The 70,667-nt window shown below is 31.5% G+C and overlaps 8 protein-coding genes across 14 annotated transcripts; 5 read left to right on the top strand and 3 right to left on the bottom strand.

The window, feature by feature from the left end:
• Nucleotides 1-12,576: 12,576 nt before the first annotated feature.
• LOC137820550 (Subtilase family protein) lies at nucleotides 12,577-15,397 on the top strand. The gene is made up of 2 exons (XM_068624692.2): nucleotides 12,577-14,359; nucleotides 14,443-15,397. The coding sequence occupies exons 1-2, from the start codon at nucleotides 12,739-12,741 to the stop codon at nucleotides 15,105-15,107; spliced, it is 2,286 nt and encodes a 761-aa protein (XP_068480793.2). The 5' UTR covers nucleotides 12,577-12,738; the 3' UTR covers nucleotides 15,108-15,397.
• A 3,939-nt stretch (nucleotides 15,398-19,336) lies between these two features.
• Nucleotides 19,337-20,629, top strand: LOC137821142 (protein LURP-one-related 6). Its single transcript, XM_068625598.1, has 3 exons — nucleotides 19,337-19,726; nucleotides 19,977-20,222; nucleotides 20,325-20,629. Exons 1-3 carry the CDS (start codon nucleotides 19,502-19,504, stop codon nucleotides 20,466-20,468), a joined length of 615 nt encoding a protein of 204 aa, XP_068481699.1. The 5' UTR covers nucleotides 19,337-19,501; the 3' UTR covers nucleotides 20,469-20,629.
• A 7,718-nt stretch (nucleotides 20,630-28,347) lies between these two features.
• LOC150025297 (uncharacterized) lies at nucleotides 28,348-31,297 on the bottom strand. Its single transcript, XM_090295713.1, has 6 exons — nucleotides 31,099-31,297; nucleotides 30,792-31,016; nucleotides 30,632-30,744; nucleotides 29,108-29,111; nucleotides 28,686-28,753; nucleotides 28,348-28,512 (listed from the first exon to the last, which is right to left on the bottom strand). Exons 1-6 carry the CDS (start codon nucleotides 31,295-31,297, stop codon nucleotides 28,348-28,350), a joined length of 774 nt encoding a protein of 257 aa, XP_090151839.1.
• A 4,962-nt stretch (nucleotides 31,298-36,259) lies between these two features.
• On the top strand, nucleotides 36,260-41,694 carry ALDH7B4 (aldehyde dehydrogenase 7B4). The gene is made up of 14 exons (XM_068625471.2): nucleotides 36,260-36,507; nucleotides 36,603-36,689; nucleotides 36,845-36,976; nucleotides 37,665-37,737; nucleotides 37,912-37,934; nucleotides 38,041-38,104; nucleotides 38,280-38,325; nucleotides 39,520-39,700; nucleotides 40,083-40,259; nucleotides 40,362-40,526; nucleotides 40,685-40,825; nucleotides 40,911-41,008; nucleotides 41,152-41,301; nucleotides 41,420-41,694. The coding sequence occupies exons 1-14, from the start codon at nucleotides 36,373-36,375 to the stop codon at nucleotides 41,472-41,474; spliced, it is 1,527 nt and encodes a 508-aa protein (XP_068481572.1). The 5' UTR covers nucleotides 36,260-36,372; the 3' UTR covers nucleotides 41,475-41,694.
• Nucleotides 41,695-43,919: 2,225 nt separating this feature from the next.
• Nucleotides 43,920-48,290, top strand: LOC137820599 (protein STRICTOSIDINE SYNTHASE-LIKE 4). Its single transcript, XM_068624760.2, has 6 exons — nucleotides 43,920-44,150; nucleotides 44,229-44,441; nucleotides 44,669-44,739; nucleotides 47,113-47,349; nucleotides 47,605-47,737; nucleotides 47,894-48,290. The coding sequence occupies exons 1-6, from the start codon at nucleotides 44,007-44,009 to the stop codon at nucleotides 48,164-48,166; spliced, it is 1,071 nt and encodes a 356-aa protein (XP_068480861.1). The 5' UTR covers nucleotides 43,920-44,006; the 3' UTR covers nucleotides 48,167-48,290.
• Nucleotides 48,291-48,962: 672 nt separating this feature from the next.
• Nucleotides 48,963-57,052, bottom strand: RECQL3 (DEAD/DEAH box RNA helicase family protein). 5 transcript variants are annotated; one of them, XM_068624761.2, is made up of 15 exons: nucleotides 56,069-56,152; nucleotides 55,212-55,352; nucleotides 55,091-55,125; nucleotides 54,571-54,654; nucleotides 53,220-53,308; nucleotides 52,718-52,870; nucleotides 52,528-52,628; nucleotides 51,668-51,817; nucleotides 51,501-51,593; nucleotides 51,339-51,404; nucleotides 51,139-51,272; nucleotides 50,543-50,637; nucleotides 50,322-50,449; nucleotides 49,987-50,093; nucleotides 48,963-49,655 (listed from the first exon to the last, which is right to left on the bottom strand). In XM_068624761.2, exons 1-15 carry the CDS (start codon nucleotides 56,138-56,140, stop codon nucleotides 49,193-49,195), a joined length of 1,911 nt encoding a protein of 636 aa, XP_068480862.2. In that variant the 5' UTR covers nucleotides 56,141-56,152; the 3' UTR covers nucleotides 48,963-49,192. The 5 variants fall into 5 exon arrangements, with proteins under 5 accessions (XP_068480862.2, XP_090151141.1, XP_090151142.1 ...); XM_090295017.1 differs by lacking the exons at nucleotides 48,963-49,655; nucleotides 49,987-50,093; nucleotides 50,322-50,449; ... (3 more) ...; nucleotides 51,501-51,593; nucleotides 51,668-51,817 and adding exons at nucleotides 56,248-56,255; nucleotides 56,376-56,483; nucleotides 56,690-56,861; nucleotides 56,946-57,052 and having other exon boundaries at nucleotides 52,352-52,628; XM_090295015.1 differs by lacking the exons at nucleotides 52,718-52,870; nucleotides 53,220-53,308; nucleotides 54,571-54,654; ... (1 more) ...; nucleotides 55,212-55,352; nucleotides 56,069-56,152 and adding an exon at nucleotides 51,930-51,977 and having other exon boundaries at nucleotides 52,532-52,622.
• Nucleotides 57,053-58,778: 1,726 nt separating this feature from the next.
• Nucleotides 58,779-62,003, bottom strand: LOC137820819 (NagB/RpiA/CoA transferase-like superfamily protein). Its single transcript, XM_068625083.2, has 9 exons — nucleotides 61,630-62,003; nucleotides 61,414-61,469; nucleotides 61,089-61,247; nucleotides 60,809-60,908; nucleotides 60,549-60,688; nucleotides 60,310-60,415; nucleotides 59,606-59,744; nucleotides 59,254-59,522; nucleotides 58,779-59,161 (listed from the first exon to the last, which is right to left on the bottom strand). Exons 1-9 carry the CDS (start codon nucleotides 61,711-61,713, stop codon nucleotides 59,093-59,095), a joined length of 1,122 nt encoding a protein of 373 aa, XP_068481184.2. The 5' UTR covers nucleotides 61,714-62,003; the 3' UTR covers nucleotides 58,779-59,092.
• Nucleotides 62,004-65,124: 3,121 nt separating this feature from the next.
• Nucleotides 65,125-69,150, top strand: LOC137821848 (protein trichome birefringence-like 16). Of its 3 annotated transcripts, none has more exons than XM_068626624.2 (5): nucleotides 65,125-65,284; nucleotides 65,770-65,921; nucleotides 66,450-66,530; nucleotides 67,174-67,369; nucleotides 67,728-69,150. In XM_068626624.2, the coding sequence occupies exons 2-5, from the start codon at nucleotides 65,771-65,773 to the stop codon at nucleotides 68,551-68,553; spliced, it is 1,254 nt and encodes a 417-aa protein (XP_068482725.2). In that variant the 5' UTR covers nucleotides 65,125-65,284; nucleotide 65,770; the 3' UTR covers nucleotides 68,554-69,150. The 3 variants fall into 3 exon arrangements, with proteins under 3 accessions (XP_068482725.2, XP_068482726.2, XP_090152020.1); XM_068626625.2 differs by having other exon boundaries at nucleotides 65,147-65,284; nucleotides 66,463-66,530; XM_090295894.1 differs by lacking the exon at nucleotides 65,125-65,284 and having other exon boundaries at nucleotides 65,726-65,921.
• The last annotated feature ends 1,517 nt before the right edge of the window (nucleotides 69,151-70,667 follow it).

The following is a 70,667-nucleotide window of genomic DNA, read 5'->3' as shown; positions in this document are numbered from 1 at the left end:
CTTTTTATCCGATCGAGTCAAGCACGTAAGGGTAGTGTGACCATACTTAAAACACAATTGACACTTAAAACACAATTGACATTGAACGCGGGTAAACAAAATAGAGGATACATTTATCTCTTTACAAAATTAGAGGATACATTTATTAATTTAAAATAATAGGGCCAAAATCAAATTCAATAAAAAATATAAAGACTAACATTTTGTTAAAAGTGAAAATCAGCAGCGAAATTCCTTTACAAAACAAAAATAATAATTGTTATATTTTTCCCCCACATAATAGTTAAAACAGGGATTTTTTTTTCCACATAATTCGTTATAACAGCATAAATACTCAGATTATATTAAATACATGGTGCCAATACAATTTATAGTTTTTTTTAATATTCTTTTTCTTCTATTTAGTTCAAATATGATAATATATGGTAAGGAAAGGAGACAAGGGGTAACTTAACATGCTATGGTGACTCTCAAAATTTTAATTTTTTTCTTTAAATTTTATATGTAAAAATATAGCTATACGAAATTACGAATGACAGTTTTTTGTCACAATTAAAATATAACATTTTTTTTTCACAAAATCATCGAAACGCAATTTAAGGAATCTAACGGATAGATTTTTGTTCCACAATCATTTGTAGCATATTTGACAATGATGTAAACTTGCATGCCATCAATCACTCTCAAGTTCAGTCAAAGTTCATCATGCATTTAAATCAACATTTTTTTAATTTTCTTTTCTTCTATCATTGTTTTTGTTTACGTACATCTCGGGTGTACTTTAAACATGACAATTAGACTTGTATTTAATAAATATTTGAAGATTTTTTTTTACCAAAAGGTAAAAAAATAAGTATGCAGTTTTTTTTTTTTAATTAAATATATTTTTTGTTTTTATGATTTTATGTTTGATTTTTGTTTTTAGTTTACATTTTAGATATTTTTTATTTTTTTAGTAAAAAAACTATTGTAATGAATTATTGTCAGTATTTTTATGTAGCTAAAGAAATTTTATTGTAAATTAAGATGCTAAAATATTTCATGTTAACTCGTCGCATACGTGAATGTTATAACATTATAATACATTTTACGCTGAAAATTCATTTGTTACATAAAAATTATTGTTAAAAACTTATACCAACAGTTTTCTTACTATAAGTACTCTAAAGTGTGGATTAGGAAAGAAATCAATTTTGGATTATATAAACATATTTAACCTTTTTTTTTATTAAGTTTGAATATCTTTAGTACTCTAAAAAAAATCTTAGAAAATAACTAAGTTTGAGTACAAACATGAAAATAAAAGACAACTAAAAATATAAAATAAATAAAAAATATAAATGAAGTGGAGGAATATTTTATAATATTTGTAAGTTTTTGGATAGTGTTTTTTACAACATTAATCTTGTGATAAACATGTTCGGAGAAATGTTGTGGGAAAGAGTATTGAAACTTAATTGGAGTCTCTGCATCTTTCGTTGTAATCCTTTAATATCTTTCTATATTTGGTTTAACATGTTACCATCTTGGGAAAGTTGATTATGATGTTTCTGGATTTTCTTCTTGTAGTTTTTGTTGTAGATCATGGTTATTAGAGTTATGCTGCCATACACCATTTATGTTGACCACATTTATTTATTTTCAAATATCTCTCATTCAAAAAATGTAACTAGAGTAATTTTGAGTTAGCCTCCACCCTCAAATTGAATCCTACATACAAGAGTATATGAGTTATAAGGTTGAGGTATGACAAATGTTATGGTATGATCAATTAATGGCAATGTTATGTTTTATGGCTCACATCATGAAGACATCATGTAGTAGATTTGCATACTTACTACTAGGGATGGAAAAACGACCTAACCCAACATGTTTTGTCCCGACTTGTTGTTGGTCTGCCAAAGTTATACGAATTAAAATTGATAGTTTGTCCTGTCATAAGACGAGCTAACTCGCCACTTTAAAAAATCACAACTTGTCAAAATGCCTTACTTATTCCATTTTCCAATTATAGTACAAAATTGATTAACATGATTTCACCAAAGAAGAACACCTACTACCATTTTTATCATATCTAGAAAGCTCTTCCTTTGGATGTCATTACTTGATGCACAACATCATGGAGATTATTCCTCCCGAGGGCATCCATTTACCAACAGTAAAGGCCTCCTTCCAACACATTAAACTTCATGCCATCAAAACACAAGAAAGATGTTCGAGATGGAAAGTCTCCAAAATACACAATATCTAAGTTTGACAAATTCAGCAAAAATAAGTGAAAGAACCAAAGAGTTTATGCAAGTTATTGGAGATAAACACCAAAATTTGAATATGAGAGTGTAGCTTTTATGTAGATATATGATTCAAGTCTAGTTTTAGATGCCTATATATGATTCAAGTCTAGATTTTATGTAGATCAAAACAAAAATTGGATATCTTCTAATAATCTTAAGATTGTGTACGATATGAGTAACATAATTTTAGATTGATGACTTATTTAAGAGCAATTAATTACTTAAATTTGCATTATACTAAAAACTTTAATTAAGAATTAAAGGATAGGAAAGTGATAAAAAATCTTCCATTAATAATATTTTAGATACAATAACTAACCTAACAGTATTATTTTAACAAACGTATATATATATATATATATATATATAATTAAAAAACTATGTTTGTCAAAATAATTTGTAGTTTTCCTTTTTTTCATGTTCATACTTACAATAATTAGCTATTTATTTATTTTTTAATATTTTTTTCCACCTATCAATGTGTTTTGTCAAATATTTTTAATTGAATGGGCTAGTTTACCATCTTTCAGCTTTTAAATAGCTTATTAATTTATCTACTAAACTTGTGAGCCACCTATATTAAGATATTGTTAAATATAGTTTTAGTAAAAAATATAATATTAACATTTGCACATTGAAAACATATTAAAAGGATGTGTTTTTAACACTCAACTAAAGCAAATTAATAGAAGAGAATTGTAAACATGTTCTAACAAGAGAACTTAATAAGGTTCACAAACTAACCTTTCAAACATAATTCATCCATTTCAACTCTCATACTCGTCTTAACAATTTAGATCCTATTTCATTTACAATAATAATAAAAATTATTTTTATTATTTTATAATTTAGTTGAGTAGTTTATAAGTTTATTTTATAAAAATAAAAAATATTTAATAAATGAACTTATTTATTTTTGACATTCCCAAACTTTAGTTGTTTGGAGCAATGCTTAACTCATAACTTGTCATATTATTTTTTAGTTATAGCCTAAATTCCCCCTTTACTGTATTCATTAATTTACATTACCTCTTTTTGGCTATACATAATTATTATTCCATTATTTATCTTATTTTAGTTCAATTATAATTGTATTATCTGTATTTTACACAATTTGCAATTTTGGTGCCTATTTTTTTCCTCCCCGATTTTAGTTTCATATTTTTTATTATATGTGATTTTATTAGATGAATATTTTTTTTACGCAATTTCATCCTTAATTTTTAATAGTGATTCCATTTATTTTTAAAACTAAAAATTAATCAAATTTTCCAATAATTAAAAATTAAAAAATCAAATTACGTAAAAAGAAATTCATCAACAATAATTAAAAATTAATATACTAATATTATGGAAAATAACCAGGATTGAAATTATAGATTTTTAAAAATATATAAATCAAAATTACAATTAAGTTTATTTTTAATCGGATATTTAATCTTTAAACAGAAAGGAAGAGTTGAAAATTTATTATTATAACTAGCGGGCACACATCCGCATTTTTTATTTTTATATAATTAACTACAAAATTTAATTTAATTAAATAATATATTATTATTTGTGTTAATTTTTTTATTACTTATATTTATATTTATTTTTAATTAAATATGTTTAAAATAATTATATTTTTTATCACAATAAATCAAATGTAATATTATTGAAGAACTTAATATTTTAACAATGTGATTCGTAAAGAGATTGAAGTTATTAATTTATAAAATAAACTAAACATCTCTATTGAAAAAAATAAAATAAAATGTATGCATTAGAGAAGAAGAAGAACAATACAGTTTCAAAATCTTAAAATTAAGATTTTGGAGATATTAAGATGTTTTTATATTATTGCTCTCTCACATTTCACATGGCATCAATCTCTTCACTTTCCTGTCAAAAATATGTTTATCTAATAAAGAAGAATATCAGTTTAAAACAGAAAAGTAACCAATCTCTTCACTCTCCTGCCAGGTGATAACAAAAAAAATTAACGTACCACAAAAAAAGTGGATCTTTAACTATAAAAGATTTTCATCTATGACATCAAAATATATTAATTTTTCAAAATGATATTAATTATTTATTTTAACACATTAATAATCAACACCCTTTTTAACACTACCTTGATAATCAACACCCTTTTTCTATAAAATCCCAAACTAACAGCAAATTAAAAAAATTAAAAAAAACAAATAATAAACTTGTATCTATTGATTTATTTATTTTTTTGTTAAATTCTTTTTGTTTTAAAAAAAATTAAAATCTACTAATCGTTTCTGTTATTATACAACAATTAAATATACACATTTTTATATTACAGAAATATTGAACAAAAAACAATTTAAAAAATGAATGATCCCATTAGAACTCAGATCAACTCAAAGATAATTGTATTTTAAAAAAAGGTTAGTATAGTTACTGGAGAGGAGAGAGACGTAAATAATAAATTATTATAAAAGAACGAAAAAAAAAGATAAAAAGGGAAGAGGAGAGAGACGTAAATAATAAATTATTATAGAAGAACCAATAGAAAGAAAACAAAAGATAGAAAGGGGGAAGAGAAGGGAGAGAGGTAAATAATAAATTATTATAGAAGAATGAACCGAAAAAAAAAGATAGAAAGGGAAGAGGAGACAAAGATGTAAATAATAAATTATTATAAAAAAAGAACAAAAACAACAAAAAATAGAAAAGGGAGTTGTTATGGCATTAGTAAGCGACAATAACGTGCACCGATTGGAGCGGAGTAACGTGCACTAATGATCGAGTCACAGAGTTGCGCCTGTCTCCCTTTCAATTAGGTGGCTGACTCAGTGATGGTACCTCTGAATTGCGTATGTTAAGCCTTCTTTCCAATAACTTCATCGGAACCATTCTTCGTCTTCGTCACTCTCCGTTAAGAGGAAACATACTAAGAAAAAGAAGAAACACGTAGAAGAACACTTCTCTTTCTTTCGCCTTCTTCTTATTCTCCAAAAAAATAAAAGTAATAATTATGAAAGAAGTTAAAAGAAGATGTTACATTTCAAAATTGTTGTCACTACTTTGGCCACGTTTTTCAATATTTGTTTCTCTCTCATAATTTTAACATACACTCCCTCATTTATGCAATTTCAAAATATATATAGGTATAGATTACCTATAATATATCTTGTCTATTAAAATGTATAAGTATACCCTTCTACATTTTACTAAATATTTTTAATTCAATAAGTTAAATTGAATTTTTATAAAAAATATTTATATTTAAAACCAACGAATGCTTAAAGTTGTAGTTATTTTTCACTAATTTCTTTTTAACTAGAGATCAAAGGCTGTCAAACAATGAATACAATTTTTTTTAGAGGGCCACCTATTAAACTTTCGGTAATTTATGAAAAGTAATAATAAATAGATTTTATTAATAAATCTAAAACTTAAATGTTTATTACTCTTAATATTTACCATATGTATATTAAAGAAAAAATATATATAAATGTATCCTTAACTTTTATATATATAATGGGCTAATATACACCCTTAGTCGGTCAGAATCTTAAACTGTTTGATCATTCACCCACGATAAGGAAGAACGCATGGTAACATGATGTTGGGCGACCCGTGGGCTGACCAAGTCAGCAGGGTTAATCCATAATTAAAGGTTACTTAGCACAATCCTAAACACGAGCTAATCCCCTAATCCGACCCACCAACGAAACCCCATTAAGGTAATATAAATAGCACATATTCCAAGAATCAGGTACATCATTATCTACAGTACTCTGACAACCGAGTGTCGACGCCTTTGCTGACTTGATCGTTGGAGTGCTTTCTGTAGGTACCATCCGAGTCTGTGCTACCGGACGATCGAGGGGAGGAGGAATGTTTGTATTTAGAAAGATACTCTTTACGCGGATTAAAAAGCGAAGATTCTTTGTATTTGATTTCATTGATTTGCAACGATTTGCAATGAAAGAAAAGTGAAATTTCCCTTCTACAATGCCAAGAAACAATAAGAAATACCGGTTGCTTTTTTTAATTACATTTTTGTCCTCCTCTACAACAATATAAAAAAACTGTCCAAATATATAATATAAATAAAATAGTATTAAATATTAAATAAATTTATATTATTAAAATATTTAATAATATTATTAATATAAATAAAATAATTATTTATAATAAAAAATAAAATTATATAATAAAATTATAATTTAATAAAATATAAATGTAAAATAATAGTATTTGTTATATCTAGATATATTATGGATTAATTTTGTTTTAATATATTAAAATTTATTGTGTTTCTATTTTGTATGATTTTTACAATTATAAATATTACAATTTTTTTTATTTAAAAAGAAAAATTAATTGAAATCTATACAAAATTATATTATATTATATTTTTTAATTAGTAAGATAAGGATAAATTTGTAAATATATATTTTTAACATTTTAAAAAAATTAAAAAATATTTTAAATTTATCATACCACTCACAAACTTCAATAAACTTTTTCTACAAATCCATCTTATATACCTTAATCCAAACAATCTCACTTTCTTCACATTTTCCTCTTAAATCAATTCAAATTCACTTTCTCAAATCCTCACTCTAATCCAAACAAAACCTTAAGGAATAGGAAGCTGAGTGTGAAAAAGACTGACGGAGAGGTGGAGCAAGCAATCGTTCTTAAACCTCAACATCCGTTCGAGAACATATACACTTTTATGTTATATTTTATGAGCAATGATATATGGACAACTACATTTTTTTATACAATCACATTACAATTCTCAATACTATTATTTTAATACTTTTTTATATCATTTAATTACAAATTTACCTTTTACTATATATATTTATTTCTAAACCTATTACATCAGAGTTGTGTACAACTCTTTGAGTTATCACACTATCATTTTCCATATTTTATTTCTAAAATTATTATTTTTATTTCATAATTTTAATTAGATGACTCAATTTTACAATAACACAAGAGATCATAAATCACTCATTATTTATATTATACAGATATTATTATTATTATTATTATCATTTACTTTAAAAAAATCTGGAATTTCTTGACAGTAGAATGGTGGGGTTGAGTAGGTGACCTAAGAAAAGCGCTTATATTGGCGTAATTTCAGCACCCTAATTAATCACTTTTTTTTTAAAAGATAACATTATTCTCCCGCGGGCCCCGCCACTCAACTTTATTACACTTTTATTTCTCTTTTTTTACGTTGGCCATGCATTATATTATGCATGCCACCTATTATCTACCTCACACACACATTCTTATTCTTTCCGTTTTCAATTTTTTTTTCTTCAAATTAAGATGATTTTTGTTAAAATAAACGTATTTAATTAGTGTTACCACAAATTTATTGCTCCAAACCTAACTTTTATATGATATAATACTTAGGGTAAACTACATATTTATCAATTTTTGTGGAAGAATGTGATATTGATTATTAAAGACTCTACATCCAAATTAAAGACTCTATTAAAAATACGATCCATTACCAACTTTGACTCTTCCACAGTGGAAAAAAAAAGTGGTACAGTTGTGTTACACTTCAAATTTAGTCCAAATATCGTATTAAATATAAATTTGTGATTTAAATGCTTCTCTATCATTTGAAGTATTACAAAATACTACATTGTATATACATGCATTTATGATCCTTCAAAATTTATCATATACTTATGGTTAAATCCTTCAAAATGCACTCAAATCTTATTTATTCGGGATGTAATAGGTAAACAAATTTAAACTTAAATCATATTAACCCACTACTAGATAATAAATAAATAAAATCTATTTTTAAAGACAAAAAATAATTAATTAATATATTTACTAAATTACATATTATATTTATAAAATAGTTTTTAAATTAGTATTTAATTAGTTATTAATTTTCATTAACTATAGAAAAACAAAAAATGCGTTAGAGGATCTCTTGTCTCAATCCCTTATATGTTTAAATTCATCCATTCAACTTCCTTTCATTAACATAGATAAAGAAAAAAATTCTAAACAAGCTCTCATTCATGTTATATATCTTGTGCAAAACCCTAACCTATCTAACATGTAGTATATGAATCTCATCTAAGTCTTTCTCATATTTCTCTTTAAATAACAAAACTTTTTTTTATTTTCTTTATTTCCTCTAAAATTTCGTTGGTTACAAAAACACTATCCATTAAATATACTCTCTAAAAAAAACTGATTATATAAGATCAATAACTTTATGATTTTTTTTTTAATTTCGATGATATAATCTTAGATACTATTTATATATAAAACCTTCCAACAAAACTTTATGGAAACAAAATTATACCCACTAAGTCCTGAAGTTTTTGAACCGTCACAAATTCCTGCTTCTTTTATCTGTGCCACTCCTCCCCACTAAATCTATTTTTGATTTTTTTTTTACATTTAATAATCAACAATGTTGTTATTTTAGTTCCCAAGTTAAAATAATTTCATAAAAAAAATGCTGTTATTTTAGTTCCCAAGTATTCAATTCGTTGGAAACTTATTTTCATAATTATAATTAATGTTTTTTAATTGACTTATTGTGTTTTTAAAATTGTTAATATCTAAAAATTGATTGAAAGAATTTAAAAATAAGCAAAATAACCCATTCCAAATATGAAGTAAACCACGTTCTTTATCGCAGTTGATGGTTTTCTAACTTCCTTCTACAAAATAAACTGTCTCTCCTATCTTTGAAAAACAAAATTAAATTAGTTTATATTTTTTTATCATTGTAACATTTAAAAACTGACAATTAACTATCATCTATAATATAAATTGATTAAAAATAATATATATAATTTATAGCAATGAGAATTCTCTCTTTAATATATACAAATTATTTTTCTATTTTACTCTTAACAATATTTTCAAGTTATAATAAAAAATTTACAAGAACAGAGAATAATTGAAATATTTTTTAAGGAAATTAAGAGATAATGAAATAAAGGATAAAAAATACAAAAATATATTTATATTACATCATAAATTTAATACAAAATATAATAAATAATATATTTAATTATCTTGTTTTCATTATATATATATATATATTTATTTATTTATTACATCATAAATTTAATACAAAATATAATAAATAATATATTTAATTATCTTGTTTTCATTATATATATATATATATTTATAAAATGTAACATCAACACTAGTTAAGTTAATGATAAATGGTTTCATAAAAAAAGGTTGATGATAAATACACTTATTTATTTTGAAAGAATCATGCACAATATATTCTTTTATTTTCTTTTAGAAAATGATTATGTATTAATAGTATAACAATTTTCTACTATCATTGTTTAAAAATATTGGTCTATAAATTTTTAACTCTCTTAATAATTATTTTTACAACGGTATTATCTGAAATTTCCAGTTAATTTAAAAATAATTGAAGTTAGTAACAGCACATAGTTATTAATTTTAAAATACTAAAATAAACAAAGGAGTTATCATCATGCATATGCGACTTTTGGTGTTGAGAATCTTCTATATATTCTCAACTAGACAACTTTTCCAACAATAATAAGTTTCTAAAAAATCTAAAAGATTATAAAACGTTTTCATATCCCTTACTATTTAATTTTTTAAGAACAATATACTCATTGGCAATTATTATACTAAAGTTTAATACCTTTATATTTAATTATTTCGAAAAGTTTATTCTTATCTGCCCAACACAAAAAAATTTATTCTTAAAAAACTATTTTTATGTTAATATTATTTTTTAAAATATATTATTAAAAAGTGTACTTTTAACTTTTTTCTATAAAACCAGTGTATATGATAAATATGATAAGGGATTGTATTATAAAATATTATTATTTTTAAAACTTTTTATATTTTTTTTTTTACATTAAAATTCAATCTTTTAATTATATGAGACTATATATTTATAAGTCATTTAATAACTAACGGGTGACTTAACAAATCCAACAAATTCTCAATAACATAAATTTTAAATAATTAAAAAACTTTAAAAATCAATTTATAAAATTAAATTACATAAATGAATAAATTTAAAAAGTCTTTCTATGAGAATATGTTATTCTTCTTGATCCAATCCAAGGAAGAAAAATTAAAACAGAAATAAACTTGCACATGAAACTTGAATACAACTTTAAAACTCCACTAAGTAGATGAAATCTTTTATGATTTAGCATTATTATTGAACCTTTGATGTAAAGAAGAAGAAACTAGAAAGAACACTTGCAAAAGAATGCACCCAACTTTGAACATCCACATATCTAATGATTTTGTCCATTCACCCCAACATAAAATAATTATTTTCATCCATTATGCTTTGTGTTCTGTGAACTATTTAATGTTTATATATATATATATAAAAAACTGTTTTTTCGTGGGTAGAAATTAAAATATTCATTTAGTACATGCACTCAAAATACTAGCAGTTTCTGCCACTGCATGCCCATGCTCATTTCTAGGAGAAGATTTGATTGGCTAGTTCAACATGATCACTATTTTTTATTGGGAAGGATACACATTAATTGTATATTTAATATCTTTATAAAATATAAGTTTGATTGAAAGTTCCTAAATAAATGTAATATATAACTTATATATATAAAGTTTTTTTTTTTAAATTTTAAACACAAAACCAATATAATATATATTATAATATTCAAAGGTGAGATAGTAAAAATATACATTTTACAAAAATATTATTTAAATGTATTATAATTAGAGGTGACAATGAATTGGAACATCTATTTAAATTTTTTTCTTAATAGTCATTGTTTGGATATTAGTAGTCATGATTGGTTTATAATGGCGTCATTTAATTTCTTTTAATATTTCAGTCAATAATTAGATAACTATTTTTTTAAAACACAAAAATCATACAAATAAAGTATAGTCTCTTTTAATATATGTAATATAAAAAGTAAATTTTATCAGACAAATAGTTAAAAAAAGTAAGTACTTACTACACATTTTATAATATTAAATCATATTTTTTTTAAAACTATGTTATCATAGAAAAGAAATGAATTATTGGCCCTCAAATGAAGCTATTCTACCTTATATTGGTATAATATAATATATTAATACACAGGAAACAAATTTATGAAGAGATTCCTCCATGATATCCCCTTTCATCCACACAAAAGCGTAGAGTTGTGGACCTTTACCATTTCGTGTAGCCAGCTATTTAGGGTTTGTCTTCACTTGTTTTTATCTTTTGTTAAAGCTGAATATCTCCACAAAATTGACCCATGATCTAAATTACTGGCACAGAAAATGTAAAAGTGAAGAACAATGAATGAAGATAGCAAAAACCAAACACTCATAACATAGCTCTGTAATTATGTATTTATAGTTCCACAGATAATACTTTTTCTAAAATATGTGTACAGTTTTTTTAAGAGTGAAGGATGGGCATGCTGCATAATTTCTTGGATGCTGTTCTGCTCAATATCTGTGCTTTGGAAAAAGACACATTTCATGTATTTTTATATTAACAAAAATAATATAATTAAATACTAGTTAGTGTTTTGCAGAAACAATGGGAAAGGATGATAGAATAAAAGAGAGAAGAACAACTAAATAATATAAACAATAATAATACAGTGGAAGAAGAATATAATAGTTTGGAAGGATAGTAATAAAAGTAAAATACATCATATTTTGTTCATATCAAAGCTTCACATCTCCCTAGATGAAAAATACGATTTCATTATCTAAACATATATTTTTTTATCAATTTGTATAAAAAGCATTTTTTTTAAAAATAATGCATGTATTGGAATTAAATTATGATTGAAGAAAATATTATCATTAATTGGAATACTTTGTCAATCTTTTATGTTTCTCATTTCATACAATAATAGAAGCCCATAAACCTTTTAATGATATACTTTTGATAATAGATAAAAAAAACACATATAAAAGAGACAGGACAAAAAGTATAAATATTTATTATTCTAAAAGTAAATTGCACTCACATTTATTAATTTTTACACTAACATCCTCTAATTGTTTAAAAAGCTCTCCACTAATATTTCTTATATAGTATACTAATCTCGCTTAATTATTTTTGAAAAAGAAAAGATCATGCTCTTGCAAAGAAGGTTAGCTATTTACAATCTCAAGAAATGTATTTGTTAATTTACTGTTGTTTTAATAAAGAATAAAAAATTGTGAGAAATTAAGAATTATAGAAATGAGAGATAAATTTATTAATATTATATGAATATATTTGAAGTAAAAAAGTGGAGAAAGGAGAGGTAACGGCACAGAAGACCAGGGAGAGAAGAGTGAATGGCAGAAAGGTAAATGAAGCGAAAAAGAGTGTCTTTTTAAGAAACACCCAACGTTATTATAAATCCAACATCACTCGCACATTTGGTCTGACAGTGCCTCTGCAGAATTCATTCAGTGGTAGTCTCTTGATGAAATGGGTTCCTTTTTCACCTTGTTCACATTCTCCGTCTTGCTTGTGGCACAATGCTGCTGGTGTCTAACATCACCCAAGAAGACATACATAGTTCACATGAAACACCGCAACAAGCCTGCAATCTATCCCACTCACACGGACTGGTACAGTGCAAATCTTCAATCTTTCACCACTGATTCCGATCCCTTGCTTTACACCTACACTGATGCCTACAACGGATTTGCGGCGTCGCTGGCCGAGGACCAGGCGCAGGAGCTTCTCAGATCCGAGGATGTTCTCGGAGTGTACGAGGAGACGGTCTACCAACTGCACACCACGCGTACGCCGCAGTTTTTGGGGCTCGATAGAGAGACGGGGCTGTGGGAGGGTCACACCACGCAGGACCTCAACCTAGCGTCGCACGACGTCATCGTGGGGGTTCTAGACACCGGAGTGTGGCCCGAATCTCCCAGCTTCGCCGACGCCGAGATGCCTGAGATTCCGGCACGGTGGCGCGGCGAGTGCGAGGCTGGTCCAGATTTCTCGCCGAGCGTGTGCAACAAGAAACTCATCGGCGCGAGGAGCTTCTCGCGAGGGTTCCACATGGCCTCTGGGAGTGGGGCCAGGGAGAAGGAGCCGGCATCGCCGCGCGACAAGGACGGGCACGGTACCCACACGGCGAGTACCGCTGCGGGGTCGCACGTGGGGAACGCGAGTCTCCTCGGATACGCTAGTGGGACCGCACGTGGGATGGCGCCGACCGCGCGTGTCGCGGTTTACAAAGTCTGCTGGACCGACGGCTGCTTCGCGTCGGACATTCTCGCGGGGATGGACAACGCGATTCAGGACGGCGTCGACGTGCTCTCGCTCTCACTCGGCGGCGGCTCCGCGCCGTACTTTCACGACACCATTGCTGTGGGCGCGTTCGCGGCGGTGGCAAGGGGGATCTTCGTTTCCTGCTCCGCCGGGAACAGCGGCCCCGAGAAAGCCACGCTTGCAAACGTTGCACCCTGGATAATGACCGTTGGTGCTGGAACATTAGACCGTGATTTCCCCGCCTTCGCCTTGCTCGGTAACAAAAAACGATACTCCGGGGTTTCGCTTTACAGCGGAACCGGAATGGGTAACAAGCCGGTGGGGTTGGTTTATAACAAAGGGTTGAACCAGTCCGGGAGCATATGCATGCCCGGTTCACTCGACCCGGGTTTGGTTCGTGGAAAGGTGGTGGTTTGCGATAGAGGTATTAATGCGCGCGTGGAGAAGGGTAAGGTGGTGCGTGACGCAGGTGGGGTGGGGATGATTCTGGCGAACACAGAAGCGAGTGGGGAGGAGTTAGTAGCGGACAGTCACCTTCTACCGGCTCTGGCGGTGGGGAGAATCGTGGGGGATGAGATCAGGAAATACGCTTCTTCAGATCCTAATCCAACGGCAGTTCTCGGTTTCCGCGGAACGGTTTTGAACGTTAGACCTTCACCAGTGGTGGCAGCGTTCAGTTCGAGAGGGCCCAACATGGTGACCAGACAGATTCTGAAACCGGATGTTATTGGGCCAGGCGTTAACATCTTAGCCGGGTGGTCCGAATCTATTGGGCCCTCCGGTTTACCTGATGACACGCGGAAGACACAGTTCAACATTGTGTCAGGTATGTTTTGTTTCTCTCTCAATGTTTGTTTGCCATATATTGGATTGGGTGCCATGGTTGTAAAATTGTTGTATTCATAACAGGTACGTCCATGTCTTGTCCACACATAAGTGGGTTGGCTGCGTTGTTGAAAGCGGCGCATCCAAAATGGAGTCCCAGCGCCATTAAATCTGCACTCATGACCACAGCCTACGTTCACGACAACACCAAGTCCCCACTTCGCGACGCCGCAGGTGGTGCCTTTTCCACGCCCTGGGCTCACGGTGCGGGCCACGTTAACCCACACCGGGCCCTTTCTCCTGGGCTTGTCTACGATGCCTCCATCACTGACTACATTAAGTTCCTCTGCTCCTTGGACTACACCCCTGAACACATTCAACTCATTGTGAAGCGCCACGCTGTTAATTGCACCAGAAAATTTTCTGACCCTGGCCAATTGAACTACCCCTCCTTCTCCATCCACTTCGGAGGCAAGAGGGTGGTGAGGTACACGCGCACCCTGACCAACGTGGGCGAGGCTGGCTCTGTTTACGATGTCACCGTTGATGCGCCTTCCACGGTGGAGGTGACGGTGAGGCCCGCCAGGCTTGTGTTTGGGAAATTGGGGGAAAGGAAGAGGTACACGGTGACCTTTGTGTCGAAGAAGAGTGGCGGTGATTCCGGCAGGTATGGGTTCGGAAGCATTATGTGGAGCAACGCGCAGCACCAAGTGAGAAGCCCAGTTGCTTTTTCTTGGACTCTGTTGTGAGTCTCTTCTGGTCTCGGTGGATTTGATTCTTACAGCACACAGCCATTGTTTGAACTCCAATAACAAACGTACATGCTGGTGATTAATTAAGGGTTTTGTTGTTTTCAGCCAACACTGTAACATTATTTAGTTTGGACCTTTGATTTAGAAGGTTGTGTATTTGTTTTACTTGTGGGACAAAAAAGAGAGTTGAGATTGTGTTACAAAGCTAGTGCGTTGATTGTGTGTATAAAGTAAACACTGGCTACGCCAATTATCCTTAAGAATCAGACTTCAGTTTACTCCCCAAATTTCAGTCTTCTGTATTTCACACAAAGTGCAAAAGCATGAGTCAACACATTCAATTTTTCTGAAGACAAATTAGTATTTTGAAAAATAAAAAACATATTTTCTGGTTCTTCATTTCCTAAATTGGAATAGGTTATTTCCTTTGTTGTCTTTCATCCATGGGTGGGTGCTTTAAGTAGACGAGTGAAGATGTTATCAAATTGTGTCCTTTATGAGTTATAACATGACCATAAATTAAAATGTGTTGTTATTTGAAAATGTGTGGTAACGATTTTGAGCCCTTGAGCAGATCTAGGGTGTGGAAGGAAAAGATAGTTCATGTGTTGTTGACAGTTGGAAAGAAAAGATAGGACATGACGATCACATTTCTTGAATCACCAGATGTTAAAGCGTGGAAAAAAGAGGGTAATATTCCTGAATTCAAAGGGGATTTTAATAACAATTCTTTAAGCAAATTCCAATCGATGAAGGAGGCAATGAGCACAAAAAGCTTTGGGCCGTTAATTCATTTTTAGTCATGCTCTGTTTTCCCAACTCCCCTTCATTATCCCTCTTCTTACTTTTCATTCCTCATACTTTATTTTTCAAACTATCAATATGCTTAATTTATTTCTTTACCAACTAGTAAATTAATTTTTTTAGACCTAAATATGTTTTTAATCTTCTAATTAAAAGATTTTTTATTCTCAAATTAAAACTATTATTTTATTCTTTAATAGTTCAAAATGTTTTTCTCCTTAGAATTAGACAACACTAGGGAGTGCTACATGGTGTTTGGTGTTAGAAATGGTGTTTTGAATTCAAGCATCTATAAAAATAAATTCTCAAATAGCACAAACCTTCCAAGACTTAACTCTCATATTGAATCATAATGTAAGTCGTCTTTTTCTCCAAATTTTTCTAGTTTTCTTCATTTTTAAAATCACATTCTTTCTCAATTGTTTCAAACGTGATCATATTTCCCTACAAATAATTCATCCATGCAAGTGCCATACTTGAATGAGTACCCATGCATTCACCATCATCATGAATGACTCTAATACACTATTTTGATCCATGTGATTTACTATTCACCGGATGGAAAAACAAATTATTTCTGTTTGGATCCCTTGATTATCACGGAATAGATGACAAGGAAAGGTAAAGAAACTTGTTTTTGACATCCCCAATTATGTAAGATAATTTGCAAAGACACATCGAACAAATGCCTTGCTTTTACTATGTTACCCTTTGTGTTATCAAAATTTTCATGCCATGCAAGAGTAAAGATTTTCATGCACAAAATTCTCCATGCAGCAGAGATTCCTGAGTGCATTGACTATGCATTGGTTGGTTTGACTATGGTGGTTGATGAGTTAATGGAGTGATAAATAATGGAGGGGAGTGAGGACAAGTGAATTCTGAATGCTGTGAGTTAAGGGAGAAGGTGAGTTGTCAATGTTGTGAGGAGTTTATTCTTGCTTAAGAAGTGCTTGATGGTGTGCGGTGGTCGTCAGTGTGGTGTTTGGTTGTTGGTGGTGGTCGACGTTGGGTTGTTTGCTTTTGCATGATGATTTCGTCATATCTCAAGTAAGAACTATGCATTCGGATAATCACATGATCAATGTTGAGCAGATGCAAATCGATTGTGAATTGTTTTTCACACACTATCGATGTTGCCTCATCCATAATCGATTTTGGCGCGTAGGGATAATCGATTATCCTACACAAAAAATTGATTATCCTACACAAAAAATCAATTATTTCTCTCTTTCTTTGGTGGGAATCGGTTTTCTGCTTTGTTTTTTTTACGTGTTAACGAATTTCAATTTAATTTATGTATACGTATTGGGTTTAGGGTTTCATATATATATATATATATATATATATATATATATATATATATATAAATTATTGAACCTATTTTGTATGCGAAAAATATGAATGATTTTTATATGTGCATCAATGTCAATCAAGATGAAATGTTATATGTTTAAAACTATAGACGAGTGGAAATGATTAACCCCATTTTCAATTTTCTTAATTAAAATCGTTTACTAATTTACTTTGTTTTTAATTCATATTCATGCAAATTCTTGACAATATCAAATGAAATTATTGTACATATATTTTTATACTTAGTGAATATTACTGTTAGAATTTTAAACAAAAATTTCTTGTGAGTTCAATATCTTTTTTTTAGGAAAACATTATTACTTCTAACTTGGGTAAAAGAAAATCATAAAAGAACTTAAAATTTATTTAAGCCAAGATCTTCTTATCACTAGAACTAAAAAAAATATTCCATGCCAAGAAAAATTAAAAGAACAAATGAATATTTATTCTTATATTACAGATTTAGACTCCACAACATCTTTTTCACTATTGTATCTTTCATTTCACGTGTAATAATATCTACAAGTTCAAAATAAAGTATCAAAATTCTGGCAACCCTAATTGCTTCTGGAAAATATACATTTACTTCTATTATCACATAAAATAACATTTTTTTGCAATTTCATAAAATTGACACTATGAATACATTTTTTTTATAATTTTATACTTTAATACGAAAAAAAAAATCATAATTTTAAAAAATAAAAACATATTAAATTTGAATTGCCTTTTAATTTAAATTATTGCATATTTTAATTATTAATTTTTTTTTATTTTGATAGAATATTTCAATTAGCACATAATACAAAATTTTACTTTAGTATTAAAACTTTTAATAATTCAAAAATATTAGTGTAATATTTTATCGTCAATGTTGATCGAGATTACCCATTATCACAATTAATTCAAGTGACATGTAATGTTATTTTTATTTTTAACTTTGTTGGCCAAACATTAGAAAAATAACAATATTGTATGAATAAATTGGTAAGATGAAAAATCTATAGCCACATACGTATTCTCTAAATTTATCCAAATGTTGGAGTATCTGAAAACAATTACTATTGGCCACGTCTCCACGCGTCGCATACTCTGTCCACCACGTGTCACCAGCACAAACAGACAACTATGTCCTAAGATGCTACATTTGTATGGGTCCTAAAGTCAACGAAATAGGATTATATAATTAAATTAAATTTTACTAAGCAACAGTTATATTTATCAACACGTTCCAAATTTGTATTAATATTTCATTACCTTATATCCAAATCCATTAAGTTATACATTCTTTAGTTTTACGATAATCCAAAATGTATTCTTGAGATACTTGTTGAAAATTTGATAGTTCTTTTATGTTACTTTTGCATATGAACACTCAAACCTAACTCAAAAAATATTATCTGATGATTATTTATCTGTTCAATAGTTTGTATTTAAATAATTTATTATTAAGAAATTGATAAATATTGGAAATTTAAGCTTTTTAGAGTTAACCAAAAGCAAATAAAATGCTTTGTCGGAGATGTTGTAAGATGTTTCAACAAGTATAACCATTTTTTTTATGAAGCATGGAATCATATATGTAGGTATCCAACGTGCTTTTGTCAATGTTTTCTCCATCAAAGCATAAGATTCGTACGTATATTTCAAAATTTCAAATATTCGTCCTTGAATTTCAGGTTTGATAATAGCTCTACCGAAATTCAAAACCTTGCGAACAGTCTTTTGAAAACCACTATCTACCTTAGGTTTTGTCAACATTCTGAAACTTCTCTGATTGAAATCTGAAGGTTTTGCATTGGAAGGTTGAAAACCCCATATGGAAATTCAATCAACCATAACTAAAAGAGCATTCTAACACGCCAACGCATGCTATCAATTGAGCTAATTGTCAGAGAAGAGAGAAAGAGAGAAAGAGAAAAGGGTTTTAAGCAATTATCCACATGTGAACATCCACAAGCAAGTAACGTGAACCAATAATATGCCTTGTAATATTCTTGTATTGTATCTCCTATACGTCAAAACTTGCCAAACCTATAAAGGGTAAGCCAAAGAAGTCTAGTTACACAAGTGAGGAAAACCTTGTTTTCATTTATTAATATACTATTTCTTGCAATGATAGGCCCCATGCTTTGTGTATATAAAAAAACTAAATGGGTTGCATTTGAGGAAAGCTAAGAAGAGTGTGAGGTGGTAGAATAATAGATATCAGAATTTTAAAAGGTTGGAAGATGAGCATGATGCCTGTGATTAGCAAACTCTACTGTTCATCTTCTCAGACGGTGCTAGGGGTCAGGAGGAGGCCACATGTGGTGAATGGAGGGGGTTTTGTAGTCACGGATTGCACTGGCCAAAGGGTTGTTTTCAGGGTTGATGGCTGTGGAATTCATGGCACAAAGGAACACTTGATTCTAAGAGATGGTGAAGGTGATGCTTTGCTTCTCGTGCGTCGAAAGGTATATACATAATCCATAATCTTTATCAAGTTTTTCATACAGTGTGCATGCAACGTGTTCTGTTTCTCTATAGATTTTGGTGGTCAGAAAATATTACTCTCTTACATGCATATATCTTTAGATATATCAAATATATCTATGCTAAACTAAATGTGTGTATGTTTGATGGTTTAACTTGCTATATCTTGGGAATGATTTGGTATGCAATGATAAAATTTGCAACATGAAGTTAACTCTGTGTGATGATCAGGGAGGAATGTTTGAGGCCCTTAGCATTTACAAGAAGTGGAAAGGATATAGCCTGAACTATGAAGGATCACAGACCCTGGTTTTCAGCTTGAAAGAGCCCAATTCTTGTTTTGTGAAGAACAATGGGATCAGAATCTCCATTGAACCCAGAGCTGCTAGCAATAAAGGCTGGGACTTTGAGATCAGGGGTTATTTCCCTGATAGGAACTGTAGCATTGTTGACATTAGGGGCAACGTAATTGCCCAGGTACAATTTTTCAAGTCTTTTAAAGTTTTTTCTGCAAACTATATATATATATATATAACATGACAGTAATAAATGTGTTTGGTTTGGTCCATTTAAACATAGGTTGGAGTGAATAAAGAAGTGGAGAAATTGATGGAAAGCAAGGATCTGTATAATGTGGTGGTGAAACCTGGGATGGATCAAACCTTTGTTTTTGGAGTCATCGCAGTTCTTGATTACATTTATGGAGAATCGACCAACTGCTAAGTCTGCATTTTGCTGAATTATTATTGTATGAAACCAAAAATGGTTTTATTTTCTTACCATAAATATGTATATATATGAAACCAGAAAACTCCTTGTGTATTAATTATGGAAAGGAGATTGGATTATTATTTTAAGGTAGTGCTTATAATTTGTTTCCTTAATTCGCGTACTTGTTTGACAATGATGGATGTGAAAGTTGATTGTTTAATTATTATTCTTTGAGCTTATCGTTTATAGGCTGGTTTGGAATCTGTGTGAAATTGGATATGTGATGGATGAATTTGAAAAGTTTGAAACTGAACTAATTGAATAAATTAGACACGGAATTGGGTAATTTGGCTAAAGAAGAATCTCAAGAAAAGAAGTCTGAATTAATGCGTATGTATTATATTCACGTAATGACTAGTTTTGCGTAATTGATTATGAGATTATACTTAAGCTGAAACCAATGATTTTACTTTTTCAAACAAAAGTATATGTTTGGTTGAATCAAAGCATTCTCTACACAATTATAAACAGAGTTTGTGTGATTCTCTTTAGCAAATAAAGATGATTCTAAACCTTGGATTCGTCGAATTTTCATCTAACTGGACAAGAGAAAGTCGAGAACTGTTGAATCTAAGGATGTGTTTTCGCCCAATCCATGCAGTATTCTGGATTCATTTGCTATTTTCAATATCACATACATAATTTGTGACTATAATCCTCATTTATGTATTTTATAGGATAAATCTTTTGATTAAAGTTTATAATATAGAAATATTTTCATAATTTATGGGAATCAACTCTCTTTGTTTATGGGAATAAACTTTGATTACTGGAAAAAAAATGTTAACATTCTTTGAATCTTGTCACATTTGTAATTACTTAAAAGGGATCCTTTGAAGTAAGAGAAACAAACTAGGTCTCTTTGACATGGCAATATAAGCTCTTTAATATGGAAAAGGATGAGATCATCCCAAGCATGTTGAATAAGTTCCAAACCATCTCTCTTATTCTTTGGAAAGCAACTTTAACAACTATGACCAATTTGGCATGATTCTCAAAAGCTTGCCATGGGAATGGAAACCTCAAATGACAAATCCTCATGCCTAAAAAAACCTAGACAATGTTACTCTGGAAGTGTTAATATGTATCTTCAAAATTCATGAGATAAAACTTCAACAAGATCTCCTGCAAAAGAAAATTGTTTGCTTTAAATCCTATACACCCTAAATTTCTAGAATAATTTTAAAGTGTCTTTGAATGAGAGATATTATCTTCTTTTTTGGTCTTATATTGGATCATTGTATCAACTGGCAACTCAATTTAACACTTATCTTGAAACATCTTCAAGTGGCTTGACTTTCTCGATCCTAAGTTTTTCCACTTCATATTTTCTCTTTTCTTCCTTTCAATTTTTGGATTGAATTATTTTTTCCTTGTTCAAATTTCATTCATCTTCTTTTACCATGTATATGATCATGCTCATCAAACATTCTTAGAAGCAAATTTTTACACTTGTATAATTCTATGGATTAAACTCGTGTCCAATGGCAAGCTTCTAAGAATTTATGTCCTATCTTGTTCGATAGAGATTGTAAGATCATATACTTATCATTAGGATACAAGTTATAATTAATAGTTGGGGCACAATTATTTCTATTTAAAAGGACATTAGTTCAATAACCACGATTTGAGTATGACTCGACTTACTTGTCCTTCATCATGAAACAATTGATGCAACTCGTGACAATCTCCCTTTAGCAATTGTCCCATTGGAAACCAAATTCATAACTTTGGTTCTGATACCAATTGTTGGATTAAGCTCTTACCATTGAGCCAAAAGTTATTACTAATAGTCAAGGTACAACTCTTTCTAAAAGTGTAGCAACTTAAACCTTGTAATTTGATTATGACTTGACCCACTTAGTCTCCAACACGAGACAATTTATGTAACCCGCTAAAGAGACCACATGGATAGATACGATAAAAATAAGGTGCTATAATTTCAAAAAACTAGAACACATTAGATCAAAGTGTCTCAATTAAGAAAAGAACAAGCGAAAAAAAATTCTTAAAAAAAGACATAAATAATAGTCTCGTATTAACATGTGAAAATCTTCATCTATCTTAATAGGAAAAAGAAAAGAAAGGATAGGCATATATATTTTATAGTTTACATTTCATTTTAACCATCGTCTGATGACCTTACAAAGAGGTATACTTTAATAATTTACCTTTTCTCACTTAAGCATATAATAAACTTCTTTCAAACAACACTTTTATGCATTTTGGAAGCTTACACAAAAAAAATTAAAAAATATAAATCTTGAAGAAAAAACTCAAAATTTTGAAAAAAAAAACAAGTATAATTCCCCAAAAAATCCTCATAAAAGAAAATTATGAGTTAAGGAAAGAAAAATTGTACCAAAAAAACAAAAATATAAAAAAAAATCTAAAAAAAAAAGAATATAGCTTTTGTAAATATTTAAAAGGAAATTATTTCAAAAATTAAAAATATAGAGAAGAGGTGATCATCAATAGATATTACACATACAGTAGAGAAACTATTAGCTAAGAATGAAACACTAAACAAATTCACTTTTTTCAAACAAAATTAGGGATAAAAAACTTAAGTTTCTCACTAAGAACAAAATGACCTCATAGTAAAATGGAAATTAGCTATATAGGAAAGAAGCTTAATTAAAAAGCATATATGCATTGTTATCATACACTAGTTGTAACATCCCAATATTTTTTCTACATATAATAACCATAATCTATATGAAATATTAAAATAAATATATAAACATAATACAAATATTTTTACAACTCTTTCATATAATGTTTCAAAACATATATCTCTTCATAAGACTTTAAATATTTACATAAAACTAAAACAAATATTCAAAATAAAATAAAATATTTTCATCATCCAGCTTCTCACTGAGGAGCTCTATCACCTGTAACATCATTTGGTACTGTGTAAATAGACAATCATCATAGATTAAAGAAAACAACCACAAAACAAATCAAATGGTAAGCTAGCTATTTTTAAAACTTATAATATAAACACAACTTTAAACATTCACATAAAGTCATCAATTCTCATGCATTTCATATAATCATCAAGTGTCTATCAAAATTCATAATTCATCTTTCTCATGTCAGACTTTTACTGACTCACAACACATAGAGAGTTGACTTTACTTTAGGAAGACTCGCGTATTGAAATTAGAATCATGAGACTTACATCTATCATACTACTCGTTGTAAATTCACACAGTCATGCGCATAATTATCTCAATATCTCATCATCTCGTATGACAGGGTAAATTCATATGACCTGAAAGACCAGATTATATTTCAAATCGCAGAAAAAGTCATATGAACCTTCATCGACTCTCACCAACTAAATAACTTCATCTATGTGATTCCATTATATCAATAAAGTCAGGATCGTCTCATTGGACCAAGACCTGACAGATCAATGCACCTTAATAACAATCTCAACACGGTATTTTCTTTCCTGAAAATACTATGTTTTGATCACATTTTCACATTAATACATCATTCGATCATAACATATTTTAAACTTTCTAAACAATTCAAACATATCTCAAAATTCACTAAAACACATAACTAAGTTCATTTAATCATATTTTTAAATAAAATTTAGAATTTTCACGTAACAACAATATGCAATAATAAACTATGCTTTAAAAGAAAAAAATAAAAATTTTAAGTTTTTTTTTACAAAGAGTCTAGCTTGAGCGAGAATGGGTCTTGCTCAAGCAAAAATTCTCTCGCTTGAGCAAGATTCAACCCGAGATCACCCAAAACTTCATCATAGGTCTTGCCTAGGTTAGATTCCTTTTCGCTTGAGCAAAAATGGACCCGAAAACACCCTATCTTTCCATTTTATTCTTGCTTTTGCGAGAATTATCTCGCTTGAGCGAGATATACAAAAAATTTCTGCATAAATCTGTTTAAATTCAAAACCAACATTTCATTCAATTCATAAATTTATAAATCTACACATTACATTGATAGTTCCTACTTATATATGCTTTCTAAATCAAACATCACATTTTAATTACTTCAACAGACTATTCAAATACAATTCAACTCATTTATATTACCATTCAAACACTTTCAATTCTCAATCACAACACTTTCATCAACTTATTCACCTTAAAAATCACTATATAATATTCAAAATCAACCCTTTCAGTCAATATATTACTTAACTCTTAAAATAGACAATTCTGCAAGAAAATTTGAGACTGGTGACATGTCACCCCCATATCTAGATCTTCTAGCCTAAGGTTCTATTAGAAATTTTAAAACTAACTTCCCTTACCTGAACTTGAGCATATACTCATTAAGAGCTCGAAATCTACCAAAAGCTTAAAGGTCACTTAACCTACACCAAAGTGTCCTGATCACAAATCTAACTATACCACTAGGATCCTAAGCTAACAGAGAGTACTTTTGAATATAAAAGTATCATGTGCAAGATTAAACTAAAGGCAAACCTAATCAGATCAAAATTAACTCAAAGGAAAATGAGCCAAGAATGAACTTACTCTATCTAAGATTTTTGATCGGGCAAACTTGTAGAGTTCACTTTCAGGAGTCCAATGACGGACTCTAATCGTCAAATTGATGAGTGAGGAGGTCAAAATCTTAGAGAGAAGGTAGAGAAAAGGAAAAAGGAGTTTTTAGAAGATGATCGTTCTTTTAAAATGAAACTTGAATAATTGAATTTCTATTTATATGCTCTTTTAACTTTAATAATATAATATTTAGGTGTCATTTAATTATACCAATTCTTCCCTAAACCTATTTTTCCCTGTCCTTACACTAGTACACACAATAACATTAAAAAACCAAAGTAAATGGTTCTTCTTCTACACATACTTAACGTTAAGGAACATATCATTTTGAAACAAGTTATTGGTTTTTTCTGGACTTCTTTATGACCGTATGATTTACATATTGGAGGGACAACACTTGGTTTTGAAACAAGTTATTGGTTGTTATCTTTTCTTTTTGTTGCATGGAAGGAATATCTTTGTTGAATGGGTCACATATCTATTTATAGACAGCTTCTCCCTGCGCCTCCATGGCTTCTTTCGGCACCCTTACTAAAAGAACATTTACTATTATATCCTTCAGTAAAAATATTAAAATATTAGTTTAACCTACTTTAATCTCACTTTCTCTTTCTCACCTTCTTTCATTTCACTCCTAAGTGCCGCACCCACCCCCTCCCACCTCCTTCACCTTTCTCCTTCCCTCAAAGTCTCATTCTCTAAGTTTTCCTTCACACTTCCATTTCATCTTTGTTAAGCCTCTCATTCTCCATCATTCACGAGTGCCCTCTTCATTCACATGTTAGTAATTTTACTGATTTTAATTTTGAAATGTAATTTGGAAAGCATTTGAAAAACATGTATGTTCTTCACACAATAGGAACCAAATTATGTAATCCGGTGGGTTTTGAATTATATTCCAAATTATGTAATCTGGTAGGTTATGGGTTTTTCAGAAGTTCTAGATTACATAATCCGGTAGCGTTTTTGGTTTTCCAGCAGTTCCAGATTACGTAATCTGGTATAGTTTAGGGTTGAGTTTCGAATTATGTAATTCGATAGGTTTGTTTTATTAGGTTCCAGATTGTGTAATCCAGAAGTTGTAATATTGGTGCTTTTTTTAGTTTTCCAACCAACTTCGGTAAAATATTTTTTTATATTTTATATTATGTAGACAAGTTATGATGATATTATTCATTGTCTGTAAATAATTGAAATTGACATTGTTTTGTAAAACAAGAGGTGGTGGATCTTAGGGTCATGATCGTAGAAGACCGATGACATCTGTCCATAGAAGAGAGTGATGTGATGTTGAAGAAAGGATTGGTGATGATGTTCACATTGATAATGACAATGAACAAGGATTACAGGATGATGACCAAGTAGACCAGGGAGAAGGGGTTCCCGGAGGACCTTCTAATATGTCTTTACTGGTAAATTTTGCTGACCATGTTGCTGTTAAGCTCTGAGAGGGTGAGGTAAGAACAAAAAAACCTTAAATTAAATTGTCTTTTATAATTATTGTTTAAATTTGTTTAATTATATTGAATATATACAAATTTTATATTAGGATCGGGGAGAACTCAAGTTAGTATCCCACGGTAGAAAATTACGTAAATTTGGGATGCCTCATGCTAATGTTGAGCCTATTGTACAAAATTCTAAATTGTTTAGTTTGTGCAATATAGGTTATGAGGTGGGGGACAAGGGGTTGATTTCGGCCTTTGTCGAAAGGAGGCATGGGGAAACAAACTCCTTCCACCTTCCCGTAGGTGAGATGACCATCACACTTGATGATGTGTCATCTCTTTTACACCTCCCCATTTTGGGTCAATTCCCTACATATGTGCCCTTGGAGTACAACAGAGTTGCGACAATTTTAGCTGAGTTACTAGAGGTGGAGGAGGCTCGTGGGAAGGCTAAGATGAGACAGTGTCGAGGCGTCCAGGTACGATTGATCTGGCTCCGAGATATATACAAGGAGTGTTGTGCTCAAGAGGCTTGGGAGTGTGCTGCCAGGGCTTACTTGTTGCATCTACTTGGATGCACTATTTTTGCAGATAAAAGTGCGACCTCTATATTTGTTTTGTACTTGTTGTTATTCAAAAATCTACATATGTGTTGTGGATACGCATGGGGAGCAACAACACTTACACATTTATATGAGCATTTGCGGGATGCATCCTACTTTAACACCAAACAGTTGGCCAGTTATGTGACACTGATTCAGGTATGAAACCATACAAATAATTAGCAATCACATGTTATATTCCATAATGTTTTGTATTAAATTTTTTATAATTAATATGATCGAATTACACAGGCATGGATTAATTAGCACTTCTCGGGCATGGGAAGAAGGGATATTAATCCCTCATATGACGAGGTACACCCGCGGACAACACGATACATTGTTGCCCATCAGATTTATGTTGTTGGTAATGTCCGGGTGCAATTGGATGGGCTCACACACGATGACGTCATTTGGAATCCGTATGAGGACTACAGATTGAGCAGGCCATTTGAGACTATTTATTTATTCTCAGGTCACCTGCGATTGGGCAACTTATCACAAAGACATATGCCAAGCGTGTGTTGCACCAATTTGGCTACGAGCAGAGCATTCCACCATCACCGATGCCGGTTGAGGGGCCTGATGCACATGTCATTGATCAAAGGTGGTTGCAATTTTATCACTATTTGGTGACAAGTTTGACAGTTGCTTCTAGTCCATCTGCATGTGTTCTCGAGTACATGTCTTGGTTTAGGATGGTGTCACACCCATACATTTGCAGAAGTGAGCTTGGAGATCGACCCAGTGTTGTACCATGTCGTCGCCTTCGTAGTCCAAATGCTGAGCAGACAGGTCCCTCGTCTCAAGATGACCATGGACATTCGGTAAGTTTTTTTTATTGTTATTTGATTAAACAATATATTTGAAGAGTTTAATTATTTTGAAGTTGGTGCAGGGTATATTTAGGCGCATTGTTAGTATCCTCTAACACATGATAGATTGTCGTCAGGTCACTGCAGGCACTGACACATATGAGAGTACGAAAGCAGCGTTGCGGCTAGCCCAAAGCGTGACAGATGACGTGGTGGTGTACACTAGACGCTCACGTAATGTTCGTGGACGTCATTGATATATTTTTTTATTACATGATTGTAATAATAGTAACTTTGTATGTGTACAATATGATTTAATTAATTTATATTATAGTGTTTACTATTTTATTTTTATCTGACATAAACGCGAATAAATTATGAAACGGAACCCCACATAATAAATTATGTTTACATCAATCGTCTGCAAGATTCACATATGTCAGACTAATACTGATTAATTGGGTAAAAGATTGCATTTGATCAATGTAATATGATGACCGTAACCTTGCCTCTGGATAACAATGTGTACACCATAAAATGTCAGCGGTAGGTATGGGACAATCATCAAGCAAATTTACCTGCACCACAAATGGAAATTAGCAAACAAAGGAATATAAGTAATGTGTTGAGTAAGAACCTTACCTGCACAAATACACATGGCCAATACATGGTAGTCGGTGTAGACTAACATCGGTAGGGGGTGCAGTTCGCAATGGGAAATAGTTATATTTTGTTTCAATGACAAACATACTAAGATAATATGGTATCTACTTGCTATTAAGTATCCCATATCCGGTATTGTCATCCATTTTTCATAGCCTGCAAAATACAATAATGAAATTAGATAGCATACAAGATCAATTAATCAATGGACATGAATCTTATGAAAATTCACTTACCACTGACAACTCATTCACTAGTAGGGATCTCTTGATATCTTCTACTCGTTGATGGCCACCTAACAATGTTGTGTATTCTTCACACCATTGAGATATTTCTTTGAATAAATCCATTATGATGAGTGACTGATAGCTGTCGTTTTGCTGTCAAATTAATATGATTCTAGCGTAGACTTGCCTAACACTAGAGAGATGATAATATAGTTGTGGTCAGATGACCCCAAGTCGTCTCCCAACGAATCCAATAGTAATTTCAGTGAATAGAATTCAAAACCTATCTGCAAACAATGAAAATTAGCAATAATAGTAAAGAAATAGGGGTTGTGATCGCTTAGCAAGAAAATATAAATGATGATTTGAATCAGTAAAGAATGCAGATTGACTCCCAAGTTCTTCCACCAATGAATTCTTCACAGGCTCTCTAAAGATTATTCTTTTCTCAATCCTCAGCAGAGTTAAACTAGATTGAACATGCGCCAAACCTAATTCAACTGAAGCTCACCAGTAAAGCATGCGCGTCTACCGGTTTAATCAATACCCACTTTGTTCCATGCGTATACTCCATAGGAATGCTTATCTCCTCTCTCTTGAATCATGCGCCCAAGAAATTAATTAGAACAATACGAACTAACTAAGAAACCAAAGTTTAAGATAAGGAAGACTCTCAATCATGCGTTCAAGTACAACCTCTCACAAAAACTAGTTTTCCAGGAGATTAGACAATAAAAACAACTGCTATAGAGAATTAAAAATAGAAACTTTTATTGATCAAAACCTCAGAACTCAATGGGGAATCACAAAGGAATCAACCAAAAGGTTTAGCTTTCCATGCGGAGGCAAAAGAATTACAAATAAGAAAAGAAACTAAGAAAACCCTATGAAGCTCTCTCCCTTTCTACTTGATGCTTGTGTCCTTTTATAAGGCTTTTCTGCTCCAAGGATCTTGGGAAAATATTGCAGTTTAGATTTTGTAAACAGTTTCCACTTTCCATAATTCTTTTTATTTTGCAGAAGATTTGCTTCCAATTCTATTTCTGGAATCTTGTAGCTTTTATTTTCCCTTTCTTCTTCAACAGAATTTGTTTTCTGTTTTGATTCAAAGAAGCAACTTGGACTTTTGCATATTTGGCCCATTCACAAAGGTAGATGCTTCAGATCATTTACCCTAAAAACACAAAATTAACAATAATAATAGTTAAGGCCTAAATAAACCCAATTATAAGAATATTAATTAAAACAATGGATTTATTAATTATTATAGTCCAATAATCTATGATTAAGGCTATTAAGTGTGAATAAATATATGCTCATCAGTGACCATGACTCTTCACCCATCCCCAACAATGAGGCAATAGCACGAAACCCACAATGCCCATCAACTTTAACATCTATTACATCCAAAATATAAGGGTGACATTTCGGATGAAATTGATCAAGCATGGGAATTTCATTGGTGTTGGTCGTCACCTTAACCTCTCCCTTATGAGTCTTCAAAGATGATGAACTATCATTTACAAAATGGATGCGATCTACATGCTCAAAATATGAAGGGGTGCGTTTTGTAGACCTCTAAAATTTATTTGCTTGACTCTTTTGGGATTCTTTTGTCTTAACTACATTAATTGGTGCACATAATGTTGTCATGTTTGGGTAGGCAATTTCACGCAACTTATTTTTAATTGTCACTTTGCCACAAATATCAACTTGTTTGAACCGAGATAGAATCACATCCCATTCTTGTTGAATTGACAACTGAGATGATGAATCACATTCAGACAAAGTAAAGGCATTGATATACCTGTTTGATGTTGTATTTCCCAAATGCATTAACGAATTTGTCCAACACTTCACAAACTTTTCTTTGTGCGGAATAATCCATGTGTTCTTCACATATTGAACAAGTAATGGTCACTGTGAACAAATAGTTTCAAAAAATTTCACAAACCCATCAAATTTACCAATCTCTATACAATCAATGATAGTCTTCCATGAATCCATCACAACTTCCCAAGCCTCGACATAATCCACCAACATTTTACACTTTACTTTAACATTCTTATTGATGTGAAACTGACAAAGAAGATTTCTCGCTTTAGGAAACACAATATTGATGGCATTCATCAAAACAAGATCTTTATCACAAACAATGACTTCAGGCCCCACATGCGATGTCAAAAGTGACCCTATAAATTTTTGCAATGCCCATATGAAGTTCTTTTCTTTCTCGCTAGATAAGAATGCAAAACCAACAAAAAAAGGATAGACCTGTACAAGTTACACCAACAATCTCAAGCAAAGGCAGTCGATATTTGTTTGTTTTGTAAGTCGTATCCATTAAGAATACAATGTTAAATGAATTCAAGAGTTTCACAGCATCAGGATGAGTCCAGAAAATATCACTAACAATATTGGAAGACTCATGACACGTACTCCAGTGAAGATAGTTGTCACGGTCTAACAACATCATTAACTGTTGTAATTTAGTTCTTGGTCATCTAACTGATCTCTTGTATGAGTATCTTGCATTGTATACTTGCTTTATTGTTGTCATATTATCCTCATTATTCTCCTTCAAAGTACGTAGAATATTACCCGACTTAACCCTGCTTTTAGTCATATCAACAAGCATTGAATGTTCATTCACTTTTAATCTGCTTGCATGGATGACCAACTAATGTATCATACAAATCATGATTATGAGTACCACATATTACCTTAAGTACCTAACCTTGACCCTTTCCAACAGGTTTACTTCGCAATTTAAAGGGATATTGACATTTTCTAGTACCACTTACACTAACCTCCAAACCATCCTAAGTAACTACCCTCCTTTCACAACCTAACATGACATATGTCTTTCTCCCTTACTTTCCATTTGCTATGTCAGACATTATAATGACAATAACAAAACCAAGTCCATAACCAACATGAATGAAATGAAATTTTATTCACCTCATCTGTTGTAAAATGGATATCATAGTCCCCTTCACACAATCCATGTTGATGCACAAAATTCATTAATTCTTCCATAATTACACCTTCATTCATAAAACATAAATTTTCATTTTATTATAATTTTCATAAATTCACACAAGTATGCAAAATAAAAATAAAATTCACTTTTCAGACTTAAAAATGACTTCTGGATTGTATAATCCGTAAGTCAAATTTTATCTACACAATGACTTCCGGATTATGTAATCCGTAAGTCATTTTAGAACTGCAAAAATGACTTATGGACTGTGTAATCCGTAAGTCAAAAATTTTAGTTTTGGATTATGTAATCCGTAAGTTATATTTGAAGTTTTAAAATAACTTTCAAATTGCGTAATGTGTAAGTCATATTAATACAACAAAATGGATTCTGGATTACGTACTCCATAAGGCATATGTGGAGTTTTGAAAACACTTCCAGATTACGTAATCCACAGTTCATTTTGGTACCGGATTACACAATCCATAAGTGTTAATTTGGTAGGTCCAGATCCAATATACCTACGGATTATCTGATCCAGAAAGCTTTGCTTATGCACCGGATTATGTGATTTGTTGATCCACCGAATTAACTAATCCAAAAATTACTATTTAAGGTACAAAGCTTACCAACGAATGAGAATGACAAGCTCACCAATGGTAACAATGTCGACACCAGCACGATCATTAACACCTGTGCTACCAACTACCACCCCGCACCACTTCAAACATCTTCTCAAGCACCACTTCAAGAACCACCTCAAGGACTCTCCACCCACCACCACACAAAGTGCTGTCTTTTTCACTTGTAAAAAAAATGTAAACGAATATTTTCATTTTTATTTTTTACTTAAGGATAATTTTAGTATTTTCAAACTTTACGGGCGTGCCGAGGTACAGGCTGTCCTATTTATATGCAGGGGAAGGGCAGGGGCATAGAAAAATGTTTATATGGCATATATTTGAGTACATTGTAGACGTTTTTTTTTATTGTCAATATTCAGTTCATGCATTCACTCATGTGTATATAGGAATATTGAAATTGACAAGTGAATGTAACTTATTATAAGAAATTTTTTTACTGGAACTATTTAGTTATATGATGTGATACCAACCTTTATATATCTTGTATGATATTTTTTTTTGTATGCGATTAAAATATCCTTAATAATCTCATTTTATTTTATTCTTTAAATGTTCGGAACATATATACAAAGGAAGTGTCTCGTGTTCCGAAACTTAAAAAAAATAAAAAATAAACAAAAATAAATTTTGACGGCTAAAAAAGAATAACAATAAAAATCATTTATCCGCCACTTAATTTTTAACATAGTGCATTTAAATACGACAAAATGAATATTTAAAGAACTTATTTAGCTGAAAATTTAAAATAACAATACATTAATAATTCATATCTTTTATACAATCACATAACAACCTCCAGTATTATTATTTTAATATTTTTTATATTATTTATAAATTTATTTTTATTATATATATTTAATTATAAATTTATTTTTTATTATATATATTTATTTCTATGTTATTTTTAGGAAATATTAGACGTGGTTTCATTTACACTAAAAGAGATATAAATAAATAAAGTAAAAGATGATATATAAGTCAGTTAATTTGTCCAAAACGCATTATTTGTGATATTTATACATGGTTATGATAATAATAAAATAATAATAAGAATACATAGTGACGAAGCAAGCACAAAAATCGTATTATCGCTATTCAACAAATAAACGCTTCCGTGTCGAGCAAAGAAGCACTTCATTCTCATCTAAATCACTTCTGGAAAAGATAATACTAAAATGCATTTTTGTTTTTCACACACAAATAAAATATCTTTTGTTTTTTTCTTGGCTAGCTTCATTCATAATTTATATGATTTGGTATATTTAACATTTCACAAGTGAACTATTGTAATTAATGTTTTTGTTAATTTTCTTAACAAATAAACATCGTCTTAATAATTAATATAAAATCGATGTTTACTTATTTTTAATAATGTTTGAGTTCAGAAAATTATAATTTTTTTCATCACTCTGTTGACCGGATTATCCCGGAAATCACAAAAAAATATTTAGACTAAATTCTTAAATACAACTTAATAAAGTTAAATTTGTGATTAAATATTACATTTTAATGACAAAATGGTCACTAAACATTACACTTTAATAACAAAATTGTAGTGTACGATTAAAAACTTAAATTTATATTGATTTACACTTTTAGAAACCAAAATAGCCATTTATTTATAATTTATAATTTATTTGGTATTTGTATTTGATTTATATCTGGAAAAGTATAAAGCATGTAATAATTGATGGAACGTGAAGGAAGAAGAAATTGTTGAGTAGGTCCCATATCTCTGCTTAGATCTATTTTTTGAAAAGAAAAAAAAGGAAGAAATGTTGTTTTGTAGCTGATGGTTGTTCACAGATGACAAAAAGAGGTCTGAGACAATGGCGAAAAGACTTCTCATCACACTCACTTTTCGTATTTATTTTATTGTGTCTTCAGCTTTTCTTCCTCTGCTGCCTCTGTTATCATACAAACCACCATGTGCATCTTCACAGATAACGTTATATATTAGGGTATTTTATTAATAAATTTTTAAATTAAATTATCTTACAAATTTTGCTACATTTTTTTAAATCAAATAATTACCTTTTTTTCTTTATTTCTTATATATTTTTCTTTTTTTCTTTCTTTTTCAGTTACCTACTTTCTTTCTATTAGATAATTGTCTTTGATAAAAAAAAAAAAAATTGAAAAAAAGAGAGTAAAAAATAGACATGTTTAATAAAAGAGAAATAATATATATATATATAAAATATGATTCATTCACTTTTTAATTCTATATTATATCTATTTCTATCATTTAGGCTTTTGATTTTTTTTTAATTACTAAGCTAGAATTTTAAATTTTGATGTGCGGACTTTTTACTTATTTTTTGTTTTGTAAAATATTATTTATAATACTGATAACAATATATAATACCGTTCTTCTCATTTGATTACACAAACTGTAATACCTCATAATTTATATATAACTATTACAATAAAAGTTCTATCCTTTCTATATAAATTTGGAATTTTTCAAAACATTCATAATACCTGATTAAGATTTATAGAAATACAAATATTTACATATTCATAGGTCAAAATAAAACTCTGAAACCTCTAAGGCTTTTCTGCACCTGTATGGTCATCTGCTCGTATACATAGTATAGTCATCGCAGTTCAAACACAACACGAAAAACAAGAGTAAACTAGTGCAAAGAAAATTCATAACATAATTCATGGAAATAGAACCAATTTAGACTAATAATTTATAAACATTTCTTTAAATGATTTCATGTAAAATTTCAATACCAATTCTCTCATTCATATAGATTACACATGGATCTATTTTCAATCATAATCATTGGATTTCATTTCAATCCCACTTCATATTCTGGAAGACTCATAACACCTAATCCAAATATTACAAGTGAATCCAATAGAAAGGATCAGGGTAAGTTCAAACATTCAATACCGAGTATCTACAGCGGGACCCGGTGTGTATGAACTCCCTCTCAGCTTCTCACCTCCTGATATCTTAGTCTACATGACTTAGATCATCAGTGAAGCCAGATGATTTCCGTTAAACATAGATTTTTCATACTTAATGTACCATCAAATAACAACTCATACATTATCCCAAATATATTACATCAATTTCATACAATATAATACATATCATTCAATCACATAACATTTAAAAATTCATATCAATACATAACATTTAAAAATTCATGTAATTCGAGAAGAAATTCAATATTGTATTACTCGTATCCACATCTATAACTACTCATTGGATTGGATGAGATCAAGAAAAGTGATAAAACAGAATTGATAATGAAACATGGACACATGTGCAGTGTGGTAAAGCCAAGTATTTGTTCACCAGATACAGATCAGTTTTATCTTTTTTAGCTTCTGATAACTAATTCATAGTAAATAATAATAAATTACAAAAATACTAAAATAAATAAGTATTAAATACTAAATAATAAAGGAGGAATATTTAATGATGAGTATTAAAATAAATAGTATTCATAGATAGTAATATATTTTTAAAAATTAAACACTCTACAATATTTTTAACTTCTTTTTCCATCTTACATCTATTTTTGTTTTCTTTCTCACGTATTTATAATTTTCAACCAAATCACTTGTAATTTGTTTGAAAACAAATTCAGGCCAACGAAATATTCTTAATATAATTAAATTTTGTTATTTTAAAAAACAATAAGAATTGAATTAAGTGAAACTGTTAAATCTTGAATTGATATTCGTCGAGTGATGAAAACGACAAGATTGGGATTTGGCGCATCGTCATGATTACCGTAGATCTTATCGTTTAACCTAACATATGCTTTTATGCCACGTCATCTCTGGAAATGCGAGCTTTTGTACAAAAAATGGCCATAACAAAATGGACTATAAATAAACTATCTCTTGCACCGCTTTTCTCAATCATTCTTCTCTTCATCATCTTCCTGCAACAAAATGGGTTCTGAAAACAATAGCTTCGACTTTTTGAAGGAGATTGGCTTGGGTTCCTCCAATATTGGCTCTTATGTTAATGGCCAATGGAAAGCCACTGGTTCTTCTGTCACTTCTGTTAATCCTTCTAACAATCAGGTTCACTTTCTCATTACTTTTTTTTTTTATTTCCTTTTATTGTTGAGGATTTCTTTCATTGTCATGTGCGTGATTGTTGGTGATTTGAAAAATAGACCATAGCTGAAGTCACTGAAGCTACTTTGCAAGATTATGAAGAGGGCTTGCAAGCCTGCAGTGAAGCAGCCAAGACATGGATGACTGTGAGTTTTTTTTTTCATTTAACAAAAAGTTGTTTACTTTAGCTTTTGGGGGGTTTAGTAAGTTTTGTTTCAGTTACATGGTAGAGTTTCCAGCAAGCACGGAATCTACCTTATATTGGAAAAGATTTGAGGATGTTCTTGTAATGCTGTTGCAGATTCCGGCACCAAAGAGAGGTGAGATTGTGAGACAGATTGGTGAAGCTTTGAGGGCCAAGTTGGATCCTCTGGGTAGGCTGGTGGCTCTTGAGATGGGAAAAATTCTTCCAGAAGGAATTGGGGAAGTTCAGGTATCACAGTTATCTTTGTTCTGCATTATTTTGTGGCGTTTTGTCAGGTTTGACAACGTAGAAATCAGAGTTTGGATTGTGTATGACACTCAAAAATTCTTTAATGTCAACTGAAAAAAGATAAGCAATGATGTTCAGCTTTTTCTAATTAGAACAGTTTGACGTGTTCAGGGACATTCTAATTTATGTTGTTCTGATGAAACTTTATGCCTTATAGCTGATTATTTACCTATTCATTTGGCAAATGTGTTATTAGTAATGTGAAAGACTTGATAACACATTTGCCAGCAACTACATTTACATTTTTTTCCTCGATAACATTTATCAACTAATTGAAGGGTTTCTTAGACTATATCCTAATTTCTACTCCAAAGTAATTTTTTTATTCAGTTTTTAGTAGATTGCTTATAAGAATTATTCACTGCATCTTCTTGGTTTGTTCCCAATAGTGGGTCCTCTGAGGATGTTGGTTTTTCCAAGTTGCTTTATTTTTGCTGTTGGGAGCGTTCCATAAATATTGGTGTGCATATAGGCTAACACTCAAGCGTTTTAGTGCCTTTTCTAACTATCCACAGAACCAAATTAATCACTTACATTACACCATGTAAATGAGAAAATTACTGCGTTTAAGATTTTTCACATACCATTTTTTTATGGATATATTTTGTGATCTTTCTACCCATTACAGGAAATTATTGATATGTGTGATTACGCCGTTGGGTTAAGCCGACAATTGAGTGGATCAATTATACCATCAGAACGTAAGATTGTTGTGTACCTAAATTAATTGTTCATCTTTTCTTTATAATCCTTTATGGTTAGATAGTTGTTTAGAATAAGCTGTAGCTGGGGATAGTCTTTTGTTTTGATAGTGATTTCTCTAGAAGAAATTCCAATTTTGATTTATTGTTTTCTTCTACTTTTTCTTTTAACAGGTCCAGATCACATGATGTTTGAGGTGCGTATTAGAAGTATAATTATTTGCAAGTTTTTATACCGATTTATAACTATAATAATTAATGGGTGCGATGATGTTAACCGAAACACATGATTTTACACCACAGGTATGGAACCCCCTTGGAATAGTTGGTGTAATCACCGCTTTCAACTTTCCATGCGCAGTTCTAGGTATGTTTTTTCTCGTTCTGTTTTAATGCACACAGCAACAAATTCCTTTGGATCTTGTATATCAGTTCAATGTTACATATCAACAGATTGAACACGTTACTGCATGACATTTTTGCATGTGTTTTATGCTTCATCTAATTGTAATCAAAACATGTTAATTTCTGTTGTGCCTCAGGATGGAATGCTTGCATTGCATTGGTCTGTGGCAACTGTGTTGTATGGTAAGTCTATCTTTCTATCTATCTTTATATTTTGAGATTTTGTCTGTTGATAATTGGCTCTAATAATTTAATTGGAATAATGGTATATGTAGACTTCACGACAATTTTACCTGGTTGTGTTCCACCATTTTCTTTGACTTGAACATTAGTATTTATCCTATACTTCGGTTCTTGATGCATTACTGTTTAGCTGTATGTATTTCGTTAGCACAAATTAGTATGATTGGTCAGAAAAAGGGATATGGTGAACCTCTTCCTTGACTTTTAGGCTTTTGGGTAACTACACATTTTGTTATGGAAATCCACTTCATATCTCTAACCTAATTTATTTGTATTAAGTGAATATTTCTTAGATGACGAGTGGTTGCTGAATGGGAGTATAAGATATAATATGCCCTTCAACTTCTCCAATTGCACTTCCTGTATTTTCATATCTCAGTGACATCGATGCATGAAGCCTATATCCCTCCTAGTGGGATAAGACTTGGTGGTGGTGGTTTTTATTGTTGTTCATGAAATGGTAATTGGTATATATTTTTGTAATTGATTGGTACCAATAAATGAGGTAAAAACAGAGATGATATTTGTATTGATATGGGAAAGTTCCACCCCGAATCAGTGCAATATCAAATCCTGGAAGTCTAGTTGCTCTGAAATTGCAGAAAGAAATACAACTTCTGGACAATTTGGGAGTGCCTAGTCTCTCTCACTAGTCATAACTAATTTCCTGAATCCCCCTAGTGCCCCCTGAACTCCATCTTTTCTCTTATCTCCCCACAATACTCAATGGTTATCAAACAAACAAGCCAACTTGTAAAATTCACAAGTTTACAATCCTGGATACAAGAAACAGGTTAATACGTTTGCAAACTTGGTTTTGAGTAATCTTGTGTGAACTTGAGAAAATTCATTCACGTTCGTGTAAAATTGCAAGTTCACTTCCATGCTTATATCTAAGGTTTGCCTACCCATTCAGCCCCCTCCCCCCAAAAGATGTCCATATAATACACAGACAAGAAAGAAAGTCTTATCATAAAAGATTATCAAAAAACTTTGTTGGTGCCAATTATGCAGATCTGTATGGATGTTGTGTGTATATGTATTCATTTGTCAGTTTATCGAGTGTTACAATTTTCGATGGCAATTGTGTTATCTTTATAATATATGTTTTTCTGATTACCACATACATTAAAGGAAGGGCGCTCCAACAACTCCTCTGATAACTATTGCTGTGACAAAGCTAGTAGCTGAAGTTCTTGAGAAGAACAACTTACCCGGTGCAATATTCACCTCTTTCTGTGGAGGTGCTGACATTGGTCAGGCAATAGCAAAAGATACACGCATTCCCCTGGTTTCATTCACTGGAAGTACAAAGGTACTTTATGTACTTAGTAGTTGGGCATAATGTTTTAAACAGCCAAGCATAATTAAACTTATTGAATAGGATATATAAATTTCTATTTGTGAATCCAAAGATGTACATGTTACCTGAATGATGCTCAGTTTAGTTGCCCTTAGTACTCTAGTCTTATTGTAGTCTATCTATAAAGATAAAGATATCTGATATCTAACATTCTAAATCATTGCCCTTTTGGTGCAACTACTTCCATGTGTCATGTACTGTTTAATCATGTATGTTGCCCTTCCTCCTTATTAAATAACTAATGTAGAAACTCGGAAATGTTAACTTACTTCAGAATGTGTTGGAGATTACGATCTTATGGTGAGTTTATGATGATGTTTTCCCTGTTATATAGGTGGGTTTGATGGTGCAGCAAACAGTGAATGACAGATTTGGCAAGTGCTTGCTTGAGTTAAGTGGAAACAATGCAATAATAGTCATGGATGATGCAGACATTAAACTGGCTGTACGCTCTATTTTGTTTGCTGCTGTGGGTACTGCTGGTCAGCGTTGTACAACCTGCCGCAGACTGGTATTAGAACCAATTTAAAAAATTGAATTCATAATTTTAATGCAAGTCATGTGTTATTTCATAAGGTATATTTATTTTCTTGTTCAACTTCTTGTGCTGCAGTTTTTGCACGAGAGTATTTACGCAAATGTACTAGACCAACTTGTTGGACTCTACAAACAAGTCAAGATTGGGAACCCCTTGGAGAAGGGGACTCTAGTTGGGCCATTGCATACTCGTACTTCCGTGGAAAACTTTCAGAAGGGTATTTCAGTCATAAAATCCCAGGCATGTTTCATTTTACTCTTTTCCTGTTAAGTTAAATATTTAGGGAATGTAACATTCTTTTCTGTAATTTTGCGAAGGTTATGCTATATACAATAGATTGGATGCTTGTATTCTCAGTGGTGTTAATGTACTTTATACTCTGAATTACTGATTATCAGGGAGGGAAGATCTTAACAGGTGGATCCGTGTTAGAGTCAGAAGGAAATTTTGTACAACCAACGATTGTTGAGATATCTTCAGATGCTCCTGTAGTTAAAGAAGAATTGTTTGGTCCAGTTCTTTATGTCATGAAATTTCAGGTAGCGTATATTCTATATCTTCTTTCATTGGACTATTTCTTTTGGAATTTAGTTTTAGGAATGAACTTTACTATTTTCAACTTAGACTCTGGAAGAAGCAATTGCCTTGAACAATTCTGTACCTCAAGGATTAAGTAGTTCAATCTTTACACAAAGACCTGGAACTATATTCAAATGGATCGGGTAAGTACTTATAAACTACTCTTTGTTGTATCCTGTAGATCCATTCTAATGTACAGGCTACAACACCTCTAAAGATTATTGTGTTGATTTATAGTTGCATAAACAGTATATTTTACTTGTTGGTGGATGTGAATATGGTGCAGGCCACGAGGTAGTGACTGTGGTATAGTGAATGCAAACATACCTACAAATGGAGCTGAGATTGGTGGTGCCTTTGGTGGGGAAAAGGCAACTGGTGGTGGTCGTGAAGCAGGAAGTGACTCATGGAAGCAATACATGCGTCGTTCTACATGGTGAGTTCTAGTGGAATTTATGATGTTGCATTCCTTGGTTATAAGCTCTGTTAATGGTGAATATATCTTCTTCTTCTGTGCTTTGTCTTAATGACATTACAATTGTTTTCCTTGGCAGTACCATCAATTATGGAAGTGAACTGCCGTTAGCTCAGGGAATTAACTTTGGCTAGACAGCCACCGTGTTACATGAGGATGCACAAGTGAAATTTTGCAGCCAGAAGAGAAAAGTTCTATAACCAGATGGCTCAAAGTGTTGTTTTAACAAGAAATGCTTGCTGTGTGGATGGCACCTTCAACATCACAGCTTCAATGTATTAGACTTCTTAAATAAATGTCAAATAAATTAGCTGCAAAAAATCTTATTTTTCAATAAAGTATCTGACGTTTAAATATGAACAAAGTATATTTTGGTCTTTGAAAATATCACAACTTTATTGTGATTTGAGAGTGCACCACAAGAGACTCAAAATGTCTAATGAGGTGACTAACATTACATTACTCTATTGAGTTTGTTGAATGTAGAGGCTGAAAATTAATAAAATTTTATAACAAGTAAAATAAAACTGTCCTTTTTAGAAGCTACAAATACTTAAACCTAATTGTGTTTATTAAATGTTGTTTCTTCCTAGGCTGTAATACTGGAGATATTTTATTCTCCTTGTTTATTGCTAAATTATGAAAAGTACAAATTACACTATTTTTTCTCCATTTTAGTAGATTTGATCTTCAAGCTTATCTCATTACAATATTTACCAACATACTCTATAAAACATGAACCTTAAAAGATCAATGGTTCTTTTGTCAATTCTCTATCTCTTTTTCCTTGTATTCATACCTACCATCTTATCATTTCATTGGATCATACTAGTACACCAAGCACCTAAACCTTGCTCTTCTATCACATGGGATTTTGAACATGCTTAACCTTTTTATGACTTGTCTAAGAGTGCTCAAATCACTTTTTTTGAGACAACAACTTGCATACCCTTTTGGTAGCTTATATCATGTACATGTTTTGGTATAATGCAGGCTTACTTTCTCAAAAATATTTCCTCTTATGCACCTTTATGAAATTTAGGGAAAACTTTCCAACTTAGTGGTAAAGATATATGATAATTGAATAGTGTTTATAGGAGTTATACATGAGTTCCTAATCACATGAACCCAGCACCCACCACGCATCATACATTTAACAATCAAACACCTCAAGGTACTAATTAATGGCAAACATTATAGGAAAAATTTAACATTATATATCATAATTTTAGTCTTTCTCTTTGCTTGTTAGACCATATTCTGCCTACGGATTCAATTTTAAGCAATAAAAAAGTTTGATGAACTCAAATATTAGTGTATTTTAATTATTTTTATCTAATTTTATGCCTTTTTCAATAATTCTTTTATTCTTAATACCAAGTTCCAACAGTGATACTCAGAAAAAATTAGTTATGGTAGCAAGACATGTGTATAGAGACAAGAGCAATACATCAGTCGCAAAAATAATAAACAATGAATCATTCTCGTGAGAGTTGCTGTTTAATAATAAACATTGCCAATTAATTATGCTTTTGATCAATTAAACATTATAGTTATTAAAATTAAAGTGAAATTGTTAAAAGTGAGCTTTAGGCCTAACTCAACCCATAAAATCAACTCATAGAATTGAGGATTGCACCTACTTATATATAATAAAATGTCTTAATCTTGACGTGAGATCTTCAATAAAAATAAACGTAAATAACTGGTTAAAAGAAAATTAGATAACAAAAGGTATCGAAATTCATTCCATTCTTCCGTAATGTATTTTTTTTTTCTTTTATTCTAAATCTCTTTAATTAAATGCAATTAATAATTAATTTTTTATACTTATTTTATACTCAATATGTTGGTAGGTCAAACGTTTTCTTACCAGTTACGGACTTTGATTCCTTAGGCGAGTATAAATAATAATAAGCAATAAGATCAATAAATTATATAAGATGTATATAGTATATAACCTTATCTTTAAGCACAAGCTATATGGTTATGATATAAAATGGTTTAAATTAAAAATCAATATCAAAGATTTTGAACATAGAGAAGCGTTAAATCTAATGACTCAAAAAATTACATAAAAAGTTTTACAATTTAAAAGAATAAAAAATATTTGAATGAAGATATTAATTTAAAAGTGTCTGGTAGCAACATTATGGCTGAGGGCCATCATTCATCACACTCATTTATTATCAAACAAATTCTAAAATTTGAGATACACAATCTAAGATCTCCCATCCTTTAGTAGTTCTTCATTAAAAGAAACAAACACTCCTTTAACTATCACAAATTTAAAAGATACAACTTTGAATTTACTGTTATCAAAGTAATATTTTTTTAAAAAAAGATCTTGTATTCATTTTTAAATTACTGAACTTTGTCATTGCCTATTCATTACCTACTTTCTTGTGTTGTGTACCCATGATGTGTGTTACAGATGACAGTTCAGATTTGATTATACATCTATTATAATAATATTTTAAATTAAAAATAAAATAAATATAATTAAAATATTAATTTACTAAATTGTTAGGTAGGCATAAGATATTTAAGAAAAAAACGTGCTTGAATTGAATTATGAACACAGAAGTTGTTAGAGACATAGATTCAGCTATTAATAAGACATTTGCCCAAGTTAGCAGAGCATTAGAGCAGGTGAATCAAATAACATGGCTTCCTTCATAACAGTGTGCTCAAGCTTACTTCTAGCAGTTTTGGTGGCTCTCTCAGTTCAAATCTTCTACTTCTCACCCATTGATCCACTTTTGCTTGATCTAACACCTGCCACAACAACCAGAGACAACAAATTACAGGTGAAAAGTTTATGCTTTCTAACATGGTTTTGTTGTGGAGTTGAAGAATTAGTATTTATGTTGGTATTTTTTGAACAGAACATCATTAAACTTGGAGAAGGGGCTGTGAAGGAACCAGAAGATGTTTGTGTGGACAAAGAAGGGAGTCTGTACACAGCAACTAGAGATGGTTGGATTAAAAGAATGCGCAGAAATGGAGATTGGGAGAATTGGAAGTATATAGGTGGTGATACCTTGATAGGAGTCACAGAATCAAAAGAAGGTGGCATCATTGTTTGTGATGCTAACAAGGTAAACTCAAAAGTCAAACATGTTCTATTCTCGTATGAAACATTGAGTGATCTGATAACATAACAGTCTGATAATCTGAAAACAGTCTGATAATAAAAATACACTGAGATGAGATCTCAGACATTCAGTATTCATTATAACAAATTTCTAAATGGTGGATTCATCATGTATTATGCATGGTGTTTATTCTTATGTGATGAAATGAAGAAGAAAATTATGATTTGCAGGGTTTGCTGAGGGTTAGAGAAGATGGTGTGAGTGTTCTGACTTCAGAAGCTAGTGATGGTTCTCAAATAAGGTTAGTCTTACACGCATGGTTGATATGCGTTTGATGCTTATCTTTATAGGATCATTCTCCAATAAGACATGCCCATGGTGTTCAACATCTCATGCTTCAATCTTTTCTTTTTTCTACTTTCCACAATGCTAATTCATTACTCAAACTCATTTCCAACACAACAAAAATACAAATAAATGAACGCCACGTGGTTAATGTCTTTGTATTCATCTTCAGTTACCCAAATTCTATAAATGTCTCGTCAATAATTGAAGTGTTCTCATGTTTATTAGACAATATATATACTAAATTTATTATTAATTTCTAAAAAATAATTTGTAATTTAATTAATACAATTTTAAAATTTTATTTTAATAAAAAATTCTTATTTTAGTTATAATTTAGTGTAAGGTTTTCATATTTGATATTTGAAGTAATGAATGTTAAAATTTGATTTTGATAAAAGGGAATAAATTAAAACCTTCTAATAAGAAAATATTAAATAGAAATCAATTTTAGAAAAAAAAAAAATCAGTTGTTATAGTGATAAAATTAGAGATATTTTAGAGACTAAACAAATTAATAATTTTTAAATTAATTTTTTATTATTGATAAATAGTTTGTAAATTTGTATCTAATTAGTTACCAAATTTAAAATTTAAATAATTAGTAGTTAAAAATTTTATAGTTAATTATCAATAATAAAAATTTATATAGAAATTAATAGTTTTTTTAATCTCTAAAATATCTTTAATTTAGTCACTATAACAACTAATTATTTTTTATTTCTAAATTAGTTTTTATTTAATGATTCTTTTTATTGTTTTAATTAAAAAATATATTTTGATAAATAAATTGTCTTGAATAAATTAAAAATGTTTATAGGAAAAATAGAATGACCTAAAACAGAGATATCCTTTAATAATTGGGGAAGGTTGACGTAAGAATGCAGAAGAGAGGGACGAACATATGAACAAGAATCTGGCTTGTGACTTTAGGACCACTGAGTGACAAGTGCAAGTTTAATGAGGAATGTGTTGGTAGGTGAACCAAAACCTAAATATAAATGTTTTGTTTTTGTAAAGGTTCAATTTACACTAACAAACAAACAATTTATAAAATTAACTTATGTTAATTTCAACTTATTCTAATATATAATAAACAAAAATTGTTTTATTTTCATCTATACTAAATAAAAAATATCTTCGTATCAAGCTTATATATAAAAAAACTATTATTTTATTATATATGTACTTTTGACTACCACATCTCTTGCAAATATTATAACTATCATTACTAGTTTTAATTTTATAGGCTTAATATGATAATTTGGCCTTTAAAATTGATTTAGACACTTTTTTTTTAAAACAGTTCAACATTAATTATTGTTCATTAAAACTACTAACCTTTTAGATAAACGGCTAAAATAAGCAATTACTTTTTCTTAAAACGAACTAAAGATTGACTCAATTATAAACATTAAAACACTTACTGCGATTTTTTTTAAATGTAAATCACACCCCTGGAATGGAATTGACCTTCAAAATAAATCACACCCTATTTCATATTGTCAGAAAAGTAAAACTTTGATTTATTTTTATTTTTTTAAGAGAATAATGAGATTGATGAGAATAATAATTTAGGTTGAATGATATTTTGTAGAAAAAAATGTTACTATTTTGTATTAGTTTACAAATTTTCAAAATTTATTTATTTTTTCATATAGATCCATATCTCAGTAAAAAAATTAGTTTTTTATTTTCATTTTTAACCGTTATAATAAGGAGTAATTCACTGTTTGGGTTATCAAGATATCACAACTTCTACTTTTAATAGTTGGGCTAAATATCTCTCTGTACATGTACCAGATCAATTGTAATTTACACTCATCATTTTCTTTAAAATCTTCATCTGCACCCATCATTTTCTTTAAAACTTCAAATTGTGTTTGTCATCTTTTCCAAAAAATTTATCTGGAATGAAAAAAACTTCTAGATATAGATATTAGTGTCGAGAAAGCATTCCTATGTAATGTGAATGATCCTAAAGACACATTTTAGTTCCGGATTTACATATTCGGAACTATCTTATTTATTTATGTGATGAAGATCCTACATCGACTAGAGATTAGAGCCTTTCATTATATATAAATGGGTGCAAACCTCAACCTCATGAGTGATTTTATGAAGTTGAGTTACACTTAGTCTACTTTGTAATATTATGTTATAGATATAAATATTCAGAAGATAAAGAGTAAAAGAAACAATTTTTATGTAGGTGTTGTGGTGATCAAAATTGATCGGATGCAAGGAGAATTAGCCTAACAGTTGTAACCGGAAATAATTTACTGTTGGGTTTTCAAGATATCATAACTGTATTTTGTATGGTAAACAGGTTTGCAGATGATGCAATCGAAGACTGGGATGGGAATGTATATTTCAGCATTGTAAGTACAAAATTTAATATGCATAATTGGCATCTGGATTTCTTAGAGGGAAGACCTCATGGACAAGTTTTCAAGTACACTGCCAAAACCAATGAATCTGCTCTTTTTCTCGATAATCTTGCCTTTGCTAATGGACTTGCACTCTCCAAAGACCAAGATTTTCTTTTGATCTGTGAAACTTGGAGGTAACTCTCTTTCTTTCTTCTTCTTTTTACCTACAACTTATTTATCTATCAACATTATCTTCCCACCATCACAATAATAACATAACAATTCAGAGACAATAATGTATAATTTTATTTAGCCTAATTTTTATTACATTTAAGCAAACATGTTAAAATCAGTTTTTAGAAAACTTATCTAGACAATACACTTTTAATTTACTGACTTTGTATTATCTATCATTTGTTTTGTCTAATGTAAAGTTTTGTGTGTATCAGATATAGGATTGTGAGGCATTGGTTAAAAGGAGAAAAGAAAGGAAAAACAGATATTTTCGTAGAAAACCTTCCTGGTGCACCTGATAATGTCAATCTTGCTCCTGATGGATCCTTCTGGGTCGGTTTGATTAAGGTATTCACTTTTGGCCATGTAAATACTCGTTTTCTTGGTCTAAAATTATAAAGTTTTGTATATGTGGGTGTGTTAAAATTGGTGTTTAATAACTTAAAAGATTGAAACTGATAGGAGATGATATTGAATTGTTTTCCTTCAATACTGATGTAACAGTTGAATTCTGAAAGACTGGAGTTTATGTACAACTACAAGATAACCAAGCACCTGCTTGCTTCATCTCCAAGACTCTTTAACTTTGTGAGTGATCTAAAGAGAAGGGCAACGGTGGTGAATGTGGGAACTGATGGCAAGATAATTAGAAAGTTCGATGATGGTGATGGGAAGGTCATTAATTTTGTGACTTCAGCTTTGGAGTTTGAGGACCATCTTTATTTGGGTAGTCTTACTTCCAACTTTGTTGGAAAATTACCACTGCGTGGTGCATAGAATAGTGAAGTTCAACAACTCTTGAATAAGGGGCCATGTCTCAGCTTGGATCATGCAAAGCATATAGGATAGAATATTGTCTCAATTTGGCAAAATTTGATAATAAGGTCTCTGTTTTCTTTAAGTTTCTTTTCACCTTTTTAAAATTCTAAACTGGCCAGAAAATCTTTTCAACAGTCAAGTAGATCACAGAACAGGTAACTTGTGTGATCAGCAATTAAAACACAATCTCAGTCTTCTGACCTTCAGTTAATTTTTTCATAACAGTTAAATGAAATCAACTAAAAACAAATGCAATTTAATGATCTGATTACAAAATAGTTTAGGGACCTACCTACAATCATGTTCATACAAATTCAAATTATATCACTTTTACTCTATTATAAAACCAACTTGAATTTGTTTTAAGGAAATTATCTGATCAAACTTCAAGGCATGGTAGAGTTTTTGTCCATTAATTAATTAATAATAAACACTACCTTTCTTTTTAAAAAGGATTAATAGTGTAAAGTATTAGCCAGTCAAAACTATAAGAAATTGATGTCTTGAAGGAAAAAACTATAAGTGTATGTTTTTTTCAGCCATTAGAAAGAAATTTATTATAAATTTCAAATGATTAACTAGGTATGTCTTCCTCTGATAACAAGAGCAGATAGATTATAGAGTGACATGTTCTTTTTTCAACACATTAAAAATAAATATCATAAAAAATTACAACAAACGAACATTGACCTATTCAGCTATTTATTCCATCAACATCAAAATGTAGCTTTTTTAAAATAAAACACTGGCAGACTTATTGCTCTTGAGAAGAACATTAGCATTTAACTAACCGTTGCTAGAAGAATATTTCCTTTGACAAGGCTTTGCTCCAACAAAAACACTGCATCAATGTCCAAAAGGAATTTTATGCTTACAAGAGACAAACTATTCAAACAATATTGATTTATAAAAACCGAAGTTGGGACTTGATATTATGCATCTAAAATCTGAAAACTTTATTAGTTAGTATCTACAAGAGTGAATTTACTGCATCCTCATCTTCTTTTCGACTCTTGAATGCTTCTTTGTGTCATTTAACTGGTCCCCTTTTGTTTTCCTACTATTTACGAATTCAGAGAAGGATGGTATTTGTGGCAAGTTGGTATTATTAAACGAACAGCTTTCCATTGGCACAATACATGGAGAAGTTTCTGATCTAGCATTGCCAGAGTATTCATTGCTGGTATCTTCGGCACAAGGATCTAAAGCAGGTGGCGATTTGAAGGGCTGTTCAGCTGGTGAAAGGGACTGTTTAGCTTCGGACACGACACTCATTGAGGCAGAAGCATTAATTGAACGAAGTCGGTTCATCAATTCGCTGGAGCTAGCAGACTTCAGCCATCTTACAGTACTTGCCACTTGCGAATAATAGAATGATTTGCCTGCCTTGCCATATTTCTTGTAGCATTCATCTTCAAGGAAAGATGCTGACGTATCCACTTCAATCCTGAACAAATGTTATAAAAGAATTAAGGAAAAAGCTCACATCCCAACTGTCATTGCTTTAATTTAGCTGTGATATAATTTAAGGTGAATTCATCATCAACTTCGTGGCAGTCATGTCATTATATTATGTTTAAAGATGTAGTTTTGCTATTTAAATAATACATCTATGGCACAATAATAAATTGATCTTTGAAGAAGGTGCCGTTGCATGTCAAATAAATGGCACACTTGTTATAGCAAAAACATATTGAGCAACTGAGTGAGTGTGTTTTTCTGTTGTGGAAGAGTGGGACAATAGAACAAAAACTAAAACAATATGATGCTACGCGTACTTGAAGTTGTCAAGCCGTTGCTGAACCTGTTTTAGAGCATTTTGCAACCTTTGCCTGCTTGCTCCTCGCATTGGATCAGAAATAGCATTCTTGTCAACTTTGTTGCTCTGTTATCAAATTAGATGAGTGGGTATACAGACAGAATAACAATGTATTCTCATTGATCTTTACAGTAATGAACTTCGAAAAAAAATAGGCAGAGACTACAAAAGAACTGTATTGCCTTTCTCAATACAGATTGCTTATTGTAACAGTTTCTGCTATGCTACCACCCAAAGGTGCTAGCATGTACGTTTTTTAACCAACAATGTGGATGTAATCCAATAAAGACAAACCTGTTTATAACTGTTATTATTTTTATAGAAGTTTTCTTCTGCCCGTTGTAACATCGCAAGCTTTTCATTTACTCCCAATCTGGATTGAAGCTTTGACCTGGTTAGGTTGTTGATAACCTCATTACCATCTGCAAGTGAAAATTCACCCACGTAAATTATGGTCTAATAAACACTTGTTCTCCGGAAGAGTAAAAACACAAGGCAACCAAAATAAGTTCTACCTTCTGAATCAGATATATCTTCCTCTGATCCACTTGCTTCCCCTCCCCGATTCCAGAATTCAGATAACTGTTCTCCATCGATTGCGCTGGTGGAACTGAAAAATTAAATTTGTCAATAAATAAAAAACTCATTTAACTGAATTAATTAATATAGTAGAAGGCAGTCACCATCAGACCAACAATGAAATACACAAGGAATAACCGTAAAGTGTTACTAACAAGAAGTCAGACCATATATTCCTTATGTTGGAGGAAACTACTCAATAGTCGATTTTTTAATTCCATTGCTTTGTTTTTTTATTTTATTTTTTCTGGGTCAATTCAAGAGGAAAGTCTCATGGTATTCACACTAAAATGACACAACTTTGAGCCAAAAGCTGTATTGAAGTTCCATCTTTATACCCATATGGCCATATCTGATATCTTTATGTCAAATGATGTAACAAAACTAATCATGGTCTGCATGCGACACCTACCATTCATAATTTTTTCTACCCAAAAAACTGCAGCTACATATAAACGAAATCTGTTTTCAGTTTATCAACTTCAAGTTCAATTCCTAATGCATAAGAGGGTTCTTTACTAATAAATAGCACCTGGTTATAAAAACTCGAGAAGAACCATTTTTATGGCATAGAGCAGAAACAGTTTTGAGATCCTCCAAACATCTGGCAACTAAGTTTGCATGTCTGCAGGTATCACATGTTTTTCCACATAGTGATGCAGTTACCTGCTTATAACAATTAAAGTTAATAATCCACTTAGCTTAACATGAAACATGCCAGATATTTCATACCTGTTCCCCAAAACTCTCAAGAATCCTTTTCCTGCGGCATCCAGATCCTTCACAGTATTCAACCATCTACATAGTTACAGATACATTCTATTACGTAAGTATATAATGGCAAGGTGCAGAGATATACTGTGTTAAAAAAATCACCAGGAGACTAGATGTCACCTGATTGAAAGCAGTAAGGGATATTTTGGATGATTCTTCTTGTGAACTAGATGACTGTGAGTTCTTGCTCCCCGATTTACTTAATATAAATTTCTGAAACAGATTATAATTTAAGAAAACAAATACAGTAAGAAAAACGAGCAAAGTCTCTAGTAAGCCAAGCTAACCATTCTTTTGCAATCATCTACCCCATAGTACAACAAACTTCTAGATGGCAATTGATCACGACCAGCTCTGCCAGACTCTTGATAGAATGCTTCCATTGACTTGGGAATATTGAAATGGCACACAATTCTGACATCCTTTCTATCAATGCCCTGGTAAATTTGATCTCAAGTTATTAGCAGCAAAGCACAAGTATAATAAATAAAGATTACAATATTAAAACATCACAAATTTTTAATCAACTGATAGTAAATCACCACTTACCATTCTGAATGAAGACCAAAGGCTTAGTAACTACATGCAACAGCACAGCTCCATGCAGAGATTAGGAAGAAAAGAAAGAAATACATCACAACCTCAAATAAATCAAAAGTTCTTTGCACTACATTAAAATCATAAAATGTTGTAGCTATACTTTAACACAAGTGAAAATATCATACTCAGATTTCTAATCACATTTTTTTGTTCCTCCGCACTTTGACCCATTCTGCTATACATTGTAAAAAATAAAATTAATTTTAGTAATTTATTGTATTTTAATCTATCAATATTATTTTCAATCTCTATGCAGGCCCAACCAACATTGAACTAAGGAATGATGAAAGCATAGTTAATAGCATGCTTTTGCACCATCATGGCTTCATGGCCCTTGGTCTCTACAAAAGTCCCATCACAGAACATTTTAGCTTGGCAGATGCTGCACCCAGTATCATGCCATATATCATTGTAATCCATTGATGTTATAGCCACTACTGTAAACAGGGCCATAAAAGCTCATCCAACCCCCACAACACGTACTATCATGTAATTAAACGCTTCAAAGAAATAATTGCACGAGATACCAACATAAAAAGGGAAAAACATACCCAAAAGCAACAGTGGCAACAACAACTTTTATCTTAGAAGAAATCCAATCATCTAATACCGAAGTTCGCATTTTATTATTCAATCCTGCATGATAAGCTGAAAAGATCCAAAATAAAATATACTATATGAACTGATAGGTGTAGTAGACAATCAATTAGTAAAGGCAGAAAAATATGAAAAAGTACCAGCACATGAAATGCCACTTTGGGATAGATTACTTGACAAGTCATCACACATTGAACGTTCAAGGCAGTACACTATTGCACAGACATCTCCCAGAGATTTGAGTGTATTAGATAAATCAGCAAAAGCATCATCCAATAGATCTTTGTATCTAACTGTATCATCAAGAATTCAAGTCAGATTTGTTTAAAGTAAATTGTAAGCTGCATCTCATACAAAATCAACATGTTGAGCAATTCACTGACAAAATTCATGCAGTAACTGGAATGCTTAATATAGCCAAAATAGAATAGCATGCTGTTCTTTTGCTTTCTTCTATCCTCTGTCATTGTATCTACGCTATTAAAAGTAGCATACACAAACATTTATGTAGTGGGTGGATTGATTGTGCCAGTGACATTGTGTGTCACAGGACAATTATATTTCACCATTACTAGCATAGAAACTATGTCATAAAAGCTTAATTGTTTTTAGATATGAATCATTCAGCCAAGCAGAACTGACCTTCATAATATATATTTGGACGATTAAATGAAGACTTGAGTACTAATGGATTTTGCATCCGCAAGGATTCAACTACATCCCTCTGAACCCTACAAAAAAAGAATATCCAGGGAATCAATGCCACAATGTGATTCTCATTTCTCTCCCCTCAACACGTAAAAATTTGAGATCAAAACAAAAGAGAATGCCTGCACCAAAAATATAACCCAGAATGTGCAATGATCATTGCGGTAAGCAGAGCACTTGACAGAATAACAAGCCAAAAATTATTTGGCCATTCCATAATAACAAAATTCTTCCACAATACAAAATATACTGGAAGTTGATACATTTATACACACACACACGAGTTAGGATGCATTTTACACCTTCAATAACATTTTATAGAATGCAAATTTAATTGTTCTATCATACACTCCACAGTGATAGTGCTCGTAAATACCTCTGACATTCTTCTATTCCTCACAGCTTATTTGGCTCAAATAGTTGCTTAAAGAACTAAAATTTGGGGAAGTTACACATATGACTCTCGTTTGTGATAGCCAAGTTGCTCTTCATATTGCCTCGAACCCAGTGTTTCAAAATGAGGACCAAACATATCAAGATAGATTGTCACTTCATCCGAGAAAAGATTTAATCTAGAGACATTCCGTTTCTTAATTTCAGTGATCAATATATCTCCACCAAACCATTGTGGGCCCTAGGATTGACTATATATGTAACAAGCTTGGTGCATATGTTTCTTTGCTCCAACTTGAGGGGGAGTGTTAGATATATTTTGTATATGGGCTTGGGCCCATCCTTATGTAATGCTATGTATGCTATATGTATATATGTTCCTCAGATGTGCTTATATGAATTTCATATACTTATTAATTAAGATCATATATACAAAATTTCATACTATTTCAAAATTATTTAAAAGTTTATAACATCACTTAACTGATAATATGACATTGAAAAAATACGTAAATGTTTATCATCAGATAACATGAAATATGATAGACTTGATCATTAAGATAATATAGCAAACTTCATCTGTTGGACCAACTACATTTGTATTCTATAACAAGTTATTGAAGGTAGATTTTGACTAAGTTTTATGCCTAATGTAAACAGATCTTAACTCTCTTTATATATATACACACTCACACATCATCATCATCATCAATGTCACTTACAGGAGAATAGCAATTGCAAAACAATGTCAAAATTGACAAATTAATGTTCAAAAAAATACACAAGCTTGTAAAAGCATAAGCTTGAGTATAAAATGCAAATATGAACAAAATTAAAACTGTGACAAAATAAAAGAAAATTATATCAAAGAAATTAAATTAGGAAGACTCACTTTGGCGCAGCAGTAGCAGTCAAAGCTAATATTGGTACATCTGGTAGGTGGCTTCTCAAAGATGAAAGCTTACGGTAGCTAGGTCTGCTTCGAAATAGAGAAGGAAAAGAGAATTGTGTCTCATGAGAATAAACTCTAATCCATATGCATATATGGGAAATTACACACAAACACCCCAAACTCAATCAAACCTTCAGATATTGGATAAAGAAAATAAAAAAGGCAAAGATAATAGAGACATTAATGGAATTCAGCTGGAACCTATTGAAGCACAATCAAGCACTACCAAATTAATGTTACAGGTTTAGCACTAGGATAAAAGTAAATAAAAATCAAGCATATATACATGTGAATTGAGAAAAAGAGAGGATGAATCTGATTAGGCAAGGCACTACAGAAATATTAACTAAATAAAATTTGTTGCCTTAGCAGAAAGAAATATATAGGTCCTGTAAGATAATCATGAAAATATTCTAGCACTCCAATTGGCTTGTTGCAGAAAGCAGAATGTATGACAAACCTGAAATCATGACCCCAACTTGAGATGCAATGCGCCTGAAAATTTTGCACTAGTGAGACTATTAAGAAAGCAAGTAAATTCCAGCAGATAAAAAATTTGAAATGGCCTTCCCAGCACACACCTCATCTATGGCAATGAGAGTTAGCAGACCCCTAGTATAAATCTTGGTCAGCTTTGACATAAACCCTGGTGTTGCTATCAACTCTGGAGTCACATATAGCAGCCTTGTAGAAGGTTTTCCAGAATCAAGGTCCTCGTGAATCTTATATCATAAAAGGTAAAAATCACTTTCCTGAATCAATAACACTAGGGAACAGTGAGAAATTGGATACATATGGACTAACCTCGTCTAAACTCTAAAGTCAAGAGATTAGTCAACACAGTAGGGTTTTATTCACAATTGATTTCAATTATAATATTTTCATAAATATAAATTCATATCTCACTTTCTCACTTTACACATGATAGGAACTTTGGTATCATGGGGTGCCTGAGTCCCACGTGGAAAGGACTTTAGAGGGTGGGTTTTCCCAAGTGTTTGGATACTTATCAATATCTCTTTGCGTTAAAAGGGATAAATTTATTACACATATTAATTAATTTGGCATGGATTCTTTATACAGACACAAACACTCTCCATGTTAAGCCGAAGTACCAAACTAATTCCAATATAAACAACTCCAGGATGTGGAAAATATTATTGAGATGATTGTAATTGTTATATTACCTACACTTCTATTTCACTTTGATATATGTTGATATATTATTTACAATAAAGATGGTGACGAGCCTTGAAGCAATAATAAAGTTGCTGCCTTTTAAGGTCATAGAATCAGTCATGATTGAAATCCTAGTATCAGTCACACTGCACTGCTTCCAAGGTGAGACACCTTACACCTAACCCTGACCCCACTAAGTTGGATTATCGAGCATCAGATTACCTATCATAAAAAGTCAGCATTTTAACAACTTACTCACCTTTACTTTAGCATCCGCGGTTTTTGTTGAGGAGAGAAAATCTGCTGCAATCCCTTTCTCCTTCAGTGCCATTACTTGGTTTTCCTGACTTATAGAAAGAAAAAAATCAGACAAAACAAACTCTAAACTCAGAAAATCAATATTGTCTGAAAATTAAGTGAGTTACCAAAGATGCCTACCATTAAGGCTGTCAGCAGAACAAAAGTCAGAAATCACGGTAGTATCCTAGCATAAAAAATTATGTGAATTACCAAGAGCAACAAGCTCGGCTAAAGACACGACATGTACAAAGAAGAACGGCATCCACCTATTAAAGGAGATACAACAAGCACAATTCCTGTTTTTGCCAATGCAGGGATCTGATAACACATTGACTTGCCTCCCCCAGTTGGCATAAGGCAAAAACAATCCTTTCCTGCATAAAGAGTCCAAAATCAATGGATAATTTCAACTTAAATTAAATAAGGCAAATAGTCATTTTTATTATGCAAAGAACACGACTTGAACTGAAACTGTTACTTTACACTCATCAAAAGTCTCTGAGGCACCAATTACAACAAAACACGAAGGAAAATATCATAGTTCACTTCCATGCTTGTAGAAAGGAAAAGGCGAATGCACCTGAGAGCACCGACTGAATAGCGTCCAATTGCATGCCCCTAAAATCAGGGTACCCAAAATGCCATCTTAGAAGCTTCACCAACGTTTCCTTGCTGCGCAGTTCCTTCTTCTTCCTGTTCGCATTCGCGTCGCTCAGTGGCAATGTCGACTTCTTCTGCATTTCAATTCCAACCTGCCAAATCAAAAATCGATCAACGAATTCTACAGCGGAAGAATTAAGAATAAAATCGTTTGAAAGTGCACCGAAAGTTCGAACCTTTGATATAAGGGTTTTGCGAATTGCCCGATGCAAAGCCGTTCGCGGGTTTTTCTTTCTCCCAATGGATCAAAAATTGAAATTACAGTGAAAAAATACGTCGGTCTTTTGTGTATATCCTTTTAATTGATTTAAAAAGTTAGTGAAAAATAAGTTTCTATATAAAAAAAATAACAAATTAATTATTTTATTAATAATAGCTTTTAATTAAGTATTATGGTGACATGTTACACAAAGTCCTATGGTTAAATTTCTCCAATTTAAGATAAACAGCGCTTGTTTTTATGAATAAGATTTGATTTAGATAGCAGTAGTCGACGAGATTTGGAAACATAGAAACATAATAGTCTTTAAAGAGGGGTAGTAGATGTACTTGAAACTTTTGTTTTAATTCAATTAAAGGTTTAGTCATGGATTACATCTAAATCACAGTTTGCACATTTTTTCTTTTCTGATTGGTGTATAAATCCGTGGTATAAGGATACTCTTATGATATATTCATTTATGTTGTATGATTGCGTGTCTTCCTCTGGGTTAACCAGAAGAGTTTTATTTAGAAAAACATGAAAGTAAGTCTAGTGAGAAAGGTTGTAGTTTGAGTTCATGTATAAGGGTTGAATCATTCTAAAGTTGTTCATATTTATTATTTTTTTTATTGTTAATAAAAAAAATATTATGGTGACAAATTTTTTTCAGATAATAGTTGAATTAAGAATATTCATAAGATAATAAAAAGTGAAGTGAATATTTTTCTCCTTAAATAAAAAAATATAAAGAAACAAATGTAGTTGAAGTTGCTACTTGAAGTTGGTACAACTCTCCATCAATCATGTATTGAAATTGTAAAAGAATCACTTCAATATTAACCAACTCAAATTGAATCTAACAAATTTGCATCAACCTCTCAAGAGATTTAAATGAGAAGACCTCAATCTAATACATTTTATGTCAATTTCATGATTAAATCATATTTGAAGTGCTATTATGTTTCTCTTTTTAGAATATGAATGAAACTTATTGTTTTATAATAATTATTTTAATTATAATTTGATTTGGATGTAGTTCCTAAAATTCTTTCAATTGTAATGTGGATTATCACATGATAAATGATAATAATATATTCATTTTAATGACGGACGGCATGGCATGGAGAAGTACTTCTTGATTATAAAATCAGTAAGTTATTTTTTTCTAAAGAAGTTCCTTGTGTAGAATCTGGATGTTATTTTTAAAAAATGATTTTATATTGTAAAATTTAAAAGTCAATGTTATATTCTACATTATCTATTTGAAAAAAAAAATCTATGCAAAAGAAAATAACGTTCAGACTATGCAATCTCAAATTCACTTATAAAGTATGCAATTTGCAAGTCATTTTTAAATCCAAAAGTCACTTTCAAATCAGAAGTCTACTCTATATTTCACAATCCAAAAGTTTTTTTTTTCGTAAAAAAAAAAGTTAAGTCAATGTTGATTTTCATATTACACATTCTGCATGTCTTTTTTCTGAAAGTCATTTTTAAATCTAGAAGTCACTTTTGAATCCAAAAGTCTAGAAGTCTAGTTTATGTTTCACTATCCAAAAGTTATTTTTTTCGTAAAAAAAAAACTATAAGTCTAATTGTTTTTCACATTACACATTTTGCAAGTCTTTTTATGAAAAAAAAATTGACTTCTAGATTGTATAATTCAAAAATAATTTTTGAATCTAAAAATCTATTCCAAATTGTATGATTCAATTCAAATGTCATCTTCTCAAAAAAAAAAAAGAGATTTCAGATTATGGTATAATGTCTGAATGGATCATAAAACAAACATTTGACTATTATCTCGTGCAATATTAAAATGTTATACCAAAAATTGCATAATGTTAAAATTTAACCATGTTATACAAAAAGGTTTTGTTCTCAGTCTCATCAAACCAGGGTACCAAAAAGGCTCTTAACAGCCCTACCACTCCATTTTAGCCACACAAGGCATGGTTTCCACCAATTTCTTATTGACTTGTTTACTAATTATAACTAGGTCCATATTAGATTTTGGGACACCAACATTGAACGAGTTGATCCTTGTGTTACAACACTCTCCCCTAACAAACTTTTCAAATCTACAAACGTTGTAACGTGTGAGAAAAATCCCACCCTACCTTAACCTGTTTTCTGTACAAAAGCTTTGATGTCAAATGCATCACCAGCAGAAGTCTTCGTAATGACACCCTGCTCGGAGAACATGAAATGGTTAGAGGAGCAAATGCAGCTGAAATCCATACAAATTATGCAAGTAAAGAGAGATAAGGGATAAGAAAGACCTTCTCCGTGATGATCCCAGATATTAGATTTGCAGGAGTAACATCGAAAGCCGGGTTCCACACAGAAATTCCCGAGGCAGCAACCTGCTCTCCAAGTCCTCCCCGTGCGTTCAACAATTCCTTGGGGGACCTCTCCTCAATTACAATTTCTTGTCCAGAAGAAAGTGATAGATCAACAGAAGTGAGGGGTGCAGCCACATAAAAAGGTACATTATGAAACTTCGCGGACAAGGCAACGCTGTAGGTTCCAATTTTGTTGGCCGTGTCACCTGCAATGTCATTTAGAGGAAGATGAATCTGATGATAGCTTTCAAGCTCAAGCAAACTATAGCTTATTTTCATCTCAAAGTACCGTTTGATGCAACACGATCAGCCCCAACAACAACAGCGTCCACACTTCCTGCTTTTATTAATGCAGCTGCAGCAGAATCAGCAATCAGAGTTGATGGTATTTTTTCATGCACCAATTCATAGGCAGTAAGTCTAGATCCCTGCAATTAAACATTGTGATTGATTAGTATGCACAACCTCCAAATCGTTCTAGGTTAGATTTCATAGTATGTGTTCTCAAAACTACAACAAACTTCAGCTAACTTGTTCTTTCATGTCATCAATCTACTGCCCACATTCAAATGTATATATATACCGACTCTGATTGAAACTTTAGTATTTTAGTTTAATGGGCCCCAGAATTTGTATTCTCTTAATCAAATGAATGACTAAGCAGCTAACTTAAGCTGAATATAACTAACTAGATAAACTACAACTATCACCAAGATACAGATTGAAGAATATCTTTTATTTCAGTGTTCTTGTTCAGAAATTGATGCTACGTATTGAAACTTTAAAATGAACATGGATATAAACCAGAAATGAAAATACATCATTGTGGCTCAAATCTGTTCTCAAGTAGTAATGCTATTAATCATGTTCACAAATAAAACACAAAATAACTTACACTGATCATCCTATTTAAATGTAACTCAGGATGCATCTTCTCTCAAAAGGGCTCTGGGTATACCTAAATGTTGAATATACTAGGGAAAGTCCACTCACTTGATTAAATGGGCGTGTTTCTGTGCAATAAGCCCTTTCTAGAACTCCTCCACTGTGAAGTGCACGGATCACACCCAGAGCAGTACCATATCCAGCTGTGGCTAGACTGAGTATTAATCAAAGACTGAGTTATAAGTACGTCCGAAACTTTATCAATAATTTATCAAACTAGTGGAAAACAACAGATAACTATATTAAATGTAGTACTACTAAATAAGAAATGGTACTGTAAAAAGCACCTTCCAGTATTGCAATGCGTCAAAACAGAAAGCTTTTGTTTCTCTGTTTGTTGCTGAATACAGGTAGCTCCATAAGAGCCAATAGCTCGATTTGAGGCAACATCATCCTCAAGCATAACTTCAGAAGCTTCTATAAATGCCTACGGATTAATCCAGTATATTCATGTTCAAATGGCTAAAACCAAAAACGAGTAAAAAGGGTAAAAAAATGTAACTTTCTTCACTAGCAAGAATTCCTTCAGTGTAAATTTTAGCAATACCTGGAAAACACTCCTGCCCTCTGAAGCGGTAGCAGCAGCATTTGATACGACTTCTTTGAGTTTTGTCGCAGCATCCGACAGATTCACTGCAGTTGGCCGACTGCATCATGAATGAAGAAAGAAATAAGCTAAAACTCATGCTCGAAAACTTCATGACAACCACGCCAACTTTTTAAGGACGCACTTCAATATGCCAAATGTTAATCACTCGGCAAAGGCATACTTAAATTAACCAAAATACATAGATTGCTGTCTAAGAAATGCAGAGAATTGTAAATACCTAGACACAAGATATTCTAATTTATTCTGCAGGAAGGAAACAGCTTCACCAGCTGAACCATTGAAACCATCTAAATTGAAAACCTCCACAGCCAAAGAGAGTGCCGCCGCAATCGCAATAGCAGGTGCTCCCCGGACCACCATATCCCGAATGGCATTCCTGAGAAGGTTAAGAACATTTAAACATTTTGAATCCACTGACTGAAAATATTAAGACCACAATCCAAATTCTAGAGGCTCATTCAAATTCGCTACGACAGCAACATGAAAATTGATCACTTAAAATGCAGTGAAATCCAAATTCAAATTCAACTTAAACATCTTACCAGCCATCCGTTGAATCCCGAATTTCCAAGTAAGTTGTCTCCAGAGGGAGCTTTCTCTGCACAAGCAGAATCAGCGGCGCAAAGTAAAGATTAAAACAAAACCGAAATTGATGGTAAAAATATAGTGTTAGAACATTGTCGAAAACGTGTGTGCGTGCGAAAATCTTTGCATACGAATTCGGTGAAGGAAAGGGGAATCTGAAGAGAAGAGAGGACCTGATCGAGAAGGTGGAGGGAACCGCGGGTGTAGCGTATGGATTGGAGCGTTGCTGCAACAACATCGTTGAACTCACGTGCCATGGCTTCGCGTTCGGAAGCAGATTCAGCGTTTGAGGGTTGGGTTCTCGAAGAAGGTTTAGTGTGAGTTTCAGAAATTCGCAATCTGCTTTTTTAGTGCAGAAACAAAGGTCGTGTTCTTTTTTTCTCTCTCTCTTTTACTGTACGAAATGCTTTTTGTTTCACCGCAGACACAGAGGAATACGCAATCGTGCTTTTCCCTCTTTTACTGCACAAACAAGATTCCTTCGCCTCCTCCACCACTACCCTAACAATAGATATTCTTTATCGAATGTTTCAATAATATCATTTGTGATGGAAATGTTCACTATATTTTTTTTTATTGAAAACAAGGAAATTTTAAAAATTATATTGAGAAATGTTAAAAATAATCTTTAAAAGGAAAAAAATTCTTTTTATTTTTTTATAGGCTTAAGTTTTAAATTCTCAAGTATTTTCAATTGAGTCCTAATAAAACTTTTGTTTTGTAGCATGTAAGTATTTTCAATTGAGTTCTAATTAAATTTTTCTAAGTATGTTTAATAATTAAAAATTATATTTTTTAATAGTATCTATAGTTTAATCTTTGTTGTTAACTGGTAATTGGTATATTGTCTTGTCATTTTGTATTTCACAAGTTGTTTTATTTAATATTAAACAGCGTAGTTTTGTTATTAACATGATTTTTATTTTTAAATTAAGGTAAAAAATGAAAATTTAAATATATTACTGAGATAGTGCGAAACAAGTAGATGACATAAATTTGGATTTTTTATTATTTTATTTTGATCATGTTTTCCTAAATTATATTTTGTTATATGTTACTCTTTCGGTGTTATTCTGGTCTTGGAAGTTAACTAAACCATTATGATTTTGATTATGTTTAAATTTTAATGTTGTTGGCTATTGAATTTTGTAGTTAAGAAATATGTTAATAAGTTATTGCATGTAATTGATAGTTGTTATTGCATGTAATTGATAGTTGTTCCTTTAAGGTGGTGTTAAATATGTTAATAAATTTCTGAGTTTGAATATTGAGATTTATCTTGCCTCTTAAATGATCACAAAATTAAGTATCCTTATCATTTTGTTATGTTCTTCATGGTGAGGATATTTAATTTGGATTTGTTTTTTCAAAAATATATTGTAATGCGATGCGGACAAGTGAAGTGAAGTTGCTAGCCAATTAACACTAAATGGGATTAAGAGATAAAAACAATTTTATATAATACTAACACAAAATAACATATGAAACAACTAAGTAAAGTGACAGAATAAAATAACACACATCACCCATATAGCAAAAATTTAAACAGTATAAATTTAATTGAATTTTTTAAAATATTTAAATAAAAAAAATCATCTTAGATCCAACTAAATAAAAAGCAAGATTGTTATGAAGAAAAAGAGACATACATAAAGACAATAATGACAACATAACTCTTATAATTCATAATAAACAATAATAATAAATATCATACGTTTTGCAGCTCAGCAAAAGACTTCCACTGACAGTGCAAATGTGATTGTCCTTTCCATTTTATAAAAAATTCCATCTCATTCCAATCAATTTCTGAATCAAACAAGTGACTCGTTAAAACATGCTGAGTTGATTGATTATTCCTTTCAGCATCTTTAGTTGTGCCCTTTGGTTGATGCCAAAACACCTTTTCAATGGAGTCGCTATCTTCTTCGTCAATTTCTTCCTGAAGAACACAAAGAATGACGTTATTTGGTTGTGCATGTATGCGGATTACTCAATAGATGATATCACTTAATCCACGAAAGACTAACAACAGAGTATACTACTCAAAAGACTAAGTTCAGAACTCAAAAATTTCAAACAACAGCAAATCACATTCTCATTTTCAAAAAATTGCAAAAACATTCGTAACACAAGCAAACCACACCAAACTCGAAACTAATTTATATCATATTTACATAAATTTCACCGTACGAAGCTGCAAAGAGAAGGAGATAACAACGCACCATAAACACTACATGAAGGTGAAAAAGTATTTAGGAATTAAAAAAAAAAGGAAAAAATGGAAAACTCAAGTTTCAGAACCAAACTAGTTTTAGAAAAAATAGGAAACGCATCAGATTTGCGTTTATAAGTTTAGATTGACCTACCTCAATGGTGGAAGGAGCTGCAATGTACAAGGGAAAAATTGTGAGAAAAAGAAAGCTTCATTGAGCAAGAGTTGCCGTAAAGTTCAAAAGATTGTAGAGGGAAGAGAAGCTTCAGATAGGTTAATTTTTTTTTTATTGTTTTAGATTAAAGCATATTATGTCAGTTGAAATAAAAAATGACATAATAAAAATTTATTATGAAGTTTTATCCTGAACCGACATAGTAAATACTTAATATGCTAATTTTAACACGATTATTACAGAAAGTCTGTGCATCATTTTTATGATAGGTAAACTACACCATCATAATAAACTGTCAAAAATTATTTACTTAAATGATAAAATAATAAAAAATTATATATTTTTATTAATGATTAATTATATAATATCATGTCCCAAAATTTATATAACTAATCATTAATAAAGAGATACAATTTCTTATTATTTTACCAGTAAATATCTTTTGAATTTAAAAAACTATTATTAGTAAAAAAAAAATATATATATACAATAAAAAATACCTATAATAAAATTATAAAAAAGTACCTATAATATATACAATAATAAAATCATTGTCTGGGAATCAAACGAGAGTCGCGCCCACTATCGGTTTCACAACATTGCAGGGTCAACCAAACATAAAAACACCAAACCAAAATCTAAAAATAGTTTTACAAAAAAATTAATATAAATAATATTTTATATAAGATATTATTCATTTTAATTTTAAAAATATAAAATTTATCATTAAAAATATTAAAACTTAAAAAAATATCTCCACTTTGTATAAATGATGAGGAACGACCCTGTTCCTAAAACAGAGTTCTACTGGAATAGAATATTGTTGCTCAAATTAATAAGAAATTGAAAATAATAATAGCATGAAAGTGTTTGCTACTTATATTTTATAAGTCTTTGAATCATCGGGAATAACACATATCCGTAAAATGTTAAATTCAAAAAATATTTGTTAGATTTCTGACAATTATAGCTAGTATGATTCTAACACAATTTTAAAAAAAAATACATTAATTTTTTAAGAATTCAAATTTTATTGTATAAATTATTATTATAATTATAAAAATAAGAAATAAAACCTTTGAATCAATTATAAAAAATATTTTTTTTTCAAAAAATAATTTAAAACATACTTTTAAAAAAAAAATTTATTCTAAATTTATGTAATTCATAATTATATAATATATGAATTTGACGTGCGTTTCCTATCAATTGTATAGAAGTGTCTCTCCCACGTACGACCGTTCATTCTCTTAAAAGGATTCTTTTACAAACTCACCACGTACGACCGTTCATTCTCTTAAAAGGATTCTTTTACAAACTCACCATTTTTCTGCTCTCTAAATCACTTCCAATCTACGCTACCCTTCTTCTTCTAGTCACCTCATTTTCGATACACATTTTTACACTTTCTTAGGGTTCCAAGTCCTCTTTTCCTATTAAGGTGAGTTCTAATGTGAACCCAATCATCTGTTGTTAATTTTCATACCAGGATCGCAATCACTCAATATCTGTCCTTTTGTGATGCTGGCTTGCTAGCTAATGCCACCCCCCTTTCCACAACCGACATGGTGGAAATGTTTTAGCAAGAAAGGCATTTTTAGTTGAAATTGATCATTTTTATTGGAATTTAGAGTGGAAGAAGGTTGTTGCTGTTTCAATGCTGCTTAGAGTTTGATTGATTGCTAGCTTTTTTGAGAAAGTGACGTTTTTTCCCTCTCCATGGCGTGAAATCACTACTGGCTTAAATTGAAACCTTTTATGTTTTTTTGTCTGTTTCCTTTCTTGTTGGAAGATTATTTATTTTGTTTCTAATTTAGCTCAATTGGAGCTTAGTATTCAGCACATTTGAAAAGGAAAGAGGGTGCCTTGCCTTCGCTTGCATTTTCTTCACTTTCTTATGTTTGTAACTTTCTTTTGTCTGTGTAGGATGAAGGTGGGCTTCTATGGGTTGAAGGGTAAAGAAATTTCCCTTATTTCCATTATTCTGGTGTCCACAACGTTCATTATGTGGTCATGGGAGAGAGCATCTGGTCGTGCTTCATTTGTTTCCTCTCAAACATTGATGCAGTTTTCTTCAGGTTTGCATTAGTTTTTTCTTGAATAAAACTTATGTTATTATTCCCTTAATGTGGGAATATTATTTTATTTTTCATTTATGAAGGCCGAATCACTTATGTTGCAAAGGTTACTTAGTAACTTTGGACTTTGGAGGTAGTGTTTAAAGTCTGAATTAACGAACGTGTTGTCTTGATGAGTGATGAAGCTGGTTATAAATCCCTAGTTTCTTGATAAGGATAATCTCATCATTTTGAGATGAGGATGCCATTTCTATAGTATCCATTGACATCAAATACCGTCTTATCTTTCTGTAACGAAGCTTTGAAACTTCATGCTGAACAGTCAACTTGTATTTTTTATCAGTAGTTTCTTTTTGGTTGTTTAGCATATTTGAAGATAATTTGGCGAGTAGCTCTGTGGTCAACATACTCGTGCCAAAGCCATCTATTATAGCATGTGGTCTTGCTGTTCCCTTCCCTTCCCCTTCTATCTTTGTTAAGCTCGTGTTAATTTGGGACTTAAGATTGGTCTTTCATTTGATGTTGTAGAAATTTTTTCCAGTGTGTTAGATGAATATGATGGAAGTGGAGAAGTTAGCATCGGTTTGAGTAATGCTACAGAAAACAAAGGTATTGAATTTTTTTTCCCATATGAATATGTAATATGTCGTTCTAATTGCCAAATTCTATAAAATATTACTGTGAAGCTATGATGATTTGAAGGGAAACTGATACATGCAACTTGTTTTCTTGACTTTCCTTTTAAAGTGTTTCTCTGAATTTTTCTGACCAATTTTAGTTAATTTTACAAAAAAGCTCGAACCCTTATAGTTATAGGAAAATGGTCAGCTTATTATCTAATGACAAGATTATTTTTAAAGGTTACCTCTAAAATTTTCTTAAAAACCTATTTAATTCCTAAAGAAAGCTTGAAACATTATAGCTGTAATTATGTAGAAGTTGAGATAACCTTATTGTTTGTTCCCTTCTCTTATCAAGAGGTGACATATCTAAGCAAGTTGCAATTGAGCACTATTCTGAGCAGTAGTAGTCAACAAACAAAAACATATTTATGTAGACTGATTCTGGGAAGAAGAAGCTCTCATGTTAGAGAAACTGGATTAAGTGTTTGAATGTTTCATATTTTTTGGTTGGTCCTTCATGCATTCACGCTTTAGAGGAGCAAAATTTCATGCAAATTTGTTATACTGATGAACTATATATTGCTAGTACTGTTATAGTAAGTACTCTTTTCTTGTTAATCCTTTTCCAGTATGTAACCATGCAAAAGGAAAATGGGTTCCAGACAACCGCCGATCTTTATACTCAGGTTCTGAATGCAAACAATGGCTGTCAGAGATGTGGGCTTGCCGCTTGACTCAACGCACAGACTTTGCATATGAAAGGCTTCGGTGGCAGCCAAAAGATTGTCAAATGGAGGAATTTGAAGGCTCTAAATTTTTGAGAAGGTACTGTGTGTTCTCTCTAATGTTTATAGATCAGACTGTTGTCTAATTGCTTTAGGGTTCAGTTCAATGATTTGATACTTGAAATTGTGAATTGAATCATAGGATGCTGCTTGATGCACTTGGAATAATCAGTTTTGGTAGAGGCTTGTGCTGACAGGCTAATCATATTATTTTAGTTATTATTATTTCTGGTTGCTTAGTAAGATGGCCCTGTACTTAATCAATTCCCTCTGATTTGGAAGTTACCTTGTATTTCACTACATAATGGATTGCAATACATATTTGCTCTTCATAGTTTAAATTAGTCTAAATTTCTAGGATCAATTTTGACTAATTGATAATAATTGGTTGCGTTCAGGATGCAACACAAAACTCTAGCCTTTGTTGGAGACTCATTGGGCCGGCAGCAGTTTCAGTCTCTAATGTGCATGATCACTGCTGGGAAGGAAACACATGATGTGGAAGATGTGGGGAAGGAGTATGGGTTGATTCTATCTGAGGGTGCTGTCCGCCCTGATGGATGGGCTTACCGTTTTTTGAGCACCAATACTACAATTCTCTACTACTGGTCTGCAGTTCTCTGTGACATTGAACCTATCAATGTCAATGATCCAGGGACAGAGTATGCAATGCATCTTGACCGACCTCCAGCCTTCTTGCGCCAATTCCTTCACAAGTTTAACGTGCTGGTTCTCAACACAGGTCACCATTGGAATCGAGGAAAGCTCAAGGCCAATCGGTGGATAATGCATGTTGGAGGTGTGCCAAATACTGACAAGAAGATAGCAGTGGTTGGGGGTGCCAAGAATCTCACTGTTCACAGTGTGGTTAGTTGGGTGAGCTCTCAACTTTTAGAGTATCCTAGTTTAAAGGTATTCTTTCGGACCATTTCCCCAAGGCATTTTGTTGGTGGGGACTGGAACACTGGAGGCAGCTGCAACAGCACTACACCAATGTCAGTGGGAAAGGTATTGGATGAGGAATCCACAGATAAAGTTGTAGCAAATGCAGTGAAGGGAACAAGGGTCAAGATCTTGGACATAACAGCTCTTTCTCAGCTTAGGGATGAAGGTCATATATCACATTTTAGCATTTCTGCCAAGCCTGGTGTGCAGGATTGCTTACACTGGTGTTTGCCTGGCATTCCTGATACATGGAATGAAATACTCTTTACACAAATCTAGTCTGCACATGATGTTACATACTTTAATCGGCCAATTATGTCGTTTCGCACTTCCTATCTTGTACCTGACTGTTCAGAGGATGCAGTTGTGGGGATGCAATACAAGATGCCCTTATCAGGGTTGGAACTTTGAGCTGATCTTTGATATATGAGTATGACATTCCTAATACTTTGAAATACGGGATTTTCTTTGGTACAATATTGGTTAAGTATATAACTTTCACTTCTTACGTGACCAGTTACATCGTCACAGAAAAGGTTGGTACAAAGCTAAAGTATTGGAACATATGACGATAGTACATGGAACTGTGTTATTATCCGTTCTTCAACTGTTATTCAAGACATTGGGATATGGAGATAACCTTTTTCGTCTGCTTGGGAGCTTGAGATAAAAAGTTTTTTGGTATGTACTTTTAGATTTAGTAGCTTGAGATAAAAAGCTCAAATGTACTTTTAGATTTAGTATACTTAATGGAGCTTCAAAGTATAAACATCTCAAGTTCAATATAACTTATCCTCTTCATTACGTGGGAGAAATGTAGTCATAGTTGTGGAATATTCTCTTAAGTTCAATTGTATTTTTAATCCCCTGATATAATTACTGCTTGACTTGCTGCTATAGAAGTTAAAAACAAATCAATTAAGCCTCTTTGTCATTTTACTGTCAAATTATTAACGAAAATTAATAATCAAGCGAAGTAGCTTATGCAATATCATGATTTCCTTAATTATGTGATAGAAAATGAAAAGAACTAAAAATAAGATTAAATTTAATTGAATGACATGTGACTTTTTAAACTAACTTTTTGCAATTGTATTTTGTTTTAAAAGATTTTTATTTATACCTCTTAACTTGGTTAACCTTTTGTAATACAGTTACTTGAAACTGAATTTTCCTTCATAAATGTTTTCAGTTAGTTTTTTTTGTCTTGCTCAGTATATGTATACTCCATCTTTTCCGAAATAATGATTCATAATTCAAGCAGTTGATATTTTTGTTAAGTCCACAACAAAACATGTTTTCTTTTTCTTCTCTTTTCTGATTTTCACAGTTTATTATGGTATTAGAGTTTTTCAATTATGCACCCTTGTTTTTCTTCTTCATCTATCATAAGTATAGAAGATGATCAAACATATATTGTGTTTGTTATTTGTATCTTCATTCTTTTATTATTCTACCAAATATTATTTTTGGAGTAAATCTGTGATTACTTCTTTTAATACAAAAGATTAAGGTAGAGTTTGTTGATAAAACTACTTTGCAACTTTCAGAATTTGATAGAATGTATCTTGCATGATGATATGCAATAATAGGGTGGCATAATAGCTTGTTCATTCAATATCTTTCTTGATTCGACAAAATATGTGTTTGGTTGGAGATGAAATATGAAAAGATCTCGACACACATATTCACAAAGAGATCTTCATATTTTAGAATAGCAAACTCTAAGCTTTTTCAACAAAACAAAGTCATCAATCTATTACGATTTTTTTTATGAAACTTCTTGTTATTTAGGATGAGTTGAAATTTTTAGACTTGTTTTCATTTGTATATGTCATAAATAGAAAATAAAATAAGAAAAAGAAAGAAAATAATGGAGAAAAGGTTAAAAAAATTGTTATTGATAAACTTAAAGTTACAAAGCATTGTCACATATGACTAAATATAAAGGAAGAAAAAAAGTAGCATAAACACAAATAGAAAACACCTAACAAACTTTATCATCAAACGATTTTGATAAGTCATCATTAGATGGTCTAGTATGTAAAAGACTAATTTAATAGATTGTCTAAACATAGTTTAGACGGTTTAAAAAAGACAAGAAAACAAAATGTATAGTGGCCAATAAAGTAAACTCTCTAAGACCTCCCTTAAGCTGAGAGTGTGAATTAACCATTCCCAGCTTTGAACAATTGTCAAGAAAACTAGTTGGAGAAAGAGATTTGGTAATATGAGTAAGTTGATTGCTAGAAGAAAGTAAAAACTTAAGAATACTAAGAAGGTCCTTTTCTCTAACAAGGTGATAATCAATCTCTATATGTTTTATCCTTTCATAAAAGACTAAATTTGAAGCAAAATTTGATACATACTGATTGTCGTAAAACAGAGAAGGT

Source organism: Phaseolus vulgaris, chromosome 9 (genome assembly GCF_051622355.1).
Source record: "Phaseolus vulgaris cultivar YP4 chromosome 9, ASM5162235v1, whole genome shotgun sequence".
NCBI classification, from domain to species: domain Eukaryota; kingdom Viridiplantae; phylum Streptophyta; class Magnoliopsida; order Fabales; family Fabaceae; genus Phaseolus; species Phaseolus vulgaris.
Note: the sequence above shows the minus strand (reverse complement) of the source record. Positions and strands in the feature narration are given on the sequence as shown.

Coding starts and splice junctions, on each gene's coding strand:
- RECQL3 (XM_068624761.2), bottom strand. CDS start 56,140: ATGGCACTGAAGGAGAAAGGGATTGCAGCAGATTTTCTCTCCTCAACA. Junction 52,871..53,219: donor TCCAAATATATATTATGAAG/GTCAGTTCTGCT, acceptor TTGATGATACAG/TTAGATACAAAGATCTATTG. Junction 50,094..50,321: donor ATAATAACAGTTATAAACAG/GTTTGTCTTTAT, acceptor ATTTGATAACAG/AGCAACAAAGTTGACAAGAA.
- LOC137820819 (XM_068625083.2), bottom strand. CDS start 61,713: ATGGCACGTGAGTTCAACGATGTTGTTGCAGCAACGCTCCAATCCATA. Junction 60,909..61,088: donor TTAGAATATCTTGTGTCTAG/GTATTTACAATT, acceptor TTCATGATGCAG/TCGGCCAACTGCAGTGAATC. Junction 59,523..59,605: donor TGATCGTGTTGCATCAAACG/GTACTTTGAGAT, acceptor ATGACATTGCAG/GTGACACGGCCAACAAAATT.
- LOC137820599 (XM_068624760.2), top strand. CDS start 44,007: ATGGCTTCCTTCATAACAGTGTGCTCAAGCTTACTTCTAGCAGTTTTG. Junction 44,442..44,668: donor TTGTTTGTGATGCTAACAAG/GTAAACTCAAAA, acceptor TATGATTTGCAG/GGTTTGCTGAGGGTTAGAGA. Junction 44,740..47,112: donor AGTGATGGTTCTCAAATAAG/GTTAGTCTTACA, acceptor TATGGTAAACAG/GTTTGCAGATGATGCAATCG.
- LOC137821142 (XM_068625598.1), top strand. CDS start 19,502: ATGAGCATGATGCCTGTGATTAGCAAACTCTACTGTTCATCTTCTCAG. Junction 19,727..19,976: donor TGCTTCTCGTGCGTCGAAAG/GTATATACATAA, acceptor TGTGATGATCAG/GGAGGAATGTTTGAGGCCCT. Junction 20,223..20,324: donor GGGGCAACGTAATTGCCCAG/GTACAATTTTTC, acceptor ATTTAAACATAG/GTTGGAGTGAATAAAGAAGT.
- LOC150025297 (XM_090295713.1), bottom strand. CDS start 31,297: ATGTTGTTAGACCGTGACAACTATCTTCACTGGAGTACGTGTCATGAG. Junction 30,745..30,791: donor CATTGATTGTATAGAGATTG/GTAAATTTGATG, acceptor ATTTGTTCACAG/TGACCATTACTTGTTCAATA. Junction 28,513..28,685: donor GTAGATACCATATTATCTTA/GTATGTTTGTCA, acceptor TTTGTGGTGCAG/GTAAATTTGCTTGATGATTG.
- LOC137821848 (XM_090295894.1), top strand. CDS start 65,741: ATGTTTGTAACTTTCTTTTGTCTGTGTAGGATGAAGGTGGGCTTCTAT. Junction 65,922..66,449: donor ATTGATGCAGTTTTCTTCAG/GTTTGCATTAGT, acceptor TTGATGTTGTAG/AAATTTTTTCCAGTGTGTTA. Junction 66,531..67,173: donor TAATGCTACAGAAAACAAAG/GTATTGAATTTT, acceptor ATCCTTTTCCAG/TATGTAACCATGCAAAAGGA.
- LOC137820550 (XM_068624692.2), top strand. CDS start 12,739: ATGGGTTCCTTTTTCACCTTGTTCACATTCTCCGTCTTGCTTGTGGCA. Junction 14,360..14,442: donor ACAGTTCAACATTGTGTCAG/GTATGTTTTGTT, acceptor TATTCATAACAG/GTACGTCCATGTCTTGTCCA.
- ALDH7B4 (XM_068625471.2), top strand. CDS start 36,373: ATGGGTTCTGAAAACAATAGCTTCGACTTTTTGAAGGAGATTGGCTTG. Junction 36,690..36,844: donor CAGCCAAGACATGGATGACT/GTGAGTTTTTTT, acceptor ATGCTGTTGCAG/ATTCCGGCACCAAAGAGAGG. Junction 36,977..37,664: donor AAGGAATTGGGGAAGTTCAG/GTATCACAGTTA, acceptor TACCCATTACAG/GAAATTATTGATATGTGTGA.